Source organism: Haliotis cracherodii, unplaced genomic scaffold, assembly GCF_022045235.1.
Source record: "Haliotis cracherodii isolate W230 unplaced genomic scaffold, xgHalCrac1.p SCAF_7, whole genome shotgun sequence".
In the NCBI taxonomy this organism is placed as follows: domain Eukaryota; kingdom Metazoa; phylum Mollusca; class Gastropoda; order Lepetellida; family Haliotidae; genus Haliotis; species Haliotis cracherodii.
The window spans coordinates 46,643,526-46,704,473 of NW_027266330.1; the positions used below are offsets into that span (position 1 = coordinate 46,643,526).

A 60,948-nucleotide genomic window follows, 5' to 3' on the forward strand; every position below is an offset into this window, starting at 1 on the left:
CCCGATGACTTTGTGAAAACAAATCAATATACCGATAACTCGTCATTTGTTGCTGAGAAAAGGTGTACATTCTTACGAATATATGGATGATTGGTCTAGATTTGACGAAACTAAATTACCACCCCTTGAATCATTCTATAGTAACTTAACAGAATCTAAAATAACAGATGCCGATTATGAACACGCTCTGACGGTGTGGGATAAATTAGGTTGTAAGAATTTAGGCGATTATCACGATCTGTACTTAAAAACCGATGTACTGTTACTCGCCGATATATTCAAGATATTTAGAAAGACATGTTTAAAACAATATGGCTTGGACCCTGCATGGTACTATTCCAGTCCCGGACTATCGTGGGATGCATTGTGGAAGAAGACCGGCGTAGAACTAAAACTACTCATAGATTACGATATGCACTTGTTTATTGAGAAAGGATTAAGAGGTGGTATATCGATGGTAGCGAAAAGGTATTCTAAGGCTAATAATAAATTAGTGGAAGGATATGATCAGAGTAAACCCGACACGCACATATTATATCTCGACGCTAACAATTTGTACGGATGGGCTATGAGTCAACCTTTACCCACAGGTGGTTTTGAGTGGGTCGATGATATCCAAGTAAATGATATCAATGCGAATGATGCGAATAAAGGATACATACTAGAAGTTGACTTGGAATATCCAAATTGGTTACATAAAGACCATAACAGTTATCTGCTAGCTCCCGAAAGATTAATGGTTAATAAAGATTGGATGTCGGAATATCAATACTCCTTGATGGGTAATACAACGTTAGCTAACGTAGAAAATCTCGTACCAAATTTGATAGATAAGCCAAAATATATAGTTCACTACAGAAATCTCCAGTTATATCTATCGTTAGGTATGAAACTAAAGAAAATACACAGAGTTCTAAAGTTTGATCAAAGCCCTTGGATGGAGCCCTATATAAGGTTGAACACAGATTTAAGAAAGATAGCTACCAGCGATTTCGAAAAGAATCTATATAAGCTCATGAATAACTCAGTATTTGGTAAAACTATGGAGAATCTAAGGAAGCGTGTTGATGTTAAATTGGTCAGATCTAATGAGGAAGAAAGACTCAGGAAACTTATGGCCAGTCCGGCTTTTAACAGAAGCAAGATATTCGATAACGACTTAGCCGTGTTGCATATGCAGAAGAGTAATATAAAATTCAACAGACTGGTGTACGTCGGTATGAGTATTCTCGACTTGTCAAAACACTTAATGTATGGCTTTTATTACAACGAACTTAAGAAGCAATACGGCGATACATGCGAGGTGTTATATAACGACACAGATTCTTTGTTGATGGAAATACAAACCGAGGATGTATATAAAGATATGGCAGAAAAAATAGATATGTACGACACGAGCGATTACCCAAAAGATAATCCACTGCACAGCGTAGTAAATATAAAGGTGTTAGGTAAAATGAAGGATGAATGTGCTGGGATTCCTATAGCAGAGTATGTCGGATTAAGACCTAAGATGTATTCTATAAGGAAGTCCGATAATGGAGAGATAAGAAAAGCTAAGGGTGTTAAAAAATTGTGGTAAAAAAGCATATTAAACACGAACAGTATAAAGAAGCATTATTCAACGGTAGAACGTTCAAACATGAAATGAACTCTTTAAGAAGTTACAATCATAGGACATATGGATTAAGAATGAACAAGACATCATTATTCCCCTTAGATACAAAGAGATGGATTGATAAGGATGGTGTAACTACCTATGCTTATGGTTATTTAGGGCGGTAATACTGTACGGTTTGGAACTATGAACAACTCTTCTCGTACAAATGCCCTACCCGGTCCATCTTTAAGATAATAAAGAATAGGCTCTCCTTCTTTCGTAACCAATCGACTAATGTTATATGTCTTAAGGGACCATATGGGATCGGTTGCGCGACGTAGGCCTCCTTCGAGTTCACCGGGCTGGTATAAATATCTTACGCTTACTCTATCCGGAAGTTTTTGTTCTTTGCCTCTCCTCGGTGCTGAAGATTCGGAAGTGACGGATTTCATTATAATCGCATCGGATGGTTTCTTCCCTATTAATCTCGTTACTTCATTATTCAGCGCTGATACAACAGCTGATAATCGTGTCACCCATTCGGTTGATCTCAATCGCTGGGATTTCATTTCGATCCCATACTGATAGCCAAACAAACGTTCTGCTAATGTCCTGTTAAATCTTTCGACGATAGCTTGACTACAGTGGGCCTCTTTTTCATTACGCCTGATTTCGACATCGTGCTTTGTTAACAGTTTAGTTATTGATCCCATAAACTCGCGACCGGGATCTACTTGAAATAGCTTAGGCCATTTTAGTGGTTGGCGTTTATATATGCTACTCAGTGCATTAGCTACTTCTGTTGAATCTTTCGAGGTTAATGGCTCAGCCTCTTTGTATCGACTAGCCACATCCACTACGGTTTATAGGTTTTGCGTCTTAGCTTATCATGGGGAAGAAACAAGAGGTCAGCCTGATGAACTTCATTCGTTGTAAATATATCAAACTTCTTCCTCGGTATATAACGCGGTGCCGGTAAATATATTTGCCACATCGCTTGTTTCTTTAACCAATCCTTGGCCACATCTTTAGATACCTTAGCCGCGGTGGCTAATTTTTTTATTGCTCCTACACCTTTCCAATATCCTCGTGGGCTATAGTAAATTTTATTCATTATTAATTAATATTGATATTTCTTTAAATATGACTTATAGAATCGCATCATCATTTTTACATAAAAAATGCCACCTATAGTAGCAGTATAGGTATATAAATCGGGCTCCAGTGGAAGTGGTCCAGAATAACCATTACCTATACTACTAACATAGTTTATTTCATAGTCGCTGTAGTATGTTTACTTTACAACGAGACGATAAAGACGTTTCTACCTCGGCGATTGAATACGCACTTAACGACCCATCAGCTGTATAGCGTGTGCGTTCAAGTGAACAAGCTGCTTTTTAATGAAACAGGAAATATAAAATAATTCAAAGATGTGAAAGAAAACTATAGCGTCTACCCCCAAGCGCGAATCAGTGACTCGTGACTAAATAACGAGAGAGGCTTGTGGATGTTTAAATATGGTATAATAGATATTGTCGATGATTCCCCGAGACGTCGTGGAAACTGTGCGCTAATGTGCTACATTCCGCCAGCTGTGGCTGTGGTGTACTTAACATGGAAGAAAACTGTACGAACCTATCTGTTATCTTCGTAGCCATTGAATGATTAGATTCAAATTCCAAAATACTACATTAATAATAGTGTAAAGCTAACTTCTTTATGATTCATTATAAATGAAAAACTATATATAGGGTTCGATTATTTTTTTACGCTTAGTTTTGAAGGAAATTTGATGTAGAACAATATATATATATATATATATATATATATATATATATATATATATATATATATATACACCCACACACATGACTGGATTTTTTCAATGAAATAAACATGAAACACGATTTTTTTTCACACAAATTTTTTACATGAGAAATGATTTGGTATAAATTTCTTGAAACTACGTTATTTCACTCTATTTTTTCGCTTGAAAAATATTCTTGGTATTGGTTAAACGAGTAGTTTTTCACGTGAAATAATACAACCTTGAAACTGAATAATTTTTTTTTTTCAAATTTCTTTTAGTGATTTTCTAAGTCACGAAACTTCTGGTCCGTCATATACAGTTAGAATAGACAGTTATAGTAAGGATGTTTGTTCGAGCAGTACATCATTCAAATGTCACGTGGTCAGTAGGTATAGGTTTTCAATAGACGACTCCTCGGTTTCTGTCCGTCTGACAGTTGCCTATTGAAAAGACCTGATCCCGTACGTAGGTCAGGCACGAGATTCAAACCATGGTCACGTGACGTCCAGTCAAGAAACTTCTGGTCTGACATACATTTGATTACATGCCTCTGAAAAGCAGCAGTCTGTGACGATACATTTCTATCCAGTAAATGAATTATATATACATAATGTAAAGAGACATTATATTGAAGGTGAGGTGAGGTGAAATTGGGTTTAACGTCGCGTCCAATATTGTTGCACTTATATAGCGACGTGCATGGCATGCACGTGTGTGTGTGTGTGTGTGTGTGTTGTGGGGGGGGGGGGGGGGGGGGCTGCTTGTACTAGTCCGGACTGATGCCGATTTATAGTGTTAGCTCACTGAGATACCATGCCGCAGTTTAACATGAATACCCCACTTGGACACAGTATACTGACTCCAAGCCGACCAGTACTTGTTTTAGCCCCTTAATGCCGAGCGCCAGACAGGGTAAAAACAAGTACCATCTTTTACCGTCTTTTGGTATGACGCCGCCGGTGATCGAAAACCCGGACCTTCCGCCCTCCAGGTGGACGCTCTACCACTAGACCAGGGAGGCGGCACATTATATTGAAACCTAAAACATACATATGTAGTTTGTTCAGATAGTATTTTAAACAACATAATATTTCACTCTCACAAGGCTGTAACCTACATATCTCCGACAATGGTTCAATTAATATTCACCGAGTGCGACAGAAGACATTGATGATTGAAATTATGGATGTGTGACCAGCGAGATTATTAAAAAAAAAATAACGACATGGGCTATGTATGTGTATAGCGGTACTATTGGAAAACAGAGGAAATCAAAACAAGGCACCATAGGGCATATGCATATATTTTCAGATGAAAACAATATTTTTGGAAAATATAAAATAAATCGGGAATGTATAATTTTTCATCATAAAATATATGCTTTTTTTTCATTTAAAAAAAATATAATTTGGACGGAAACTAGAACATGTTTTTTTTTAAAACTAACAACTAGATAGAGATGTAAAATATTTAAAGATGAAACAGATTACTTTAAATTATCAAAAAAGAATTAGCTTCACACACACGCTAACCTTACAGTCTCTCTGAGATGTTTCGAATGTAACGCACATGTGTGAAATAGAGAAGTATGAAATGATGCTTATCACATTTCCAAAATTACACACATTGACAAAATATCTCACTTTTCTTTAATGCGTCAGTAGCATTTTGTTCTACTTTCGACTGTGTGGTGACCTCTTTTATTTTTTAGGTTGGCTGGTCAACACTTGTCTAGAGAGAATTTTAGAATTCCTGATAAACTATTCAAAGTGGCATTCCACTTCGCTCAGCCACTCAACATAAAGAGTAAACTTGGAATTTTGGATAAACTATTCCAATTCATTCAATGAATACCATTTTCGAAATGATAAAACATTTGTTCGACACGGGTGACCCACATCGTCTCCCAAAGCGGCAGCCTGTATTCACACACGGTTTAGCAATGCCTGAGGTAATGTATCAATCTAGGTCAATCAGTACAACGCGTGTCCCGCCCATTCATACAGCCGGATGTTGGATGAGGTAAACATTATTTTCAGAGTACATACTAACGTATTATCTCTAAACAGGGTACTGTAACTTAAACATGGGTTACCATAAGAGGGGACGGTTATTTCTATAAGACCATTTACGGTGGTATATCACAGTATAGGGTTGAGGTGGGTAAAAGTTCTAAAAGACGTGTGGAATAAGGGCTACATGCTACACGGAAGATATGTGTTTCGTGAATGTCAACAGGATTTGGAAAAAACTATCGGTGAGTTAAAAATATTCTGAAACTGTTCATGTATCCTTAATAAGAACTTGGGATGTTTCATTTCAACCTAGCTTTTACAACATACTTACATTTATTTATCATATGTTCGGTGAATAATATGTGATGTGAACTAGATATTTTTAATCACTAATTTCCAAAGAAGGATTTTAATTAACGGTGGTAACCATAATTTGTTCCAAGCACCTACGGTATTCGGTGATAACATCAACAGTTTAAATCATAAGTCCCAAGCAGGAGAATCTGATGGCTCACAGGTTCAGTAGCGTGTATGGCCACCATGTGCGTTGACAACTGCCACACAACGCCTCCGCATGGAACTTGTGTCCAAGGGCGTACGTTTCGGCCCTCGGATGGTAGCTCAGGGTGATGACGGAAGACAAAACTCAGGGGTGAAGTTTAGACGACAGCAGCCATATTTATTGATGCAGGTTGAAATGAGTCGAAAAGGTACATGTTGATAATAACGTGACAGAACGCACACCGGGACCGAGTGGCCAATCTTCCCGGTTGGGAGAACCGTTCTGTCACTTACACGAGTCGATCTTCTGTCTGTATCCAGGCTGTCTCCCTGACTGACCATGTCAGTCGGGTTTTGTGGACAGAGGTATTACATAACGTGTGGCAAGGTCATTGTCCCACGTGTATGTATATACGTAAGATCCGGCGACGTTAGGAGGTGTTAATTAAAATTTATGGATAGCGCTGGAGATTAAGGGTCCTGCCCGGAGGGGCTTATAATAAGAGGGGAACGCCGAATGTTTGCTGAATATATTAAACAGACAAAGGGCATAGAATTTCGGTGCACTTGGAAACATATTGAACCAGTTATGGAATTTAGATAAATGAAATGTAAAATAAAAGTATTGAAATGGTTTGCACTATTTAAGTAAAAGTATTGAAATGGTTTGCACTATAACACTTGTGATGCTTGTGAACGCATGATTGGAAAGACGACGCCATTGTTGCTGCAAAATGGTGCCAAGATCTTGCAAATTCTGTGGTTGGTTCTGCCAAGAGCATCCAAGACGTGTACGATGGGATTGAGGTCGGGAGACCTTGACGGCCAGTCCATGACGTTGACTCCCGCATTCTGAAGGAAATTCCTTGTCAAAATTGCTGTGTGGGGTCTGGCATTGTCGTGTTGGAAGATCAAACCGGGTCCATGTGCTGCCATAAAAGGCAGAAGTTCTGGTGCCAGTATCTGGTCTCGATAAGCAGAAGCGTTGAGGTTGCCACGGATGACAAAAAGCCTGGAACGTGCATTGCCACAGAAAGCACCCCACACCATGACACTTCCGCCTCGAAATCTGTCAACTTCCTGTACACGACACGGGGCGTAACGTTCATGACGGCGCATCCACACCCTCGCCTTACCATCAGCAAATCGAAGATTAAATCGGGATTCATCACTGAAGACGACTTGATTCCAACTCCTCCATCCATCCAGTCCATCGTAAGTGTCGCTGTGCCCATAATTGACGTTGACGTCTATGTAATTGAAGGTGAGAAGTTCTCAGACGGTTTCGAACAGTTTGCGCTCTCAGTTAGCCCTAAACAGTTCATTTCTGGTTGATGTAGCCGTCCTCTGCATGTGACGTCACACGTGGTCGACCTGGCCGAGGGCGATCAGCGGTGGTACACGTTTGCTGTAGACGCGTCTGTAAATCATAAACAGTCCGTCGACTACAACCCATCGTCCTTGCGACTACAGCTACGGACGTTCCCGTCTGCAACATGCCGATGGCACGTTCACGTTGCACATTTGAAAGGTGTGGCATGACAAAGAGCCGTAAAGACTTTTTTTTTCTTGTGTTTTTCTTTTTTTGTTAATGACTGCTAACAAGTATGGCTGAAAACACGTGCGGTATTATGGCCACGTGACCAGTTGCACGTGAAAAACCACTTTTGCCACTGTAGTGCTGTGCACATGATTTTGATTGATTCACCTGCACAAAAACGGGCGTTATCTGAAGGCAATACGTGGCCATTACTGTTTAAATACACAATAAGGGCCCACAATGATAACTGGTCAAAATGTTAAAATTTTAGGATTGTGAAGTTTTTAATTTGGTTCAGTATCTATCACGGCGTGAATAAAGTAGAGAAATATTTTATTATACTATTATTATACTATTTTTCATTCATTTATGTTAGTGAACATGATTGATGGTATTGGTTGAATCAGATTTTTTTCATCCAAAAATGAAAGGTCCGTTTGTATTTTGTAAGACAAAAAAATATATATATATTTCCTCGCAGTCGACTGTGATGATCAAATGGTGAATAAACTCGTACATTCTCCTCTTCATCTCGATGACGACATTCTGCTTATTCATTGAGTAGCTACATCAAGAGATCGCGGACTGTTTCATTCTTTCACGATAGGGTGACATTCCGTTTGATGACGCTCATTCTAGTATACATCTGAAGATATCAACCCCGACTACATTCCACATAGCTGGCATTCCTAAAGAATTCCAAATTTCTTCACAAAAGGGATAACATTCCATTTGATGATGATCATTCTAGTATACATCTGAAGGATTCTACCCCGACTACATTCCACATACTTAGCATTCATAAAGAATTCCAAATAGGTGGCATTCCTAAGGAATTCCTCAACTATGACATTTTAACAAAGGCCGCATTCTTCACATTCTTAACATGCATGCATAATGACTCCGTTCTCATTGTTACGTCATGCATGTCTATTAGCATAGCACTAGGCTCATGAATATTCATAGGGCGTTATTTACAAGTATGTCCACCCTATCCGGGTATATCGTGGTCACGTGATCACAGAATCCCTGCACGGACTCTGCGTTCCTCAGGTCGACTGGGACAAAGTCTACTCTGCTGTTGTACTTGCTGAAAGAGACCCATCCTTTAGATATACCACTCCAAAGAAGTTAAGGACCACCCAATTCTTTCATTTTACTATAGTCAATATATCATGTAAGGATAGATTAACTGTAGTAATATGAAACGATCGGGTGTTCCTTTACTTCTTTTGAGTAGTATGTATGCATGTATCCATCAATATGACGGCGGCCTGCAAATAATGGAGCCTGGACCAGACAATCCAGTGATTGATAATATGAGCACCGATCCACGCCGTCAGGGTACGCGGACACACGATCAACGATATTCCCGAGCCTGACCACTAGGCCCGACATACCTCGGGTAGATACGCATGTGTTATAAAACATGTGGACTTTTAGTTCAACAGCATACAAACAAAACGCGGGAAACAACAAAGATCGAAGACAGGATCTGTCGAATAGGATGTTTTTCTTAAATGGCAAATTTATTAGTTACTGAAAACATTGAAATATTGATATGAAAGTAATCTAATCTAATCTCTGCACATAGGCTTGGTACGAAATCAGGAAAATCACCAAATCCAATGATCGTAAAGTTTATGTACCCAGAAGATATAGTGTGGGCACTATAGTCTGGAAGTTAATTTAAGGTACCGACGTTTACTACAATATCTGAAAAACTATTGGACCTACTCCAGTCAAAGTTGGTATGAGATTATTAAACAGTCATACATAACTGGATATTACATTTAAAGACAATCGGTGCATGAATAGAAAATCTGTCTATTTAGCTATCACTATATTTCATCAACAACCAGACCTGTTTGTCACGGGTGGAACGAGCAATCATTGTAAAAGCCATCTGCATAATGCTACTCCTGCGTCACAGGGACATATGACACAGCTGAACTATCAACTCAACTCGAAAGGTTGCACGGGAATAACGCACGCACGAATAAGGTGTTAGCATTAGATTTCATGATTTCAAAGGACAATTCATGCGTTACAGCTTCCCAAACAAACCGTAGTTAAGATTTTGAACTCTCATAAAAACACATGCTCCCCTGCAACAGGATAGGAAATTAAAGTTAGATTCCTTTGATAAGAAAGTTGTCAGGAACGTGATTCGGCGGTTAACACGAGAAAAAGAATTTATTTCAACACGGAAACTAAAACAAATTCTCCTTACAGAGCATGACTTAGATATTTCCAAATGGACCCTTTGTAAACTCCTTTCCAAATTTGGATATCAGTACAAAAAGACGAAAGGGTCGAAACTAGCAATGTGTGAACGACCAGATATCATTCGTTTGTTGGACAAACCTGGGTTAATGCCTGCCACACAGCGGCTTACCAATGGTCTCACCCAGATACCAGAGAGCCACAGCGCAAGAACCCCCCCCCCGGTAAAGGGGATCGCGTGATTGTCTTTCATGCAGGCTCACACAGAGGTTTCCTCCCTGGGTGTGATCTAGTGTTCAGATCCAGATCTACAGATGGCAGAGACTACCATACCGAGATGAATAGTCAGGTTTTCACTGCGTATGTTGAGGAGCAGCTCCTCTTAGCACTGCCTGATAAATCCTTGGTGGTTATGGACAATGCTCCCTATCACAGTTGTCGAGATCCTATTAACCGTTGTCCAACCTAAAATTCCACCAAAGGTGAGATATGTCGGCGGTTGGACAACAACCGCCTTGCTCGGCCCACGAAAGTAAAAAAAACTGACTACTACCAACTGGTTCTTCAGAACAAACACCCGCCCTCTTATTTGATTGACAACATGTTGAGAAAACAACGTCACGAAGTACTTAGACTTCCCCCTTACCATTGTGACTTGAATCCCATCGAACTAATCTGGGGTGATTTGAAAAATATCGTCGCACGGCAAAATAAGACCTTCAAGCTTGCCGACGTCAAGCAGATTGTCTTGACAGGCATGGGAGAAATTACAGATGTACGTTGGGCAAACTGTGTCCAACATGTTATCAAAGTTGAGGAAGAGTATTGGAAACAAGACTGTATCCGACCAGATACTGTCCAGCCTGTTGTTGTTCATTTAGGCGACAGCACAGACAACGAATCTGACGATGAGGGTATTTTGTGGGACCAAGAATAGTGCAATACATATACCCCTGTGTCACTACGACATGTAATAGCCCGAATAACCACGGATAAAAATTCTTACATATTCGTACATATTCTCAATCATTTCTTAAGAATCTTAAATTTATCTTATTTGATTCCCAAACATTCTGTTAGTTTGTGGGATTCGTGAGAATAAATTTGTTTATCAAAGAATTTCTAGGAGTCGTCTACGAATTTCAGGTTTGTGCTTTGCAGTACATGTCGTAATCAGATCTTGTCCACTTTGTGCAATTCTTGGCTCAGAATTTGATTCTCTTTCACCCGAAACAGCCCCAACAGTCTCGAATCATCTACGAAAATATTAAAATATTTTCTTCAAAACCATAAAGCAATGATTTTTTCTAAATGAATAATTACGTATGATATATTACACCTAATAACATGATGCATGAAATATAATAATGTGGCAAGGAATGATACATTCAAGTCAATAACACTGACCTGAAAAAGAATGCAAAAATAATTGGATAAATATTATTAAATAACTGCTTGAGACGCCCAATACGCTAAAACCGTATTCGAGCGTGCGTGATTCCCGTGCAATCTTTCGAGTTGAGTTGATTGGTTCAACTGTGTCATATGGCCCTGTGACGCAGGGGTAGCATTATGCAGCATTATGAATGCTCGTTCCACCCGTGACAAACAGGTCTGGTTGTTGATGAAATATAGTGATAGCTAAATAGACAGATTTTTTATTCATGCACCGATTGTCTTTAAATGTAATATCCAGTTATGTATGACTGTTTAAAAATCTCATTCCAACTTTGACTGGAGTAGGTCCAATAGTTTTTCAGATATTGTAGTAAACGTCGGTACCTTAAAGTAACTTCCAGACTATACCTTGTTGGAGAATCTGTGCGGGATATCACATCAACAAATCCATTCTCCAATTCAAATCATAACAATAGTCCTTTAGGCCTGCTAGGGTATCGCAAAGACAGGTGTGAAAGCACCATACTTATGATTGCTAACCTAACAATTACCTGAATCATGTTTATGACCCCCAGGGTCCCGCCACCGATTCCATACCTATGGGATCGACGCCACAAATGTAAGTCATGTAGGACTGTTTAAACAGATACTCTCCAGTACTTTCTGTACTTCCTGTTAGAAAATAGCTATCCCCACATCGGAAAGGTGAATGTCATCTTGCGATATAAGTTGGAATTGCTTGCTATTATATCATGCTTAATTCGACGTCCCCCTTTTTGCAGATTAGATTCGTAGCGACACAGTTTACTCTCTTTCTCTTCCGTTCAACAGCAGCCCCGCTCTGTACGCCTGTAGTCTCTCAGGCATAGACTCTGTGATACCAGGAACCAACCCTTCTACTTTCTTACTTAAGTCTACACCACTATTTATCACTAGATCATTTGATCCAAGACGTAATACAAGTACCTTTGGAGGAGGATGTGTCTTGAGTCTATTCTTGATGCATGGTCTCAAGTCGTCCATCTTAATTCCTCGCTTGCCAAGCCACTTCACCTCAGCTCCAGCTGGTCTAGTCGCAAATTCTTCCCAAATCCTAACCGCCGTGAATTCTTTTCAGCCCAAGGAACATTGGAAGATCCGACGTACCAAATGTCTGAAAAACTTAGTTGACAGGTTAAGCATACACATGAAATGTAACAGTTTCTTATATTAAAGTTATTCTGATAAATCTTTTGAATGCAACCGATTTCAACCTTCCCCAACACCTAAAGACGTCAGTCGGGATACCCTGCATAGCTGCAGAGGTAGCTGCACCGATGCGAAAAGAGGGAGACTTGTATTTATTGTGCTCCAGACCAACACTTTTGATAACATTGAAGAAAACTGGTATCTTGTAACTAGAAGACCATCAATATGTATGAAAAATCTCTCTTGGGGTGATGAATGGGGTCTGATATCCAAATACAATCTCAGCAATGCCACTGGGCAAATTGAAACATCAGCATGGGCTCCAACTTGCAGTTGATCGGTTTTGGACATGCGAATTGTCATAACAATACTTGATGAATTTAATATCACATCAGATAGCAGCAATCCATGATTCGTTGGGCCTCTGTTACTCACTAGTTCGCCTACGCGCAAGAATCTCAAGAATGCCAAGGAGAGCATACTCTGAGACAGAGAATAGTCTCGTACACAGACTTTGAAACAGATCGCAGGGCTACCGTTAACTTTTTAACAATGGTAAGGTGATAGGAGCTCTTGTATCTGGCTTCTGAGCATCTCTTCTTCTCTGTAGGGTCTGATAATGAGGCTAATTTATTATATCTACTGATAACTGATATATGTTGATAAGCTGTTGCTGGAGACTTACCCTCCAAGGATAGGGTGGCTATGTTATGAGCAATCTGCGAAACCTGGTCTTTTCTAGGTTTTTGCTGAAACGAAACTGTTGAAATCCACGCAACGCATACCTGTTCGCCTTATTGGTGTTTTGAGATACTGACATACTTAATAGCCTGTCAGCTTCGTCTTCCATATCTGCCATAGAGAATCTGGTATTGGGGCTGGCTGCGGACAAGCCTGGGGTGCTATAATCCGAAACTGCTGCAACTGAAAACGGGACAAAGAATCTGCTATGCTGTTGTAGCACCCTGGACTATATTGAGATTTCATGATTATGTTAAGCTTCAAGCATTTGAGAGTAAACAAACGGACTAAAACCATTACTCTCGGTGATGACGATGTTAACCTATTCAGTATATGCACTACTGCCTGGTTATCAGAATTAAATATCACTTTCTTGTTTGTGAGATGTTCCCCCAAAATATGAACTGCCACAAATATTGGGAAAAACTCCATGAATGTGATGTCTGAGGTGTTATCTCCATTCCTTTGGCCATAATACAGCTGCCCATCTGCCTTTGAAATACAAACCAAATCCACAATGCTCTCAACCCGCGCTATCTGTTAAAAACTGTAGAGAGTCACTTGACTTCCAGTATTGGTCTGGGAACAATGTAATACCATTGTGACAGCTTAAAAATTCCAGCCATGTATTAATATATCCCTTCATCCCTCTAGTCAGCCTGATATGATGATTTGCTCTCTTTATATTTCTTGTTGAATCTATAGATTGCCTTTGAAATGGGCGTCCCAAACATGGGGATTGCTCGGCAGATAAAGTTCAACAAACCTATAAGTGACTGCATTTCCCTCAATTTCACTTTATTATGATCTGCAAAACCGTGAGGGAACTTTTTACATTGAATAATTTTGTCTTTCGGTATTCTCAATTCAATTGTCACTGTATCAATTTCAATTCCAAGGAATGTCAAACAAGTACATGGAAGCACTGTCTTCTCACTAGCAATAGGAACTCCCAACTTCTGACATAGCAACATAAAGGTGTCAAGAGTACCTTGGCCCCTTGTTTCAAACCTCCATTGAATGCCCAGTGTAAAAAACATGCTACTTTTTCAAACACTGCACAGCTGTTGCGGCATCCCATTGGGAGGCACCTATCTACATAACAGTTATCCTGGAAAAATATAAATAAGAGATCAAAATCCTGATTGGACACAATCGAAACGCACGTTTAATGTCTGCTTTTGCTAACAATTCTCCTTGCCAAATTGGTGGACTAAGTCCACTGCTTCGTCAAAACTTGTGAAAGAGACTGAGGAATACTCATCATCAATATAATCATTGACAGATGTACCCTCTGGTATAACAAATGGTGAATTAACCTAATTCTCCTGGTTGTTTCTTTGGAACGAGCCCAATTAGCAGCACCCTTAAGTTTGGAAGTGGTGGAAAAGTTTGGAAGTGGTGGAAAACTAAATGGCCCTGCCATCCTACCTGATGTGATTTCTTTCTGTAATTTCTGCTTGACTACTTCTGGTAACTTCTTTGAGTGGCATTTAGAAGTTGGAATGGTAACTAAAACAAAATTGTTATGATGATCATTTGCTTGATAACGGTGTTAGAATCTACACCGAAACGTCGCCCAATTGTAATAAAGAAGTTGCTAATCCATAACAATTTTGTCTTAGTTACTTCTGGTAACTATGTACATGATTTCAATAACATGATTCCCTTGGGCCTGTATATTTCACAGAAAAACCAAAACAAAACCCCCGCCATAGGTATTCAGACGTATTTCGGTCTAGGTAAATTTTTCAACAAAGCCAATAAATATTCTAGATTGACTGGCGATTTACCTTTATCAGGCAAAACTAGGTTGCTTTCCCATTTGGGGAGTTTACATGTGCCAACTTTGACATATTCTTACAAAGGCGGGAAGCGTGAGGCTTACTGCAACTGGTACACACATGTGCATATCTGCACACACTGCGGCTACATTTCGTCAGATTGAAGTCATAGCATGGAAGCTGGCGTTTTGTCCGCATGTTGGGCTTAACATCTTGGCCTTGACCTTGACTGTAGTATGGATTGATACTGACACTTGATGATTGGGTTACAAACATAAGCCAGAGTTCATTATTGATGATGGTTCGTGAGGACTGTGAGTGTGGCGAAGTTGAAACTTCTGATCACATGAACCCCAACCTTAACCCTTCATCCTTGTAGCTGCCATGCGTACAATATTCATGTATTTTCGCATGTGCTGTGTTTTGCCCCCAAATTTCTCTAGATAAATGCCTACAAATATCAAGAATGCATCTTCCATCCTTCGATTGTGTTGATTCTGGGATAATTGCGCCTTATAACCTCAATACCCCATATTTACATTTTTCATATAATGGGTAGGTTTCTCGGCAGGATAAAGCCAACGGATAAAAACGATATCCGTTGGGGTCATATGCGGGTACAGATGCAAATATCAAAGGTCAAGGAGGGACTACTTTCACTGTTTATAAACAAACATGGCGTCGCCCTCGTCATTCGGCGATCGAGTCAGAATTAACCATCGGAAATCTGGATAAACTACAGGGATAATTGCTATCATTATCAAAAGAACAGTCTAATATACTGAAAATCAGTGTCTATCTGTGACGTAGCTAAGGCATTTTTTAAGTTTGGGCAACTTAAATTGGGCAACTTGGGAGATATAAATTTCGAGGGCACGAGGCCTAGCCAAGCGGGATCAGTAGCCATATCTGTGCTTGTAGACCTCTGCGGCTTGAAACCTTCTCCACAAATTAAAATAGTTGGATTTTGCCGAAATATGTTTGAATTGTTACCTTGTTTCAATTTGTCGCTGTGTGTACATCTGACTACACTTCTTAACGTTATAACAGGACAGACCGACTGTCAATAACGTCTGACCGGGGCCGTGACGTCTCATAGACTAAGGTTAGAGTAGCTTCCCTTTGACAAAGGGCAGTTACTCTAGCGGGCAGACCGATGGATTGCCGCGAAAGGCAATTAAAAACAACTGTTGTTTTGCGTATATGTTGCTTCGCCACTGTATAAGAAACAGATTTCAGTTGGAACTATACTGGCTACTGTCACTGTCCGACTGACACATCACTTACCCTGTGACGTAATAAATATTAATGCGTGCATTCCAGGAAAACTCGCAATGTTTCGGTAATATTTGTGAGAGAGGGAAAGTGATTTTAAAGCACAGAATTAAAGAATGACATTATATGATAAAGAGGTTATCACGCTTGTGTGTTTGGGGATGGTAAATATCCTGTATTAGGAATAAACACTATGCATTTAGCTCGCCAAGGCTCGCTAAATACAATGTTTATTCCTAATGCAGGATATTTACCATCCCCAAACACACAAGCGTGATAACCTCTATGTATCTGAATCATTCTCTAAAAGGCGTGTATACAAGTGATAGTTGTTCTTAAGCAACTATGTAGTTATTTGAATATATATGATGGTGCAACTTAAACCAACTCAATCCCCATGCACATAAACATGTGTTGTATTTTTTTGCACTCTTGAGTCTTACATCGTATTCACAAAGTTTGCGTAATACCCCTAATATAAAGTTACAAGTGTAGTGCCTCGATAAAGCCTGCGGTAACAAAAACGCAGTGTACAGGGGGAAATTCAATAGTCTGTGCTACACAGCGTTCAGTGAGGTATGATTGAACCATTGAAATAGATGCTTTTTTCAATATGGAACTCTTCTATTGATCAACGAGGTGCGTATAAAACAGGATAAATCTAAACCCGGTCATACAAGATTTCAAGGGTTTTATTATCCATATCATATCTGTACGATTATTGTACATGCCAGAAAATACAGGAAAGCCATGACCATATTGAGACACCTCTGTAATATATGTTCATAGTGACTTGAATGTTATTTTATTTCAAGATTCGCGTTAATATGTGCAAATCTCGCGGCCAAAAAAAACGAACAATTCAAACGTTTGTCCTCAAAACATGGGCTACAAAGTGGTTTAAATTTGTGAAATACTATTCCTTCCTATAGGGTGAATATGAACTTTGATCAGCAGTAAGTATGCGGCACGTGGAGTAAATGTTGTTTATTCATATTTCTTTTTGACCTTGCTATATATTTACTGAATTTCCAAAGGCTCATCTGAAACCGACATGTTTTTGAAGCTTAGATTGTGGGTGTATAATCTCAGAAATGGTGTCCCTTAAGATTGCTTCTTTAAATCTGTACCATTTTTTTAACATCTCATGCGAACCCGAGAAAGTTACTGCAAAATCTGACAGATGTACAAGACGTACCAGTGTATTATCGGTAATGCTCACTTGAGTAACTGACACTCAATTTGCATCAAGTCGACTTGTCAATCAAGCCCTACAGGTTTCCTACGTGTGGGCATGGAATATAAATAGCCCCGAAGTATGCTGTAATTTAGAATAGCATCTTGCCGTTATTGGAATGACTTAAATCCAGCATTTTGTAGAGTGTACTGAAAATCAAAAGGTAAAATTACGCTGTGATTTAGAAGTTTTCTGGGAGTGCAGGCGGCTGGAATTTATGTCGTCAATACATTTGTGGTTGATACAAATGACTGTCGTGTTGGTACATGCGTGTTGCTATTGGTGTTTGAATGTTTGGGGTATATATGAGGACTGTGAACGTTAACATGGACACAGGTACATCCACTTGACCGTGTGTGACGCCTACCCGGTACAGGGGTGGGATAATAGACCACACAACAGAGAACTGAATTATGTCTGTCTGCTTACAATAAAACGATACGATATAGGCCGTAATAGCGTTTTCGAAAAGTTGAATGTGTATCAATGTTACACATAGTTCACCTTTTATATAACCGCCGGTGACTCCATACCCCATAAACTAATGTACAAGATCAACATGCCCCCACCATATCACTGTCCATGTCCCTGCTCATGAACGATAGGCTTTTTATCCAGTCAAGTCAGTCAGTTCAATTTAAACCTGTATATCAGTGACAATAATGGGAATGGGAAAGTGGTTGAAAGTGGTTGATAGAACAAGGAGTCAAGTGTTTCTAGTATTGCATTGCACGCCACGCCTTGCTTCCCTACCCTTTGTACTAAGAGCCAAAACATTACAATAATTAATGTTCAGTTAGAGCTTTTATAGTTGCTCTGCTAGAATGCAGGTAACAGGTAAATAAACCTTTAGAAGTCTAGTACAATAAGAGATCATTTACACTTTAGTCATCTTCAGTGGTTTTGACCATGTTCTCAGAACCTCTTCCACAGTACTACTTTATTACGTTTTATTTGTTTGTTTGTTGTTTAACGCCACATTCAGCAATATTCCAGCTATATGACTGTAAATAATTGAGTCTGGATCAGACAATCCAGTGATTGACATCATGAGCATCGATCCACGCTATTAGGATACGATGCCATCAACCAAGTCAGCGAGTCTGACCACCCGATCCCGTTAGTTACCTCTTACGACAAGCATTGTCGCCTTTTAGGCAAGCATGGGTTCTGAAGACCTATTCTTCACCCGGTTCTTCAAGGGTCTCTCCATTTCGCAGATGACTCATTTTGATTAACAATAAACGCGAACGACAAAGTGGGATATTTCCTGAAAGTGAGGAAAGTCGTGGAATGCGTCTGTTGGGTCTCAGTGTTGCCATATGTGCTTCACCGCGTCTGAACATATACCGTTATATTCAAATACATTTTCAATCTTATTTTCCGCGTACAAATTGTTCTAAACACCGAATTGTCCGCAATATCTTTGAAATCTAACCATTTTAGAGTATGTGGAGTTTTGTCGGGTGATACTGGCTCGTTTCACGTATTTAAGTTCCAAACACCTTTATTCCGTTTTGGATTTAAACACATTTCTAAACGCTTTTGGGCATGTCTAGCATGTGTATAATACCCGAATATAGGTTTTGACGTGTTTGCTCTTGTAAATGCTTTGTTCACTCGTATCGAAGCTTAAAGCTGAATGACTGCTTAGAAACTAGCCCGACGTCCCATGAATTTTTTCTCAGATCTTCACACAAGGGAGGGATCCTATCGGAGTAGAAAATTGGATTTTAATGAGCTTGTCCTTCTGAGAATTGTCACCTGTTCCCGAGAAAAGTTTAAGCTCTAGTATGTTTTGAAGTCAGTTTCAAAGAAAGCGCCTTGCTACAAGCACAAGCCGCGTTTGGTATTTCATTTCTCCGAGAACTCAAAATTCAAGCCTTACATTTGTTTGAGGTGTGTCACCATCTAAAGTCCAACAGTAAACACCACATAAGAGGCCATTGTTACCTTATCCAAAATCATAAGTGATATGTTAATGGAAAGTTAGTGGAGAAAGAAGAGGTGGTAAAAAAAAAAAGAGCGCTACATTTACAAGTATCCCGCGGTACATTTTACATACAGGCTGCATTGGTCACTGCATGTTGACAAATCTGCGCTACTAGATGCACTCATGTTCATATGCATTTTTCAACATCTGACAAATCGGATCAATATTAGATATATATCATATTATATTTAGAACCAAGCAAATTTTAAGTATCTCGCAGCTCTTATTTTGTTTTCATTGAGGTGGGTTGGCATGTGGGAAAAGAGTATTTGCAAGTTTTGCAGTTTGAGTAATAAGATGTATGTTGACATGCGGAAACATTTTCTTAATTAACTTTTCGAGGACATTTCATACCACCATAAAAATGTCCTCTTCTTTAAGGGGCATTAAAAAGTACTTTAAAAGTACTGATTTTGCCTGGCATAAACATTGCTATCAATAAACAATTTTCAATAAATCCGTTCCTTAGAAAAGTCATATTATTATAAAGTTACACATATAAATTCATAATTTTTACAAATCTCGGGTTTGAATAAGTTTTACAATAGAGCTCAATTGCTTTCACTGAAATGACTTGAACATGAAGTGCAGAAGTGATTTAACAACGACATTTCTAGTACACTCTACTACTGACAGAAGTGTAAATGTAATTGATCATTTCGATGATATATTCTGAAAAATAACACTATCTGATCTATGTTGTGACCTCGAGTGGTGACCTCCAGTATAGCAAAGTCAGGGACAGTTGTGACGTTGCTTCCAACTCGATGACGTTATTGTGTCCGTCTAGACAAACTATCTGACATGAGTTTTTTCAAGGCTGTGCCTAGTCAGTCTACGAATTAGTAGACGTAATCCTAACATATATTTCATAAAAGAACGCGTTTTTTCGAGTGTGCGAAATCTTGACCGCGAATGTTAAACCCTATTTCACCTCACTTCACCTTGAGTGTACTTAGGCATCGTGACTGGTTGAAATTTATGCTAGCAGGATTACTTGAAAATCTTATATCATTTTGTCTATTGGAATATCAAGATGCTGGGAGTGTTGTCATATTGACAGGATGAGACTAATAATTTGTTTACACACAACTCGGGTTTTTTTTCAACACCTGAGGCAAATTATTTCTTTTCAGTATGAGCTGGGACAAAATAACAGCACCACAAAGACATAATACATTTATTTCATATTTAGGGGACTTGTTAAAGAGTATCTTTACTAGGACACATACATAGAGACACGTGAAGATCAGAGTTATTGATTTTCAGCAACCCATGATTTCTGTTGAAAGAGAGGCGACTACCGGGATCGGGCGGTCAGGCCTCGCTGACTTGGTTAATGCACGTCGTCGTATCCTCATTGCATAAATTGATTCTCCCGATGTCAATCACTTGACTGTCTGGTCCAGACTCGATTATTTTCAGACCGCCGTCATATAGCTTGAATATTTCCGAGTGCGGCCTCAAAGACCAAACAAACAAACAAATGTATATAGCAGTTTGAGTGTTGGTAATAAACTGGTTATGACTTCTGAACTCGTAGTGTTAGGGGTGGAGCTAGGACGTGATATGTCGTCCAATTAATAGATGTTCGTGAATAATTATTTTATTCAAAGGCATTGTTGCCTTACCTTTGCATGTGTTTGTGACGGGTGCTACCGATGGATTCGCTCGCCTTTCAACCTTTATCAGATTACCATCACTATTCCAGAGACAATGGACGTTTTGCTGAGATTACATGTGATTATGGAAAGGGTTAACACAGAGACTGAATCAATAGACCATTTCGGAAAATGTACGAACTGAAATTACGGCATTAAACATTCAGTGGTGACGTGATAGAGGAACAATGACAATCCTAAAGATTGTTGATCCAAATGTTGTACAAGAGAAAGACGCTTCAATCGACCTTGTGTTTCAATGCACGATTTGAAGGAAAAAGTTCACGTTGACCTCATACCTAAACTACCCAGAACACAAATGTTTCTTTTGTGTACATCAATTTGTGAAATTCCATGTAATACTGTTCGAGTTGTTTTCAAACAATAACTTAATCATGAAACTTAAGATTTTATAGAAGTTAAATTCCTCGTGCTTTTTTCATGTCAATGACGTTGATAAGAGTAGCTAAATAATGTTGATACCCGTCGATTAGGTAACGCCGCAGTTCTGCAACTTCAGTTGTGCGCTATCAACCAAGTCCCGTAGCTTCTCCGCCGCCGACTTATATACTCAACAACAAAGCTATACATCATGGAAAATCCACTCCAATTTACTTAAATTGTAGAAACACCATGTTTCACCAAAATTGTAAGTGTTCAGTTCGTGTGTGCCACTTGTAAACAGTCCAAACGACGTACCATCGTGCACGTGCATGGTCCTCTTGTTTTCCATGATAGTTTCAGCCTATGAAACACCAGACAAACACACCAATGAAAAAGCCAAAGTTGTCCACTTTTGTTGCTGTTGTTGAGTCTCTGAGTGCGGTGTCAAGCAACACACAAACAAACAGAGCGCCTAGCCTCCCGATCCATTCAGTAACATTGTACAACAGGCGTGGGTTGTTGGGGACCAGTTCTAACCTGAAAACCTCAACGGCAATTGGGCCGTGATCATAGGCAGCATTATATGGAATGTGTCACTCATATTGCATGGCCCCCATATAAACAAACAACGACTGCGTGATCCAAGACACACGAGTACGACAGTCCACATAGTCTGATAACTACAGCTGCTTTGGTGCTCAGTAAGTATACACTTATGTTCAGAAATTTTTTATCAATGTATAAGGGTTTGAAATATGAGCATTTCCTTGAGCAAGGACACGTTTGTAAATTTGCAAAAGACTTTCAAATATGTTTATGCCTCAGAAAGTTATGGATAATTTCCGATATCAGGGGTATGATTTTTATTTATTTTTTATATTGTAATATTACCGGTACTCGAAAAAGTTGATCGTAGATTTTTCTACTATGTGAAATATTGGGTTTACACGTGCTGATACCTTTGAACAATAAGGCTCCACCTAATAAACCTTGTAGCGCTAAGGGTCTAACTAAAAAACAGTATGCAAGCTGATACGTTCCCTTTTAGTTCACCAGTTTAGTCACCGGCTTACAAGTTTTTCTGACAACTGTGAGTGGGAAATAGACAGAGCTAATTCATATATCACTTCAGACACATCATACGAAATATCAATACATCAACATCTTGTACAGATCCTCACACCGGACACGCAAGCACATCGCGCACGCTAATATACTTGCACTCATGCTCGCACACATGTTTTTGTCAAGCACTATGGCAGTCTTGAAACATTCCCGGAAATCAAATGTATGATATGATATAATATCATACGTACATGTTGGTCCGTCTACAGTGCAACCATTAACTATGCACAGATAAGTGGATAGGGACATCCTCACCTGATTAAATGCGAATCATTGTTACAATAGATCAGTGTGTGTGTGTGTGGGGGGGGGGGGGGGTGGGGGTGGGGGGGGGGGGGGGCTTGTACTAGTCCGGGCTAGTGCCGATTTTATAATGCTAGCCCACTGAGGTACCACGACACAGATTAACATGAATATCCCACTCAGACACAATATACTGACACCGAGCCGACCAGTCCTTGTTTTAACCCTTTAATGCTGAGCGCCAGACAGGGTACCAACGAGTACCATGTTTTAACGTCTTTTTGTATGACACATTAAGCTGACACGCCGTGATATAACTGGAATAATGTTAAAAGCGGCGTTAAACCCAACTCACTCACTCACTCACTTGGTGTTATCTTGCAAAAAACTATTGCAAAATAAATATCAGAACAAGCCGCTAAAGCAATGTATTATATTCAATCCCAAGGACAGAAATTACATTTGTCAATTGGATGTCAACTGCGCCATTTAGACGCTATGGTTGTACCAATTATTTTGTTACTGTAGAGAAATAAGCCATTTTAAAAATCTATCTGACACAGAAACTATTCATTTGTTTTTCCCTGAGTCCTAATAAATCACTTTCTTTGGATCTATAACTTAATGAAAATTTGTATAAAAGTTTTTCCTAATAATTTCATTGAAAATTTGTAGAAATGTTACACCATGATAGATGTCTGATTTTGTAGACTATTAAATCTTTTAATTCCGAGTGATTGCATGATGCCTGCTTATTGTGGCAGAGCAATAGTGCTGAGCCAGCTGCCTTTCTTGGTTGTCACAATTGTCTTAAATGTCATTGGATAAACTTTGTAACGAAATATTCCATCATCTAATGAATGTGCCTATTTCAATTTCTACCTGCCATTGTAAATTCCTGCATTTCTATTGATCTGCGATCTACCTTAGACAGACAATATTTATTTGAAATCACTTCGTTCTGAAAACCCACCAGTTTGCAATATCCAATACCAATTTTACTTGATGAACGTTGTGAAATACTGTGACCCTTCATTGTTTGAAGCAAGTGTGGCAATACATAACTCATATTTGATTACTCTTTGATTTATTTGCAGGGTTAAAACATACGATTCTAAAGATGTCACGAAAAAGTAGCGATCCCATGTTGAGATTTGTGGATGACTTAATGGACAGGTCCGTGAATGAAACCGAATTGTTGGAATCTCTGAAGGAGATCATGGGTAAGAACAACGCCACTGGGAGGAACAAAGACATTGTGACAAGCTACAGATATAATGATGACGAGAAGAACAAGCATAAGCAATTTCGACATTCAGATTCCGGAGAGTCGCTGCTTCACATTGCCGTCAGCTGTGGGAGGAATGAAGTTGCCAAGGAAATAATTAAATGTGATCCAAATTTAATAAACTGTTCGAGACTGGACGATGACTACCGTGGACAGACGCCATTCCACATTGCCATAGCCAACCGCGGTGAGCCAGATCTACTGAAACACATGATTAACGCACTTAGTGCTGATTTGCTCAAAACAGCGATGGAACGACAAGTTGTTGGAAAGAAATTAAGAGGCACTGTGATGTTAGGAGGGACATCTTTGTCCATTGCTGCTTTGAAGAATGATGAAAGTATAGTTAAACTCCTCCTTCTGAAGGATGCTGATCTGAAAGATTCAGACATTTCTAGGAATACAGTTTTTCACTCGTTGGTTCTGTACGCATCTTTCCATCCAAAGAAAGAGAATGACATCATCAGCATGTTTAAATTTTTGGCAGAAAAGAGCAATGGGAATAAGAGACAATACATACAACGAGAAAACCTTCGAGGACAAACAGCGCTTCATCTTGCTGCCGAGTTGGGTCTGGACAAAGTGTTTCAACACATCCTTGAAATGGAAGATGTTTACAAGTTCTTCAATGGTCATGACGGTGTTTATGATATCTACGAGTGTGATATAACAGAGATTGACAAGGTAACTTGGGTTAAAACTGTTCTTCAGAAGTCGCCTGATCAAACAAACATATCACACAGAGCTGAGGGGCTGCAAAACGACAGAGAGGAGTGGGCCATACAAAGATACTGGAAGAGATTGAAAGAAAATAAGAACCAGAGCATTTTGGAAACCATATGCAGTTTGAAGACAGCAAGGGCCTGTGATTTTCTGAACGACTACACGCTTCAAGAAGTGATTTACTTAAAGTGGGAGAAGTACTGGCGTTTCTACTATGCTGGCCTCATTTTGCACATATTGCTCATGAGTGTCCTCACCTACCATTCTGCATGTAAACTTGATGTCATCCACAATGCAGGAGAAAAATGTAACTGGAATTTCAGGGCTTGGAATAGCTTCTCAATCATCATAAGTCTCTTTTATATAATTCTAGAATTTCACAGGACATTCCTTTCATGGCAACCTTTCCATATAACAAGACTGCATCACAATGGAGTATACAGATGTATATTTTTTCTGTTTGGTTTGGCATTGATAATAGACGCGTCGTGGAATGTTGTAACTGTTACAAGCAACTACTGGCTGGTGATAGCATTGATCCTTGGTTGGTGGTCAACAACCTTCTTCCTCCGTGGAATACGACCGCTGACCTACTTAACACTTATGTTACAGAAAGTGCTTTTTGCAGATATGCTGAAATTTATACCAATCATCTTCATAATGTTTTTAGCATTCACTAGTGCAATGCACAGTTCGATGGTGGGAACTCACCCTGGAAACGAAGCATTTGCGAATTTCACTATCAGTCTGGTGACGATGTTTAAAATGATGACTGGTCACGAAGAGGTAAGCGGGCTTCAGGAAGCATGGATGCAGGGATCTATCCCATTCTTTGTCCTTTCTGTCATTTTCTTCCAGATGTTCCTCCTCAACGTCCTCATTGCTATTATGTCAGACACGTGCAGTAATGTCAAGAATTCCGAAAACCTGTTGAGGCTACAGAGATTGTCCATAGTCTTATTCATTGAAGATATACTTCCTGGATGTATAAAGAAGCCCCTGGGGGAAGAAGAAAACATTTCTAGCAGTAAGAGATATCATCTCAAAATTGATCGTTTGAGAGGGATAGACGTGTTTGAAGAGGATGCCATTACATCACTGCGCAATTTAATAGTGAACAGTACAAAAGTAGAGGAGGGAGGAAGGCCCCATGATGTCACAGCACAACCAGTCCAGTATCTAGTTATTGACAACTATGGGACGAGGACATAACAAATCAAGATGTCATCGTCAAAGTGACAAGTCACATTGAAAGTGTCAGACTGGATGATTGTGCAAACCTATATATGGCTAAGCACACGCACTATCGTAGAATTCGAGCAGTAGCAGTCGAGTGCTCCTTTGTTACGACAACTTAGTGCTCAGCATATCTCTAAAAATGGTATCTCTGTAAAAGGTGCGACATCTGATTTACACGTTTGTTTATCGTGAGGTCTGTGTAAAATGTAGTGTTTATGAACCCGAAAATGTTCTAGACTCATCATAGGATAGATAATATGATATCAAGAAGAGAAACATCAATGTAGTGTGCTTCAATATATCCCACTGCGCTAGATTTGTAGAGACTTTTTCACATTATGTATACTTTTCCATTCCACTTGCCGGATTTAGGACGTCACAAATGACGTCATCGACTTTTCACAGACGAGTATCTTCACTTGGAAGAGTAAGAATCGAAAACTACCAACATTTTGTATTTACAATGCCTAAAACTACCATTGTTTTACGCCATCGGTATCAATGAAATATTTGTAAATAATAATGGCAAACATAAAACTATTACTTTAAGGTTTTAAAGTAACTGCATCTGCAGTTGAAAGAACAATGATAACAATGAGTTTTGTCATTTTGTCATGTTTCTTGTGATGTTTATTCAAAATGAATACAGATTATGAATGCAATCTGTAACCTGCTTTACTTAAGTCCTGTAAATATTCACCGAATCTCTCCTGTCTGATCTGTCTAGAACTTTATTTCATCCGCAGTTAGAAATTCCGCTATTTAGACCCAAAAGTTAAAGTGAACATTAAAATGCCATGGATGTTACAGTCTACTCACTTCTTGGAAACACAAGGACAAATTGATGCGAGTGACTTTTGAGCGGCAGCAAATGAACTGTCTGTATTGGAGTATTGGAGTGCACAGTGTCGACACGTCATTCAGCCTTGCTTGACAACGGTATAAGGATCTATACTGAAACGTCGCTTTTCACAGTATTAAAGAAGTTGTTATCCATAAAATTGTGTCTATCTTGCTTTGAATAAGGTAGCTGTGCTCAGTACATAACTTCTTCTTTATCTGCAATTGTTAAATGAGCAACTTGTCATGATAATGTGTTCACATATATCGTGAAGAAACGGCTATCTTTACTGTAACCGTTCTGCGTTCCGTATACGTTACTACGTATATTATAACTAGCTGACGGGTATTCTAATAATAAGGACCCCGGCGGTCGCCTTTCTCCGGTGTCTTTTTATTCCTTGTCAGAGACTTAATGACACATACATATTATTCTCTAGCGGTTTAATCGAATACTTGTATCATGTATTTATTTCATATCTGTTATCTGATACATGTTTGCTACCTTGTTCATGTATGGAAAATGTTTTCGTAACTGATTTTCAGGCAATAGCGCCATTATCTAACATTTGTAACTATTTCTCGTGTATTTATGGTCATATTTGCCTCCTTGATAATTGTAGATATCTGGTTGTAATTATATCTTTAGTGGTACCGTAGGATAGATGATGTTCAGTGCTTTATGTTGGTACTTACATCTTGCGTTTTGGTTAATAGCTAGTTTGCTGTTCAGGTTTCTCCTACATGTATGTCAGAAAACACACTTTGTTTTGCGCTTCAGCATGTAGCATTTCCCCAGTTGACCAGGACGTGTTGTTCTCTCCGAAGTCCGCGCACACATATATAACCTGTGTCACACTGTGTCTTTACCATCAGGGATCGCCAGGCCGTTAACGGGTCGTTTTGCTACTGGGTGGTCATTCGAAACTCAGGTTTCGTTCGTAAGAAATTACGGGGCAGTTTTAATCTGGTACTGACTTACCCCGGTTGTATTGAGCTAAACATATTACATGTAGCTTGGTTTTTTTTGTAGTAATCCGTGGATAACCAGCTTTCCCGTGATTGGCTAGTTAAGGTCAAGTACTTATTAACGACTGGGAGTCAAGTTACTCATTTGGTCAAGTACTTTTCTAAATGATTGTGAGTCTAGATACTCAATAAGTTAAGTATTTGGGGGAAGTTTAGAATTTCCCTGCTCAGTCCAAGTGACTTAAGTCTATAAGACTAGTTTGCTATTCAGACGTTTTTCGTCTACTTTATTGTCCAAGAGAGTTATTTTGGGGATAGGCCCTCTGTGTTTTCTTCTCCCTATTTAACCTAGACGGGGTTATTCACTCATTAGAGTGTTGACTTAATTAACTCTTAGGTATTAATTGGTCGCAGCCGACTTAATTGAGGTGTCTGTGCATCATGTCTATTGTGTTGTCAAAGTGTTGATTTAGCTACCCTCTTTTGTTACTGTAATACAGCTGCTCAGCAATCAGCTTGTATATTTGTTCTGGTTTAAATAATCAGTGATCGTTGTTAGTGTCAACTGATTTTTTTATCCCTTCTATTGTCATATATACATACAAGTTACAAATAGCTGATGATAATAAACCTGTGAACCCATTACCACGTTTTAATTATTACTTTTTTATCTTGTTTAATGAGACCCGTGAAGATTCCGGGGTAGAATAGGTCTTCAGCAACCCATGCTTGCCGTAAAAGGTGACTATGCTTGTCGTAAAAGGCGACTGACGGGATCAGGTGGTCAGGCTCGCTGACTTGGGTGATGCATGTCATCGATCCCAATTGCGTTGATCGATGCTCATGATATTAATCACCGGATTGTATGGTCCAAACTCGATAATTTACAGACAGCCGTCACGTCATATAGCTAGAATATTGCTGAGTGCGGCGTTAAACAAAAACAAACAACCAATCTTGTTTAATGACACCCTGGTCTCTGGAGCACAGCTCTGTGACACCCTTCTACTATCAACCAAATCTTCACAGTAATATAAATGTTGAGTTGCCTCAGAAATACCAGTCCATGTGTCATTTTTCAAGGCTTATTGATTTTAAGCTTTGTTTGAAAAAAGTGATCAGCTGGCGTAAACTTTGGAACATACAAGGCCATAGAATAGAACACAAACGCGGACATTACACCAGCAGTTATGTACATTTAGACGTGCTCTCAATAAGAAATTGTCTATATATGAATTGCGTCAAATAAAAAGTGACGATGGCTACTGTGACTTACCCGGTTATAGTCAACGCGTTCACACGGACAGCCGGAATCATAATTCATTCCCCTCATGGTACAATGTATGAAGCCCATTTCTGATGTTCCCCGTGGAATATTACTAAAAGCGGCGTAAAATTATACCCACTGACTAACTCATACACAAAGAGACACAAACATCGACCAAGAACATTTCCAAAGCAGGGTCCCAGCTTTTAATATTCCTTCCAATCATGATATTTGAACGTTGGCTGTTTTAATAACAGAGTTGTATCCGAAAGGCGGGTCTTCCTGAACTAATTTAGTGGTGTCATCAAACGCGGAGTTACCTCCCCTTGTATTTTTGGCAGGTTCTTTCTTTTTACGACAGGAGAGGAAAACCAAGACACCCACGATGACCAGACCCAGAGGCAACACGGCAAAAACTCCAAACCAGAACACAAGACGCTGCCCACACTCTGTACCGAAGGACAGCAGGTCGTCAGACTCTATGATAACATCTTCGCTGTTACCGGCAGTCAAATCCAGGACACATTTTGTTGCCGAGAGACATACCTGCTGCGCATGACTTGTGTCAAAGGTCGTGCGGTTCACTTCCAGTTCCGCAGTAACGTCAAGGGAGGTAACAGAGTGATCGTTATCCTTCGTGATGGTGACAAAGTATGTGTCTCTGCTTACGACATTATACTGAAATATTAAATTCCCGTCTTTACATTCTGTTCTCAAAGGAATTACGCGCAATGAACAGCCATTACACCCGCCTAACGTCCAGGCGTTCCAGGAGTTAGTTCCCTTGAGCACAATAATCTGGACATTTTTATCCTTGCTTCCGCTGTCAATACACGCTGTCAGTTTCATCTTTGAACCTTCCAGAAGGTAGAAGGAATTCCTATTCACGAAAATGCCTGGGAATAAATCAGCTGCTTGTCTTGTCAGTGTAGAAATATTGCCACGTTCTATTGTGGCGGTTCCTTTCACAAGGAAAACGTTCATCGGATTCGACGACGTCACATTGTAGGTGTTGCACACGACGGGGTTAAAATCACCTACCACGTCGGAGACGGCTGCTTGGCCAACGCCACCAAGGTCGTTGCTATGGTAACCGAACTTAAAGCTGGACACGTTGAGGTATGCGGTCACGGAGATGATGACAATGATTGATACGTACAACAGGAGGGGATGACATTTGATGCCCGGACAGGACCCCACGGGGCAAAACATCTGGAAATAATGAAATAAAACGGTTAGATATTGAAGAGGAATTGTGTGTACAACGTCAGCAGTAGCAGCACTAGTAGTAATAGTAGTAGCAGTAGTGGTAGTAGTAGTAGTAGTAGTGGTGAAGTGGTAATAGTAGTAGCAGCAGTAGTAGTAGTAGTAGAAGTAGCAGTAGTAGTAGTTGTTGAGACGAAGTAGTAGTAGTAGTAGTGGTATTAGTAGTGGTAGTAGTAGTAGTGGTAGTAGTAGTAGTAGTAGTAGTAGTAGTAGTAGTAGTAGTAGTAGTAGGGGTGAAGTGGTAGTAGTAGCACTAGTAGCAGTAGTATTGCTGGTAGAAGTAGCGGAAATGGCAGCAGTAGTAGTAGTAGTAGTAGTAGTAGTAGTAGTAGTAGTAGTAGTAGTAGTAGTTGTTGTGTTTGTAGAAATAGTAGTTATTGTTTGTGTTTTGTTGTTTCATAGGAATAGTCCAGGTATATATCGAGTCTAGACCAGATAATCTGGTGATTGATATAATGAGCAATGACACGGCATCAGTCACGTTGCCGAGCTTGACCACCCGACCCTCTAATTCTCCTGCCGGCTTACAAGCACAGCAGAGGGCCTCTTCTGACCTGGAATCCCTACCAGTTTCATTACGATGGTTTGCTCCTATACGACACCTGCCCGTAGTTTCAGTAATTGTAGACGTAGCAGTAGTAGACGCAGCAGTAGTAGTGGTAGCAGTAGTGGTAGGAGTAGGAGTAGTAGTTGTGGTAGTAGTAGCAGCAGTAGTAGTAGTAGTAGTGGTGGTAGCAGTAGTAGTAGTAGTAGTAGTAGTAGTAGTAGTAGTAGTAGCAGGGGGTGAAGTGGTAGTGGAAGTGGTAGCAGTAGTAGTAGAAGTAGTGGGGATGGTAGTGGAAGTAGAATTAGTTGTAAAGTATTAATACTAATAGTAGTAGTAGTAGGAGGAGTTGTAGTAGTAGTAGTTGATGTTGTTGTTGTAGCAGCAGCAGCTGTTACAGTGCTAGTAGTTGTTGTTTCTTTGTTGTTTAAAGCGGCACTTTGGTAACAAGTCAGATACAACAGCAGCACCACCAACAACAGTACCAACAACAGTAACACGGACGCTAATGTCAATAACGTTGCCTCCCTAAGATGTGCTTTAAATCTGTTATCGTGGTTTGTCCTGTGGTCGTGGGTTAACCAACGTTGCAAAACGTCTAAGACTTGCATCACTTCGGGATTTTCTCCCACATCAAACTGACGCGCTGTGCATCTGAAACACTGTTCAAATCGGCGTTAAACCAAAGTCCTTTCACTCAAAGAACGCGCTTTCTATAAATTTAAACGACAGACATGGAGTTTCCAATATCATTAGGTAAAAGATGGTGTTTACCTTGCATGTCAAGCTGTGATGGATGGAGCTTCTGTTCGCTGAGCAAACGGTTTGAGCGTTATATACGCTGAGCCTGTAGATCGACCACAATGTGGTCATAGGTCACATGAAACCGATATGTCACATGTGGAGATTACGTTTCAGTGAGAAGTCGTATCGGTGGATAGCTTGATAGCAGTCTGTACATGTTCAGGGTTCGTAATGAATATTATGGGGCCCCATATCCCCATTATCACTATATTGCGACACACAACAGAGGTGTAAGGTGTCGTCGAATGTACTATTCTCAGTTTTCCAATCTTCGATGAGTCACGTGCACCTGTCAGGGGGAGAAGCCGGATACTCATAACTGACGGCCATTAGTCAAACAGTCACGTCGCACTGATATCGGCACGTGAGTGGGTATCAGCATGATAACAACTTCATCATTGCGGTCATGTAAACAATCGACGTGAAATACATGTCACGTCTTAAATCATCGGGATCTTACAAGACATTTAAAAGGACAGTTGTTGTTGTTTTTGTTTTGGGGTTTTTTGGGGGGGGTTGTGTGTGTGTGTGTGTGTGTGTGTGTGTGTGTGTGTGTGTGTGTGTGTGTGTGTGTGTGTGTGTGTGTGTGTGTGTGTGTGTGTGTGTGTGTGTGTGTGTGAGAAATATGAAAGAGTCCTAAGACCAATCTCACCCACCCTATCATCACACACATCTTTTTGTCACCCTAACTATAAATAGCCCGCAAGGTGGCGGTGTTTCGAACAGTGACTGACAATGTAAACACAATCGAGTGTCGAGAGAAGCTTTTCGATAACCGTACGTTAACAAAATCACCACAGACCGTCAAACTTCGTATCAACTTGAATTACAAACCTTGTATACCACAAATGTCTCCATACCAAGATATACACTCTTCAAAAAAAGAAACGCACAGGTAGAGTTTTATTAAATTTTTTGTACCTAATAAAGTCGATATATTTCACTTAATATCATAGATACAAATATGAAATTTTGGAGGTCGATAATCACATGTTGTCGTTGTACACAGGCATTGAAAACTGTTCACTGTCATGTCACAAGGTTCCGCTGAACTCAGTATCTCGTGTGACCGCCCCGGGCAGCAATCACGGCTCCTCATCTCCTCGGCACTGACTGGATAAGGCTACGAATTCTGTCCTGCGGAATTCTGCGCCATTCAACTCGTAACGCGTTGGCCAGTTGTGGGAGTGTCTGTGGCGTGTTCTCACGTTGACGTACACGTTGATCTGGTGATCTCGACGGCCAGGGCAAATCGTTGATGTTGGCATTATGAAGGTAGTCTACCGTGACACGAGCTGTGTGCGGTGGAGTGTTGTCCTGTTGAAACAGTTCCCTCAGCCGGTCAATGATTGGAAGAAGGTAAGGTTGAAGAATTTGATGTCAAATAATTTTCCTGAACCACAACCAAGTTAGATCTCTCGGTGTAGGATATAGTCGTCCACACCATGACACTACCGCCACCGAAGTTGTCGAATTCACGTTCACAATGTGGGGAAAAACGCTCATTTCGACGACGATAAATACGTTGTCTTCCATCTCGCCGGTGAAGAAGAAATCATGATTCATCGCTAAACCACACTCGCCTCAAGTTTCTCAAATTCCAAGGTTGTAAGGTATGTCACCAACGCAAGCGTCGCTGTCGATGAATCTGTTGCAAAACAGGGACGATAACTGGTCTTAGTGGGTCGGAATCCAGCCTCGCGAAGATTGTTCCTGACAGTCTTGTCCGATATCAAACTCAAACCAGGGACAGGTTCCAATACAACATGTGACCTGGCCGTGAATCGTCGTTTGTCGTGTCCAAGCCTGGTTATTTACATACCACCACGGAATACATGTAATGATAGCAGCGTAAAACAACATTCACTCACTCATTCTAAACGAAGAATCAGTGGCCGTAAAGGACATTTTCCTGTCGTAATTGCACATTTTGTAACGACAAATGTCTTACTGATAATCAAGATGATAATGTGCATCTTGGAAGCGCTGATAATAATAATTGTGTGTGTGAGAGGTGGGGGATAATTCCGAGAAGGGAGGTAATTCCCGTTGCGGGAGGCATCTCTCGTTTTGTTTACCTTATATGAGTTCAAGTGTCCTTGTTTTGGTTGGTTGGTTTGTTTGTTTGTTGTTTAACGCCGCATTCAGCAATATTCTGTCAATAATCGAGTCTGGACCAGACAATCAAGTGATTATTATCATGAGCATTGATCCGCGAAATAGGGATCGATGACATGCATTAACCAAGTGAGCGAGCCTGACCACCCGATCCCGTTAGTCGCCTCTTACGACGAGCATAGTCGCCTTTTCACGGCAAGCATGGGTTGCTGAAGATATGTTCTACCCCGGATCTTCACGACCGTGTTTGTTTTGAAACAACCACATCAAATAACTCATTTTTTTTAAACAATATATTTTTAATACGCTATCATCGTGTTAACCAGAAACTGGAATTCTGTCAAGATAACTATGATAGCTGGTGTGAATACTATCACCTCGAATATTTCAACAAATGATCACTCGTATTCTCGTTTCAAAATCACGTTTCACCTGAATGTCATTGTGTTTTATGAAAAGTTTTAAATCAAACAGGAGGGTCAAATGCAGTATTTTCGAACCTGCTTCGGAGTCATTAGTTTCGTCTGCAACAAACATCATCTTGATAGCTCATTTGTTTTGTTTTGGCAAGGTATCACCTGTCCTACAATCTTACTTAAAGAAACGTGTATCAACGCATGATAAGACTACGAGTGAGGGGGAAAAGCAATTTAAACACCTACTTCTGACCTGGGAAAATGAATTCGATGATGTCAAAGTTGTTGTTACTGAACACTGGTTGCCATCAAGGTTTTCTAAATTGGAAAAGGAGAGAAACTTAAAAAAAGGAGTATTTTCACAAATATAAATAAATGATCAGAAAGGCTAAAAGGCTGCAATCTAAATATTTAATTACGGCTCTTAGAAAAAAAAATCGAAAGTTGTCTACAAAGCCTCCTGTCTACGGAGGGGAACAAGTATCATATACTGAAAGTGTTGTCCAACGAAAACAATTTGCCTAGATAACAACATTACAAACGGAAACACGTGCTGGCAGAAGGCCTTGACTTTCATGAACATTTATGAACTCGACCCATCATTAGTACAGGCACAAAGGACAGATGGCCAAAAGTCTTTAGTTTATTCAACTGAAAACACAGTAACCAGTGATAAAGAAAATATGGACACCAATTTAGATAGACCTTTGCATGTCAAAGATACGCAAAACATTTCAAACAAAGGATATCATGCGTTCTCAATGACAATGCTGTTTTTGCCAAAGTCACATATTTTGTCTCAGAAGATAGAATAATACAATGATACTTTCAAAAGAGTTAACACTCCAGTTTGGCTGGGACGAATCCGAATTTACTACCCGGGTACCCACTACCCTATTATCCTCGTACCTACTGTAGGTCTCAAGAGATAGGTACAACACGTCCGATTGGGCAATTTTTACTGCACTGGCAAAAAGTATTTAGATGCATGTATTAAACAATCTGGTATTGCAGACACTGAAGTCGACTCAAGTTATATCTTTATTCAAAGATATGAAAAGTCAGAAGGAATGGGTGCATAGTCAGAAAGAAATGCGAACATTTGTGACTTCATAGTTCATGGAGTGCTAAATAATTTTTGTCATTAAACAATATATCTCGTGACTAACCACGGGTCCGGGTAGGGTTACAGGCCGGCAAAGCCACATTTCGAAAATAGATAGCCCAAATTGATGTGGCTCTCGCGGCAATTTTTATTGTTTGCGTGATTGTATAATGTGGCTCTCGCGGCTATGCTGTCAAAACATGCTTTGTGATTCTAACAGGTTACCGTATATAACAAAACAAGTCTTGTTTTCTCATTTATTATTCAACAAGGATAACATATTCATCAAAACTTTACATTGATGAATATGAATAGCGTATGAATATCATAATGGATTTAATGTCATTACTGCATTACTGCAATACGTGCATCGATTGCCTTGTACTTCTTTCTTCGTGAAGGTTCTCACCGCTGGTGAGAGAGTCTCAGGACTGCAACCTCTTTGAGTGACTGCTCTCGCTGAAATAGCTTCACTACCTCGTAGATGTTCGGGTGGCACTTCTTGGCAAGTTTCTTTATCTTGTTGTGCCACCCTTCCAGGGGATTGTTGGTACGGTGGCCTTGGTTTTCGAAATGGTTCCAAATCTCTGGCATGAAGGCCCCTCCTTGAACCCAACTGGTTGTCACGTAGTCCATGAAGGCAGTCACTTTAAGGCCAGCAGGAGAGTCAGCAATGGCATCAAGCCACACATCATCCACTTTGTCACGAGGTACTAGAGGGAGGGCAGCGGCTCTTCTCACCAGCTTCTTCACCTCCTCATCTTCCTTATAGTCCATCACCAGACCTTCTTTCTGCACCCTCCTCCAGATACATTTGGTGAAGTGAAAGTAACACCCTCTAACTAATGTCCCAGGAAATACATCAGTCACAGCATTGTGAGCTGCACGTTCAAAGTCCAACTGAATTGTAAGTGGGGCAAACTCTAGACCTCCTCTACATAGGTACTGAAACATGTTGACATAACACTCTTTTGTCCGATTGGACAACAAACAGTAAACTAATGGAAATATATGGCCAAACACCTCAGCATGTAAACAATAAATCTGATCGAACAACTTGGGACAGGCATAAAATATACCATCACAAAATACAATGTCTGCAGTACACAAATGTTCAATGTTCTTGTCTGTAGTGAAGATGAGGATGTCGTCACTAACACGGTGTAGGAACTGGTCGCCTCCCTCAGTCTGGGAGTTTTAAATTAGGAGTATAATTAAAATGTGGGACACTCATATACAGGTATCGGTAATCGGATTAATTAATTACCCGCTAGAATAGGTGAAATGCACTCAGCTGAAAATGTGGCTCTACCGGCAATAGCCATTTCTTAAATGTGGCTCTCCCGGCTAGACACCCCGGGTAGTCCTGTGGGTACCTGGGTCCTACTCAGTACCCACCCGACCCGGTTACCCGAGTTACCCGTCCCAGCCCTCCACTCCAGATCCTAGTTTTGGTGTACTTCAATCCCTGAAAGAATGATGAGGTAAATGTGCTTCACACATTTTTACAACAGGAGCAAGGGAGAAGCTTTTTGCAAGTAAACATCTGCATGTTAAACTACCTGGAGATGGTACTTAACTTGGCAGGAGACGAAACCCTGGGGTTAACCATACTTGAGGAGGACAACTGTCCATCTGTAAATGATAATTACGGTCTAGCTGTGTTTTCTGACAAGGAAACGTACAGGAATGTTCAAATGCACTTACAGAAATCATTGATGAAGCCAGAGAATCAGATCATGTAGTTATTCTTGATCAAATATTTCAGGTGACCTTTTGTCTAGGCGGTGATCTTGAGCTTTTGAACATGGTCTCAGGAATATAATCATGTGCTTGCAACTATAGTTGTGTATGGTGTAAATGTCCATCGGAGGACGGATATGCAGTGGTCAGGTAATGAGTGAGTGAGTGAGTGAGTATGGTTTTACGCCGCTTTTAGCAATATTCCAGCAATATCACGTCGGGCTTCACACATTGTACCCATGTCGGGAATCGAATCCAGGTCCTCGGCGTGACGAGCGAACGCTTTAACCACTAGGCTACCCGACCTCTCCGGTCAGGTAATGAAGTTTTCCAGGAAGCAAGAATGATACGTTAAATATCTATGATGGCGACAAGAAAGTTAGATTATTTGCAGAGATCTAGATCTTGTATTTGCTCATATCAGATCAATTGGTAAAACATCTATTTGTTGAGAGTATTGGACAATGTCCAAAGGTGTAATCGTGTGTACAACAGAGGTAGGTTTTGCAATGTTTTCAGAGGGTCTTGGTGTGGAATTTCATTTTTCAAGAATGATAAAGTTTCGGGGAGATTCATTTTCTGTGATGTTACCGGACCCAAGATATTGCCAAAACAGTTTTTCTTCCTAAACATCCCAAAGTGAAGGAAATCAGCTTTCTGTGGAGTGAGTTCTCATCTATCTGCTCGAATCTTCGGCAAGGTGTTTTCAGGAGTCTGAAGTTGTCTCACTTAATGAAAGGTGAAAGCCATGGGTACGGACACGTGATGGTTTACCAGACTAAAGACGTGACGCATTACATGCATATCTTTGCATACCATGTCTGTGATGTCATCAGATTTCATGGAAATCCGAGAAGCTGTTCACAGCAAGGCTTTGAAAAGTTAAATGACAGTGTTACATCGTGGTTCTACCGCTCAACATGTCACAGAAGTAGAGAAGCACGAAGCAGGTTATGCTAAAACAAAACAGAGTGGTTTCTTTTCAGAGTTTCGGGAGAAGTCCGATGTAAATATAATGTAGATTGTGTAAAGGATGATAGACGGTCATGTACCAACAAGAATAGACAAACTGAGTAGGTAGACTCCAAGATGTGGCAGGAAGTGCATATATGTGCAAATACTCGCTTTTAGATCGGGTGTTCTCTTTCGGGATAGGAATTACTATAGCTTTATGTGACAGTAAATCTACCATAGGCTGATAAACTGGATTTGAACTGAAACATATTTCAAGATTGTTAGAGTGTTACCAAATGAAACGAATCAGTTTTAATGTGTGAAGTTTAAACACATTTTCTCATATCTAGTATTTCATTTCATAAACATTCCATGATGTTTCGACTACTGATTATTTGTTTTGTGTAGTACAATGTTCTTCAAATGAATTTTGTTTTCATGGAAAGCTACGGAATGTGACATTGTTTCAGGTATATCTATAGTGAAATGTGTAAAATAATGTAGGTTCATGATCAAAATTTAGCTTATATAGCGGGAAAACTACAAAGTTGCCGCTTCCATATACATATTAAAAGTCAAAACACATTTTTATAACTGATGTATTGATAATTAAGCACACTTGTTATTCATAACAAGTTTATCATCAGCGTTTGTCATAAATGAAAATTATTCATCCCCGATGAATGTGAGGTAGTCTCGCGTCATCGCTGTCACTGTGACGTAAACCCTGCATCAACGAGGATGGGTGCACCGGTCATATTGCAAGCTGAAGAGGAGCAGAGGAACTCCACAAGACCACAAATCTGAAAGAAAATCCGGAGAGCGATCTAATTATAATCGGAATTTTAAGATTGTGAAATCTCAACGGTGTGGTGCCTCCTTCCTGTGCCGGCCACGACAGTGCAGTTAGCACACTGTATCTCGTGGGGTCGAGGTTTGGATCCCCCTCATCCTATTGCTTGTAAGAGGCGACACAACTGACTCAGGTGGTCGGGGTCTGTGACTTGGTTGATTGCGTGCCATCGCACCCCGGCGACTATGCCGTTGCTCATGATGTCAATCACTGGTTTGTCTGCCCAAGACTCAACAGTTTACAGACCACCGCCTGTGGTGAATAGTGATGAGTATGGTAAAAAATGATCAGAGACACCAACACTCAAGCTGAAAGAATCACTCAAACAATTGATATTAATGTATTTGATTTAATATACTAGGTATATTTGCAAAGTTCATGTTAAGAAACAAAAGAGATTTTCTAATAATTAATAGCGCAAACAGGTTTTATGAATTACCTCGCTTACACTACAGTATTCCGATGATAACTGGTTTGCACCCCGTAAAGCTTGGTTAGGTTGTCTCCCCTTAACTGTTGCTATGTCATTCTCAAATTGCTTGTTCATATTAACGGGGGGCACGGGGGGCCCAGTCGTCTAAGGCGCCGCGATTCGCTGTGCAGAGTTGCGTCCCTTGGGCACGCCAGAAACCTATGATTTTGTGGGTTCTAATCCCGTTTCGACCCGATTATGTTTCTAGGTTTGTCAGCACCATACCCGTGCTCGTGGGTTTCACCGAAGTGGTAAACGTCTGAGACCTGCATCACTTCGGGCTTTCCTCCCACATTAAGCTGACACGCCGCGATATAACAGGAATACTGTTAAAAGCGGCGTTAAACCCAACTCACTCACTCACTCACTCACTCACTCACTCATATTAACGGCTACAGTTTCTACCAAACCGCTTTGAGTCAGCGGTTTAAGAAGAGTGTTTATAATCTAAAGCCCCCAAAAGGTATATTAGGTTTTTGGTCTTTGGGTCTGGCCAAAACTCACTCGACAACACGATCCTTTTCCCGCTTTCATTTTCGATGAGCCCATTTTCAAAAGGTACCGACTATTTGCTATTTGGGGGAGGGGGAGGGGTTTTTTATCGAAAAAAAACCAAATTGATCAAGAAAATTATTGAAATAAATATTTATGCTTCAGACTGTTAAAAAATGATATTGCCTACCTTAAAAATGTCATTGTTGCATGGAATTTTTGACGAAACAATATTTTGACTCATAGTTTTAATTTAAACATATCTGGTTTTGAAGCTGCAGCTGAAAATAAATCTATTCTCCAAACACAATCCCAGCCCGCCACGGGAGAAAAAAGAAGTACCTCAGTAATTTCCACGGCTTTCTTGGTGGGGTTGTTCTTCTCCACAAACACTTGCTGTAACATTATAAACCTAATCATTGGGATCGCTATTAAGTAAGAGACTTCATCTATAGGCATTAAAACCTATTGTGAGCTTTTACTTTCCAGTCGGGTTAAATCTCATAAACAGGGAAGTTGTAAAGTCTCTGGAATTTTATATAATATCCCAGGGATTTTATTAAAGTACTCACGGAAATGAAAAAAAACTGTTTTTCTCAATTTAAAAATCGACACAAAGTGTTACGTAGCTGTAAATACGAATTGAAAAACAACTCGAAAAGTACTAGTCTGGATTTGCTAGTTTGATCTCAGTGAATAATACAAAATGTACTTTACAGGAGGTCATTTGTCGGCACTTTCAACATTCAAAAATATAACTAAGTCCAAATTGACATAGCAGAAACAGACTATAGGCATTATGCACCTGTTCTCACCAGTCGTCAAGGTGTCATAGGTCACCTTGATCTACTTACACCTGGTTATGCCCTGTTTCACAATAGTCTGTTTTATTCACATTTTTACACACTTTTACGTGTAAAAAGGCATAAAAACATTTGATACGCTGTATTTGTGCCACGGCCCAAGTAGTACTAATTTAGTTGTTTGAATATTTACATATTTTGTATATTAACTGCATTTATTTAAGATCTGAGGTCGAAAATACAGCTTTTTTTCATTTCCGTGAGTACTTTAATATACCTTCCGTTCAGATTGTAACATGTAATGAAATGTAAAATCAAATGACAAATGTTTTCTTTATATTCCCAAGGATCGAACTCGCAACCTTTATCTCTGTAGCCCAGTGAGTGTACCGCAAGGCTATAGAACTGCTGATAAGCCTCACTGTTTTTTAGAATGTCCTTTTCCAAGATCCGTACGCCAGCAACAGATATTTTACGCGCGTTTCCTAAGGTTCATGGAAAGTATGTTCGAAACATAAAAATGTTGATAAATGTTGTTTTAAGTTTCTTTTTTCGGTTTATAAGCATGGAAAAAACACTTTCCCTCGATATTGGTAGATAGGGCATGCCCTGGGGGTCGGGAAAAACCGCGGGGGCTTCTCCCCCTTGGTTTTTCCCTCTCCCGAGGGCATGCTCTGTCTACCAAAATCTCGTGAGCGTGTTTTCTCCAATACGTAACATATTCACAATTTCAGGTTTTTTTAAATATCGACAAAGTTAAACATATCAAAAGTTCCGTCCGCTATGAGGTGAGGTGGGGTGAAATGGGGTTTAACGTCGCGTTCAAGATTATTGCACTTATATAGCGATGTGCATGCACGTTTGTGCGTGTGGCTGCTTATCCTAGTACGAACTATTGCCGATTTTATAGTGCTAGCCCACTATGGTACCATACTGCAGTTCACATGAATACCCCACTCAGACACAGTATACTGACTCCGAGCCGACCAGTCCTTGTTTAAGCACCTTAATGCCGAGCGCCACACAAGGTAACAAAAAGTACCATCTTTTATCGTCTTTTGGTATGACGGGGACCGGGGATCGAGCGCCGGACCTTCCGCTCTCCGGGCGGACGCTCTACCACTAGACCACGGAAGCTGTCCTGTCTGCTATGAGGATTATGTTTTTGTCTGCAAAAATACCGCAGACAAATTTAAAAAGATATTGTTACGCTAAAAGAATTGAAGAGTGGAACGGTAATATCAGCCACGGAATAGGATTAAGCAGTGCTTATAACATTGCTCGATGGCTAAGTGTTAAGACATACCATTGCTTCATCAAACGTGAGATTATTCTTGTTAACGTAATCCCTTATAAGTCCGTGGCTCACTGAAACAAACAAAACATACATACGATAAATGGAATAATTCCATTATTCAGATGCTGGTAAGGAGAAATGGTGTCTAGCGTCTTATACCCCGTTCACATGCACAACATTTACTAACGTAAGTAATTTTGCACATGTGTGACAATACAAACGTGCGTATATGTAAATTTACTATGCGTTCACATGAAAAGCATCGTTGGTGTGGAAATAAAGTATGTAAATTGTGTAAAGCACACATATACACCAGTCTGTTCACGACTCACGAAAACACGTTGTTTTCTAATCAAAGTTGAATGAGAAGCGAGTTACTTCATCAAAAAGTTTCGCGTGAAGCAACACGTGTTTGATTTAATTTGTACACAAAGTTTTGACTCCTTGAAACCAAAAGAAAACACCGTCCGCTCGACTCTGTATATACACATAAAAGTAGGCAACTGTTGACAATTTGTTTAGTGTTGGCAAAAGAACAGATATTAATCAGATCATCCTCTAATGTTGACATAAACGTTCACATTGCAACATATACACACAGTGCAAATTTACATTTACGTTTTCACCTGCTCCAGACATGATGCAAATTTGCTCCTGGTGTACATATACACACATGAGTAAACGCGTTCACATGACAACTTGAGGTATACTCACGTATGTATTTCTACACACGTATGCAAATATACACACATAATGTATAGAGGCGCATGTGAACAGGTATTAGTTCAGACTAACAATCGGATTATAGTGCGAGCCTGCCGTGGGCGTGGTCCGATCTAGTGCCTGATTTTCGATGCTAGCACACTGAGATTCCATGCACCAGTTTAACATTGAAACCCTACTCAGACACAGCATACTGACCCCGAGCCGACCGATCCCTGCTATATGCCTTTATGCCAAGCGTTGCTCAGGGTAACATCAAATACCATCTTTTTACATCTTTTGGTACGACACAGCCGGGCATCGGACCACTCCCACCACTCTCCGGGAAGACGCTCTATCCACTCCACCACGGAGGCGGTCAGTTAAGCTGAACAGAGATGCCCGCCATGGAACCCCAGTCTGGGGGTGGGGGGAGGGCTCGGAGTGGACAACAAGTTTTTTTGTTTTTTTGTTTATTTGTTTGTTGTTTAACGTCGCACTCAGCAATATTACAGCTATATGGCAGCGGTCTGTAAGTAATCGAGTCTGGACCAGACAATCCAGTGATTGACATCATGAGCATCGATCCACGCAAATGGGATACGATGATATGCATCAAACCAAGTCAGCGAGCCTGACCACCCGATCCCGTTAGTCGCCTTTTACATGCATAGTCGCCTTTTACGGCAACCATGGGTTGCTGAAGACCTACCCGACCCCGGGTCTCCACGGGTTGGTCAAAAGTAACTACTGAGATACCCTCAATTCTAATTTGTCAGAAACAGCTCGGGACTGACCAACCATATCGGACCAGGACCAAACAGCAAGGAAAATCAAAAATATGTTTGCCCAATGCGTGTCCAAGGAAACCTCTAATCTAATCTACACAGATCAGAATTAATTCACCCAAAGTTCTTCCAGGGATTATTAATTACTTTATCTGGTTTATCATACTATATGTCAACTAACAAGGAACTGCATCACGTATACATGTTTGAATATGATCAATACGTATCGAAAACATCATTATCATCATCATCATCATCATCATCATCATCATTGGGACGGTGGGGTAGCCTAGGGATTAAAGCGTTCGGTCGTCATGCTGAAGTTCCGGGTTTGATTCCCCACATGGCTACAATGTGTGAAACCCATTTCTGGTGTCCCCCGTCGTGATATTGTTTGAATATTGCGAAAAGCGGCGTACAAGCCAACACACTCACTCGTCGACGTCATCATCATCATCACATCGTCGATACTTACTGGGCGCGTTGGCAAAGCCAGGACAGATGGCGTTGCACGTAATTCCATAAGGTGCTGCTTCCAGGGCCACGCACTATCAACACAGTCAGTGCATGTGGGTGAGTGAGTGAACTTTGTTTGTGGGTTGTTAACCCGCACTGAGCAATATTCTAGTTGTATGACGGCATAATCGAGTCTGGGCCAGACAATCGAGTGATTGACATCATGAGTATCGATCTACGCAATTGGGGTATAATGACATGCATCAACCAAGTCAGCGAGCCTGACCACCCGATCCCGTTAGTCGCCTCTTACGACAAGCATAGTCGCCTTTTACAGCAAGCATGGGTTGCTGAAGACCTACTCGACCCCGGGTCTTCACAGGTACGGTCGTATGGCGAGTAAGCGTAGTAGGCCCAAACTGACGCCGGTCGTAGACATTTGGTGAAAGTCATAAGCACTGGATAACATGGATAACATGTTGCTGGCAGACAAAGAATAACGATGCGTTATCCACATGCCCCGACATCCTTGTATACTTCAAATTGTAAACAGACTATATACTATTTGTAGGGGATAATTAGAAATAAGGGTAATAAACTCTAACGTATTGATTCTCGATGGCGATTTTCATAACATATTCATTACTTAATGAAGCTTTCAAAATGCCATTTTCAGTGTTTCCGGAAACGTGTCCGCGTTAAAGCCAAACTAACCCCTGGCCCACTTTGTGGAGGGGTTGGGGTGTGGTCAAATGGAGAAAATCGAGGATTCGAACTCATGACCAGTCTGTAGATTATTGTGGATCCTTACCCCGCCACTTCCCTCCCACACAAGTTGACTGCCGTTACATACTACTATAACTAGAAAAAACTGTTCCAGGTGCCTTTAAACCAAGCTCACTCCCTGTCAGACAGCTGGAATATTACTGAGTGCGGCGTTAAGCAAAAAAAAAAGATGCATTTCATAACCCGAGTTGTCAAAGATCGAGATGCACGTGCAAAAGGCTCGGTGACACATTTCACGTGCATCTCGCAGAGCCGGCTCACAAAGTGGTCTCACAGTTTATCATAGATATCCGCAGGTGCTGGGGTTCTTTGAATGTTTGTTTGTTTGTTGTTTAGCGCCGCTCTCAGTCCAGCTATATGAAGGCCGTCTGTAAATAATCGAGTCTGACCAGACAATCAGTCCTGGGCATCGATCCACGCAGCTGGGATACGATGACATACATCAACCAAGTTAACGAGCCTGACCATCCGATCCCGTTAGTCGCCTCTTACGATAAGCATAGTTGTCCCTTGCACTCGTCGATATAAAACTTAATTCTCTATCTCAAATATTAAGGTGCGCGTATTTACCACGCGATGAAATGGTATACAAAATGTTCCGGAAAAAAAGTAACATGACAAACCGTTGAATGTGATTGTATTTAAACCCGGTAATGAATTATCCAATTCATTTCACAATAATGATAAATCGATGCCATATGCATTGAGTATGAAAGGCGATGATAAAACCCAAGAGTACCCGAGAAAGGCCAATTAGACCCGATCTCGATGCGCAATACGCTGAACGACCAGCCAGACTGACGACACCCATTTGTAACGACATATTGATGATACGTCCCCAACCTGCAACATCACGGGAACGATAACCGATACAGACACTCTTTAGAGAGAGAAAGTGTCCAGTTACCACGGATTTGACTGCTGCGCATGGACATCAGTCATTACCCGGAAGCAACAGCGTTATAATGTGCAGCATTCTGTTGGAAACAACCGTTGCAACATGTTGGCAAAGTATTGCTTAGGAAAACGCAATCAAATTTGAAAATGATTAGATAATACTAGTAAATGGATAGGTTGAGAGTTAGTGATGACACTGATTAACATTCATCAACATGGTATTAGTTCAGGGATTGTTTAAAGGTAGAGCGTCCGCCCGGAGAGTGGAAGGTCCGGGGTTTGATCCCCGACCGCGTCATACCAAAAGACGTTAAAAGATGGTACTTGTTGTTACCCTGTCTGGCGCTCGGCATGAAGTGGCTAAAACAAGGACTGGTCGGCTCGGTCAGTATACTGTGTCTGAGTTGGGTATTCATGTTAAACTGCGGCATGGTATCTCAGTGAGCTAGCACTATAAATCGGCATCAGTCCGGACGAGTACAAGCAGCCACACAAACACACACACGTACATGCACGTCGCTATATAAGAGCAATAATCTTGGACGCGACGTTGAACCCCATTTCACCTCACCTCACCTTCAGGGATTGTTATATTCAATGTTGTATTTCTGTTCCGCATTCAACGTTTCTAGCCTGTAACAGACACAAAAGATGTGATTCATGCCAGGGTTCGACTTCAGACGTTCAGTCTGTGAAGCAAACACTATTACCATTAAACTATAACCATTTTATAGAACTAATTATCAATTATCAATTGACTGCCTTATATTGTTATAAGGGAAGTAATCTGTGCTCGTGGGTTTCACCACGGCGGTAAACATCTAAGACCTGCATCACTTCGGCCTTTTCAACATTAAACTGACACGCCGTGATATAAATGGAATACTGTTCAAAAGGACGTTAAACACAACCCACTCACTTACTCAATTTTGGGCAGTAGATATAAAATTATTGTAAGTTTTTTCCTGATAATTGTTAATGGCTAAATGCTTGTAAATGAGGGTGACCTCCCTTAGTTGTTTACCGAACAAACTCCATCCCAACGATGGACCAGAAACAATATACCGATGGTCTCTGGCATCTCGGAGAGAAAAACGTCTTATATGCTTAATTTACAAGATTTGTAGGAAACCTAACATCTTTAATTCAACATGTCGAATAATAATCCATCAACTGTTAGGATTATTGCAATAAGGCAGGAGTACGTAAAACCTTTTTTTAGCAATGTTACCTTTTCATCAGTGAATAGATAAAATGACATGCCCAAATATGGAACATTTTCTTATACTGGACAACATTCACCTTTTTTCTTCATCCCAGGTAGGAAGTGTTTGATGAGGAGGAAGGGTGACGTCACAGACACTGCCATGACGTCATTCCACTTGCCGAGAGGCAGCTCTTCTACCGGCGCGTTGTAGATTGTTCCTGGAATATAACAATATAATTTGGGATATTAAAACAAAGAATGCTTATATGCTTAATTTACAAGATTTGTAGGAAACCTAACATCTTTAATTCAACATGTCGAATAATAATCCATCAACTGTTAGGATTATTGCAATAAGGCAGGAGTACGTAAAACCTTTTTTTAGCAATGTTACCTTTTCATCAGTGAATAGATAAAATGACATGCCCAAATATGGAACATTTTCTTATACTGGACAACATTCACCTTTTTTCTTCATCCCAGGTAGGAAGTGTTTGATGAGGAGGAAGGGTGACGTCACAGACACTGCCATGACGTCATTCCACTTGCCGAGAGGCAGCTCTTCTACCGGCGCGTTGTAGATTGTTCCTGGAATATAACAATATAATTTGGGATATTAAAACAAAGAATGGGGACACCAGAAATGTGCTTCACATTTTGTACCCATGTGGGGAATCGAACCCAGGTGTGTGGCGTGACGAGTGAACTCTTTGACCACCAGGCTACCCCGCCGTCCCTGAACAATGTTTAAGGAAACACCATGTTCTCCATTATCAATATTTTTATTCCCTACCTTCCTTAATCACCCGTTCATACATGCATCTGATATGCAGTCAGTACTGCAATTTTGTATTGTTACATACGATGTGAGATCACATATATTGATCAACCATATCCAAGTTTTTCTTTTAGAATGTGTTTCCTGCAGAGTTTGTTGGCTTGTTGATTTACACCGCAGTCATCAATGTTCACGCCGACCTGTAAGTAATCGAGCCTGGGCCAGAAGAACTAATGATTGATATTATGAGCGACGCCGTCGGAATACGCTGGCACTGAGCCGACCAAGTTACCCTACCTGACCACCCGACCCCCTTTGTATGATCAGCAATAGTGCTGGATCCCTACTCAAAGCCGGATCCCTGCATAGACAAAAACATGGTAACGGTAAAGACCGGCTCAAAATAGGTCTTCAGCAACCCATGCTTGCCGTAAGAGGCGACGATGGTTGCCGTAAGAGGCGACTATGGTTGCCGTAAGAGGCGACTTACGTGGTCGGTCGGCCAGACTCGCTGACATGGTTGATGAATACCATCGTATTCCAATTGCGTAGATCGATGCTCTTGATGTCAATCACTGAATTATCTGGTCCAGACTCGATTATTTACTGACCGCCGTCATATAGCTGTAATATTGCTGGGAGTGGCGTTAAACAACAAACAAACAAACAAATATACAAACAAAGAATCTTACAGGCCGCCGTCACAGAGCTGGAATATCGCGTGCGCGTGCTCGTCAACAGGAGACAATTTAAAACATCGCACTCTCACTGCGATTGTTAACCCTGTAGTGTGCAGCGTGGTGGCGTCACATTCACAAGAGTAACGGATTAAGAAACTATCAATAAAAAAACACCGATTCACAAAATTATCTTGGTTATTCCTTGACAAACAGAAGAAGGCTTTACCTGCGTTATTCACAAGTATGTCCACCCCATCCGGGTATATCGTGGTCACGTGATCACAGAATCCCTGCACGGATATACCACTCCAAAGAAGTTAAGGACAACCCAATTCTTTCATTTTACTATAGTCAATATATCATGTAAGGATAGATTAACTGTAGTAATATGAAACGATCGGGTGTTCCTTTGCTTCTTTTGAGTAGTATGTATGCATGTATCCATCTATATGACGGCGGCCTGCAAATAATGGAGTCTAGGACAGACTTCAGTGGTTGATAATGTGAGCACCTATCCACGCCGTCGGGGTACGCGGTCACACGATCAACGATATTCCCGAGCCCGAACATACCTCGGGTAGATATACGCATGTGCTATAAAACATGTGGAGTTTTAGTTCAACAGCATACAAACAAAACGCGGGAAACAACAAAGATCGAAGACAGGACCTGTCGAATAGGTTGTTTTTTCTTAAATGGCAAATTTATTAGTTACTGAAAACATTGAAATTTTGATATGAAAGTAATCTAATCTAATCTCTGCACATAGACTTGGTACGAAATCAGGAAAATCACCAAAACCAATGATCGTAAAGTGTATGTACCCCGAAGATATAGTGTGGGCACTAGTCTCTGTCCAAATCTTAAAGAAAACCGATTTGGTATATCCAACGACCTAACGAAAAAACCAGCGAGATAAGGAACAGGATCTAGAAAAGAACAAGTTTGGCTGCTATAAGTATGGCAAACTGATCATTGTTGACAGACGCCCATCTCAGTCCGTCAGTAGCCAAGGCAACACCAAAACAACAAACACCGCAAGCAGTGTAACGAGGGGGATAATCGCGTCACAACCTCGGGTCGATGGACCCCACCTTCGCTCGAAGAAGAAATAGGGGTGTGGTCAGGGCTCAGGCATCAGCTGTCTGACGCATCTTGACTTTTTATTCTGGAATATCAATGGTTTAATGGAAAAAATATGTGACAATGACTTTATTGATTTTGTAAACATGTTTGATGTTGTCGCGCTTAGTGAAACATGGACAAATAGTTGTGATTTAGCTACACTATTCCAAGACTACATGTATGTATCGCACTGTTCAGTCATGTAAAACTGCTTCGTATGGTAGACTTACGGGAGGAATTTCATTACTGATAAGGAAAAGAATATCAAACTTCATCAAGTTTTCCAAAGTCTGTGATAATTGTATATTTGTTTTATTTGACAAGTCACTTCTTAGTACACCCAAAGATATACTGTTAGGCTCTGTATATATCATCCCAGAGAATTCACCGTGGTATCATGAGAAATACATTGATTGTGGAATGTCTATTTTTCAAGATTCTCTTATGGATGTTTTGCAACAACTTAGTGACGTGTCTATTGTACTGGGGGTGACGTCAATGTTCGTACCGGTACGGATAAGGATTTCGTTGAAGACGATAAAATGAAAACTTTACAAATGGAAAATTGTGATTTCTTATGTGACAGTCTACAGATGAAACGTTTTTCAACTGATAAATCTGTTAATAAGTAAGGGAAACTACTACTTAATCTGTGCTCTATTATAAATATGAATATTGTGAATGGTCGAGCTGGTTCAGATGTATCTGTTGGTGACTGTACATTTCTTGCGTCAACAGGAGCGAGTGTATTAGATTCTGTCATTGTGTCAAGTGATTTGTTTGCAACGTGCTCAGATTTTAGTATCGGATCTCGGACCGAGTCACCGCATATGCTAGTCAGTTGTACATTTTAATCACGTGACTATGAAATCTACACCAGTTCGTCAGCTGATACCCACCGAGACGGGGAAGGTTTCAAATTTTTATGGGATAATAATTTTGCTGAAAGATTTAGAGACAATTTCCTATCATCCGATATATCATCTATGCTTAATGACTGTTGCACACTTGCCTTGACCGATATCGATCAAGCTGTGAAAGTTTTTACTGATGCTTTTCACCAGGCTGCGGACTTCATGAAAAAAGAGAAGAAAACTTATCCTGTAAAATCAGACCAACCATGGTTTGACTCAGAATGTGATTTCAATCGATCAGAAACGCTGAGGCTACTGAAATGTTTTAGAAGATCAAAGAACAGTGAATCACTACATTTATATATTACTCAACGCAATAAATATAATGACCTAATAAGGAGCAAAAAGAGACTATATAATGCATCTGTCAGAGACATTTTACTAGCTAATATAAATAACTCAAACGAGTTTTGGACTGTGCTAAAGAAATATACACCCAAGTCGTCAAAAAAGGACAATGTAAATATATCAGAATGGTTTTCGTATTTCAAGAACTTATTTGAAGAATAGGATGCTAATTTGCCAGGACAGACTAAAAACTCTGATACTGACTATAATGCTGATGATACGACCGCCTGTATACTGGAATCTCCGATCACTCAAGAAGAGATACAAGAAGCAATCTATAAACCAAACAATTTTAAATCTCCAGGGTTCAGAATTTCTCAAATCCTCGTCCGATATATTGTTGCCATACATGGAATTGTTCTTTAATGTCATTTTTGAATCATCTTATTTCCCTGAATCATGGAGTACAGGTATCATATCCCTTTGTATAAGTCAGGTGATAAATCTGATCTTAATAATATTGCCCTTTTAAGTACTTTAAGTAAACTTTATACATCAGTTCTTAATGCACGATTAGTATTTTGGGCAAATTCGTATGACAAAATTAGCGAGTCGCAAGCGGGATTTCGAAAAGGATAAAGCACAATAGATATTAATTTTTTCCTTTTACAAACTGTTATTCAACACTACCTTTCAAAAAAGCGTGGTAAGTTCTATGTGCTTTTTGTGGACTTCAAATAAGCTTTCGACTTTGTTAACAGATCTAAATTATGGTTTAAAATACATGGGAGTTTCACCCAAGATGTTAAATTCACTTGAATCTATCTATTTTTGTGTGAAGGGATGTGTTAAATCAAATAACATATTATCTGAAAGTTTTGATTGTCCTTCAGGCCTCAGGCAAGGTTGCGTGTTGAGCCCCTTCTTATTTTCGATTTTTATAAATGAGCTTGCTGAACAAATAGAATTTTCATGTGCGCCAGGGGTGCAGCTGCATCCTGATATCATACAGGTATTTTTGCTGTTATTCGCAGATGATATCGTCCTTTTTGCAGATACTGTCTATGGGCTACAAAAACTAATTAATATTTTAAGTTGGTGATAAATACCACCTGTCTGTTAACTGAGCAAAAACTAAAATCGTTGTTTTTAAAAATGTTGGATATTTATCAAGAGTCGAAAAGTGTTATTTTAACGAGCAACAGCTTGAATGTGTTTCATGTTACAAAATACTTGGGATTATTATTCTCTAGATCACAACAGTGGTCTGCTTATGTTAATAGCGCATCAACTCAGGCAAAAATGTTCTGTTTGGAATTATTAAATCATATATGTTAAATCCCTTACCTCATGATCTATTTTTTTAAATCTTTGATTCCAAAATCAGCCCGATTCTATTGTATGGCTCTGAAGTTTGAGGTGTTCATAATTACGAAGAAATAGAAGTTGTTGAAATGTTTGCCTGTAAGAGATTTTTATGTGTTAAGCAGTCATCCGCAAATCACGTTGTTGAAGGAGAATGTGGAAGATACCCAATGTACATATTTGCATTTAAACGTGTTGTTAAGTATCGGTGGAAAATTATTAATATGCCTGAATCACGTTTGGTAAAGAAATGTTATGACTTATTATTGTTAGACTGTAGTAATGGTAAAACTAACTGGGCATCAAAAGTAAGACCCATCCTATTCTCTACTGGTTTTGGTTTCATATGGGAACAACAATTTATAAGTAATATCTCCAGCTTTCTGTCGGAATTTATACTCCGTCTAAAATTATCTTATGAACAAAACTGGCACTCAGCTCTTTCATCAAGCTCAAAATCAACTCTTTACAGTTTATCTAAAACAAATATCGGCTTAGAAACATATTTAAAAGAATTATCAATTTTTGAATATAGATGTGCCCTTGCGCAATTCATATGCTGTTCCCACCAGCTCCGAATTGAGACTAGGAGGTATAAAAACGAGTTAAAATCTGAAAGGTTGTGTCTGGCTTGCAATCAAAATCAAATTGAAGATGAATTTTATTTTATAATAATTTATGATCGATGTGTACATTTAAGACGACAATATATACCTGTACCCCTCCATACATACGTTTAATATTTTAATGGCATCAAATAATGTGTTAATCATTCAAAATCTATCCGACTTCATTTACAAAGCAATGAAACTACGTCTTGTACCAATCACCTAAAATGTACCTTTGTATTATGTTTCTCTCTCACTATATACTCTGTAATGTATAATGGGCCTGTGGCCTACAATACATAATGAATAAAGACTATATATATGAAACTTTTGGTGAAACCTACGAGCAAGTGAACAGGGCTGACCAACCAAGAAATATAATTTAGGGTGAATATAGAATTCGGACCCAAAATCATAAGTTTCTGCCACACCTAAGGGGCGCAACTCTGCATATTGAATTGGGGTGCCTGGCGCCTGGACCACCTGCGCCCCTGTTTTGAAAGAGGACATTTTCATTACTCTGTAATGAGCACTGTATATTTCACACAGAACTTGGACGTGGTGAAAAGAACGATGTTGTTGGGGTTTGTTTTATTTCAGGAAAAATAAAACTATGAACAGGCCAAAGCTTCAGCAAAACTTCAAGATCAACGTGTTAGAAAGTTTCTAAACGCTTACCTCCACATCTGGCGTCCCAAATACTCATTCATATGAACAAAATTGATAACGAATTAACCTTTTAAAGTCGTTGACAATGGAGTCTATCAACTCTTGACTGCCGAGTCCAGTAAGAATTATTGAACATCCTTTCCCTGCAAGTTGATTGGCTATTCCTTAGCCGAACCCGGTTACCAGCGCAACCTTGCCTTCCATGATGCCCCAAGTTCTGAATACGAAACAAACTGCATTTACTGATGAGCGTTTTGGCTGGTCTATTTAAAACTTCCCTAACTATGATTGCTTAAGAATAACATCATGGTACCTGTAAGAGATTCGGATCATTAAAATAAGTCAGTGCCATGAGATTTGAAACAGTCCCGTTATCCAAGGCTTGAAATGGATCGATCGGGTGGTCGGGCTCTGGGATTGGTTTTGTGTCGTCGTGCCCTGACAAAATGAAATATTGGTCATAATATCAACCCGTGAAAATACGGAGTAGAACAGGTCTTCAGAAGCCCATGCTTGCATCAAAAAGCGACTATGCTTGTCGTAAGAGGCGACTAACGGGATCGGGTGGCCAGACTCGCTGACTTGATTAATGCATGTGACATAGCTGAAATATGTTGTTTGTTTGTTGCCGCACCCAGCAATACTCCAGCTAAATGACGGCAATCTGTAAATAATCGAGTCTGGACCAGGCAATCCAGTAATTGATATCTTGAGCATCGATCCACGAAATTGGGATACGATCACATGCATCAACTAACTCAGCGAGTCTGACCATCCGATCCCGTTAGTCGCCTCGTACGACAAGCATGGGTTGCTAAGACCAATTCTACCCCGGATCTTCATTGATCGATGGAATATTTGTTACTGCGGCTTAAAAAATAATTTCTCGCTCATTCTAATTCTCATTTGCACCTCTTCCGACCACCATGGGACCAGGCGAGCTATCCTGCCTCGCAATCCGTGCGAAACAGCAGCGAGCGATAGAAGCAACAGCGAAACGTCTCAGTAACTATGAAATTACGTACTGAAGATCAGACACGTATTTCACACGCTCAGGACCTCCTCCAGTGGATATTCAGCCCCGTTCCATCCCCGGCAACATCATACCAAAGCCTTAAAAGCGTGTTGTTACCCGGCTTGGCGCTCGGCATTCAAGGGGATAAAACAAAGACTGTGTCTAAGTGGGGTATTCATGTTAAACTGCGGCATGGTATCTCAGTCGGCTAGCACTATAAAACCGGCATTAGACCGGACTAGTACAAACAGCCACACACGCGTGTATGCACGACGCTATATAAGCGCAATCATTTGAACGCAGAGTTAAATTCATTCCACCTTACCTTCACACGTTTAGCATTCAGTGCGTTATCTGAGTGTCAAGAAGAACGTACCTGTCAGCGAGAGTAATTCGCCCTATTTTACTGACACGGAAGAAGGTTCACTAAGCCTTCTAAGTTATTATTGAGCGCTTAGTTAATGAAGTTAACGTACCTTGTCTGCGAAACAACTGTTCACAAGTATCTATTCCTAAGACAATCAACCCAAACCAGGCCTTCCTCCAGATAGCGCATGACCTTAGTAACCTTTGACCGACATTCTCGCATATGAAGTGGTCTATAAGGTAATATACGCACTTAACGGTTCGCCTGTAAAAACGTGCCAACATTTGCATATGTATTTACATATATCTCCTCGTCAATGTACGCTACATCATTGTTATTCTGTCATAAAAAAATAGAACATTGTAAATAATCATCACTTAAAGGGCAAGTTCACACGGAAATAAACCTATTTTTCTAGTACTTTTTCATCATGAAACGTATTTACCAAACAATACAAATATCACAAGTATCTCATTTATTTTATTCATTAAATCGGTTCATATTTTTCACATTTACCGAGAGTTCTATTTCTATAATAAACACACCATGACCTCTGCCCCTTGACGTCATTGGTGCCAATTGATAAGGGAATGACGTCATAAGACTTTATTAGACCCGTTTCATGTAGGTACAGGTGTGTGATCTTCTCAGATGCGCAGCCTATTGTTCTGTTCGGTGCCGTGCTGTTCGAAATAAAACGCTAAGCACAATTACTCTAAAATTATTTCGTTTTCCAAAAGTGCGACTGGGAAGACAACAATGCACGGATAACGAACCGTAAGATTCGCGGTGATGGTTGGAAGGGTCCGTTGTCTGAATTGCGCTTATTCGTTCATTTGTGTTGCGCTTATTGACTCTTGCTAAGCGGCTGTCGTGTTCCGCGAGAGATAATATACCTGCTGGTTCTAAAACTGATCTGAACCGGATGGTGTACGATCCTTATATGGAAACGGGCTAAACGGACAGCACTGTCATGAAGACCCCGCTGACTGTGCTGTTTTTGTAATCGAACGAAGCGCTCCATGGTAACTTTGCTCACGTGAGGCACTGTCTTCATGAGCTGATGAAAGTCACCAAATATAACTTCAATCCTTATATTGACACATACATAAATCATAACAAAACAATCCATTAAACATCAAACGTTAATTATATAATTATTGAAAGCGAACTTTATCAGCGCGGAAATTCGTGACGTCGTGATGTCATCCGTCCCAAACATTCCATTTGGAGTGACATTCCCTGGTTTTATAAACGGCAGAAAATGACGGCTACGGCAATGTCATCCGCTTGAAATAAAAATTGCATCCAGTAAGGTTTGCGTTGGAAAGAAGCCACGACCCGGCTGATGCTGAAAATGGATTGCTATTGACGTTCTGTGAACTTTGGATATGTGTTTGAGTCTTACCACGGCTGCTGATGAGGGGGGCCTAACGCTTGAGGCGGGGCGGTTGGATTTTCCGAAGCAATACACGACAGTGTGGAGCTCAGTGATTTCTTTTGGTAAGTCGAGCATTCTCTGATATAGCTTCGAATGGACGCTTTATTTCGTTGACCCGACATATACCTGATCTGTCTGGCTTCAAAGCCTGCATCATTCTTAGCCTGAATCGATGTCGCTCTCAGTTTTCCCCACTTTCCTACCCATGTTCCAAATATCTATTTTAATCCAAACGTACATGAAATCATTGATACCTAGCTTCAGATGCAGTAATTTGGGCTTACACATAGCCTCTAAGACTTAGATATACGCATACCATATCTGACTAAACCAGTTCTACGCGACGGGTATGTTATGCTAAGTCACCACTGCGCCGGAGTGTGAGTTTTTCCAAATGATTTTTAATGTTACTTTTAGACATTGAGGACTTCCCCTAAAGTAGTTCTGTACGTCTCCGCGCGATTGACAACGTAGTCACGTGACATACTGACGTTCATCTGGAAATGAACGACAGTCATCTTGGTAGTGAGTGAGTGAGTGAGTGAATTTGGTTTAACGCCGCTTTTAACAGTATTCCAGTTACATCCCGGCGTGTCAGCTTAATGTGGGAGGAAAGCCCGAAGTGATGCAGGTCTCAGACTCAGCTTGGTAGTGTTCACCTAGGCGAGGTCACCCGCTTCTGTCAATATTCTGTCATTAATTGTCACTTACATGCATCAATTTCAAACGAATTCTACTCATTATCGGAATTGAAATTCATAAGCATATTCAATTATTGCTTGTCATCAATCATCATCAAATACACATGATATCGAACAGAGATAGCAGATAGCACACACACACATATATCGGTGTGTTGTGATGTTATTATGCAATCTTTTCTGATCAGATAATCTTATGGACCAACTGAGCAAAAAATCATTTCTCTTGATGCTACAATGATATGATTCATATGATCAGTAGTTTGATCTTTGGGTAGTTCTTTATAATTGTTTTGTTTGTTTGTTGTTTAACGCCGCAGTCGGCAATATTCCAGCTATCTTCCTTATATGACGGTGGTCTGTAAATAATCCAGTCTGGACCAGACAATCCAATGATTTGACATTATGAGCATTGATCCACGCAATAGGGTGCCATGGCATGCATCAACCAAGTCAGCGAGCCTGCCCATATGGGTTATAAGATATGATAGGTTTATATTATTTTGACAATTTGCGCCAGTTAGTACGCACAAGCGTCCTATTTCATTTCCAAAGTGACATTTTACTTCCCAGAGTTGGACAATGCAGAGGAAAAAGAAGGCAAATTGATACAAATCATTTCTAACATGTTGATATACATGTACCTAACATATATGCATGCAGCGTGGTTTAGCATTCCGTGCCATGCCTAAGTTAGATAACAGGAAATATTAAAGGTTCTTGTTTGGCATCTATAACAGAGTGGTAGAATATTTGAACTTTTACAATGACATGTTTATCTCTGTTGTTTTCCAGTGATCCATTCACATAAATTTATTATCGGTCTTCAGCAACCTATGCTTGTAGTCAGGCGACTAACGGGATGCATGTCATCGTATCCCATTTGCGTGATCGATGCTCACGTTGTCAATCACAGAATTGTCTGGGGCAGACTCGATTATTTACAGACCCGTGGTCAATAAGCTGGAATATTGCTGAGTGCGGCGTTGAAAAGCAAACAAAAATGTTTCAATAGCCTTAAATATTGATGTCAGCCTATGGGGAGTCCGAAGTAGCCGTTGCCTCAAGTAACCTGTGCTTGTAAGAGGCGACTTACTTGGATTGAGTGGTCGGACTCGGTGGCTTGGTTGGTTGCGTGTCACAGTTCCCCGAGTGTTATATTTGCTGGTGCCGTGGTTACTTGAAGCACGTGTACCCACAACACCTTTTTAATTACAATGGGTATATTATACGTGTTTATTTTTCTGGTGTCGAATTAATGTCTTTGTTATTATGTACCCCGTAGTTTGAGTTCTGTGTGTGCACTAAATGCATGGGTATGGTGTTATATGCTTCGCGGCGGAGGACTCTTGGAATGGGCTTTATACGAAACATTAGCCAGATGTAAGGAATCAAACTCATTGATTGACCGTGACTAGGCTACCTTACTGCTATTATGGACATATTTCCTTCACACATAACATATCACCGTGCACAGTGGAATCTGTCGAGACAGGACTTTGACTTTGACCCTTTTTACACAGGGGTTGTGGTGTTCTCAGCACCCCGGTTAATGGTTCCGCGCTGGCTCTAATGCCCCCATTTCACTACGACCACGAATATCCCGAATTACCCCGAATAGGAATTTTTTCATGTTTTTGATAAATCTCAATCATTTCTTGAAGTTCTTAAATTAATCTTATTTGATTCCCAAACATTCGTACAGTACGCGGAAGTTCGTCGAATCGGCGAGAAAGTTTTTGTTTGTCAAAAACTTTCGTGGAAGGGTCCCCGAATTGCAATTTCGTGGCTGTATCGTAATCCATTCGTAATTAATTCTTATCGTTTCTTTTGCATTCTTTGCTATTCTTAGCGATTCGTGGCTCCCAAAATTTCGTGTCCTCAACCCGAAAACATCCCGAAACAGCAACGAATGTCCCGAGTCAACTACGAATCATGTAAGGATTAAGTAAGAACAACACGAATGGTGGAAATGATGGGTTGGCCAGCGATCGGGGGCTTTTTAGCCTTTCGGGACCAAAGAACATGTCGAAGTGTCAGGAAAAGTACCGATTTTCTACACGTAAACATATCGTTTTAGTCGTAGCTTTTTCGTTGCGATCGTCCTGCATTCGTACATGATTCGGCATATTCGTAACTTAGTCGTAGATAATTCTTACAATTCGTGCATGAACCGTACATGAATCTTGTAATTCGTACGTGTTTCTTAACCCATTTCTGGCATTCTTCATATTTTTCAAACCGATTAGCCATCAGTTTTCGTAACTCCGTCGTACTTTTGTCGTTTCTGCTTCGTACCTTCGTACCTCCTACCGATTCTCCACGAAAATGCATTATTGGCCGAATCATCACACATTTCGAAAGTTTCAGATTCGGGGTGATTCGGGATATTCGAGGTCGTAGTGAAAGGGGGAAAGGTGGGGGGGGGGGGGGGGGGGGGGGGGGGGTTGCATTACGCTAGACGGGCTAGCGACGACACCAAACGCATGGTGACAAATGATGATGATAATGATCAATATGTGTTTGTTTGTTCTTTAACGCTGCACACAGCAGTATTCTAGCTGGTCTTGCCGCCAGTCTAGGTAACCCAACTGTCCCCTGATTTTACGCTGACTGGCACTTTTTTGTGGCTCCCGGCACACGGCACATCGAGACTTCCCCTACCCCCCTCCAACAGCCCCTTTGACTAGGACTTCTTGAGTTGAAGAGAATATCCCCTTAAAACATAAAGGCTGTACAGAATTATAAGCCCACTAATGTATAGCAATTCTATCCTTATTAGAGAGCAGCTCGTTACATGAAGCGGCGCATCAGAGCAGGAACTGAGGCCAACTCATCATACGAAGACGCTCGTCACAACTGGAGCGGAAACATTACAGACCGATATGAAGTTGCGCGCCTCAACCGGAACTGAAACGTTAGAGATCAACTCATTCTAGGAGGTGGCGCGTCACAACTGGAGCTCAAACATTAGAGACCAACTAATTACATGAAGTGGTGCGTCACAACTGGAGCTGAAACATTATAGATCACCTCATTATATGAAGATGTGCATCGCAACTGGAACTGAAAGGTAAGAGACTAACTAATTATATGAAGAGGCGCATCACAACTGGAGCTAAAACACAAGAGACCGACTCATCATATGAAGTGGCCCGTTACAACTGGAGCTGAAACATGAGACACTAACTCATTACATGAAGAGGCGCATCACAACTAGAGCTGAAACATGAGAGACCAACTCATCATATAAAGAGGCGCATCACAACTGAAGCTGAAACATGAGAGACCAACTCATTGTATGAAGAGGCGCATCACAACAGGAGCTGAAACATGAGAGACCAACTCATCATATGAAGAGGCGCATCACAACTGAAGCTGAAACATGAGAGACCAACTCATTGTATGAAGAGGCGCATCACAACTAGAGCTGAAACATGAGAGACCAACTCATCATATGAAGTGGCGCGTTACAAGTGGAGCTGAAACTTGAAAGACCAACTCATTATATGAACAAACGCATCACATCTGGAGCTGAAACATCAGAGACAAACTTATCACATAAACTGGCACGTCACAACTGGAGCTGAAACATTAGAGATCACCTCATTATATCAAGTGGCGCAAATCAACCGGAGCTGAAACATAAGAGACCAACTCATTATCCCATGAAGTGGCTGTTCTCAAATGGTTCTGAAACATTGAAAGACCAACTCATTATACCAGGAAGTGGCTCTTCTCAAATGGGTCTGTAACATTGAAAGACTTAATCATCGTTAATTGAGGTGGTTCATTTCAGTACAGACTATAGTCTTGATTTGGTTTTCGAAATGATCCTTTGGTAGTCATATGCAAATCGTTATGAAAACTCTACAAAAGTTACTTGCCTGAACAGGTATGCACAACAGAGGTCCATAACACTTAATCTTTACATTGACTATTGTGGTAAACGGTTGGTTGGTTGGTTTGTTTGTTGTTTAACGCCGCACTCAGCAATATTCCAGCTACATGACGGCGGTCTGTAAATAATCGAGCCTGGACCACACAATCCAGTGATTAATATCATGAGCATCGATCCACGCAATTGAGTGTGGTAAACGGAGTCAATGGATTTGTTCATTTGAACCTGAAGCTTAGAGCTTTTTAATATCTATCAGTACATGTGCTCTAGACATCAGACTTCCAGACGACCTCAGCTGACACTACAACTGCCTTTCTACGGTAACTGGGGTATCATTGGGTGT

The 60,948-nt window shown here is 40.3% G+C and overlaps 2 protein-coding genes and 1 pseudogene across 2 annotated transcripts; 1 reads left to right on the top strand and 2 right to left on the bottom strand.

Annotated features, from left to right (window-relative positions):
* Positions 1-21,979: 21,979 nt before the first annotated feature.
* Positions 21,980-28,413, top strand: LOC139447350 (transient receptor potential cation channel subfamily V member 4-like). Its single transcript, XM_071228656.1, has 2 exons — positions 21,980-22,057; positions 23,822-28,413. Exon 2 carries the CDS (start codon positions 23,845-23,847, stop codon positions 25,945-25,947), a length of 2,103 nt encoding a protein of 700 aa, XP_071084757.1. The 5' UTR covers positions 21,980-22,057; positions 23,822-23,844; the 3' UTR covers positions 25,948-28,413.
* Positions 28,414-29,254: 841 nt separating this feature from the next.
* Positions 29,255-31,711, bottom strand: LOC139448393 (uncharacterized). The gene is made up of 2 exons (XM_071229938.1): positions 31,635-31,711; positions 29,255-30,262 (listed from the first exon to the last, which is right to left on the bottom strand). The coding sequence occupies exon 2, from the start codon at positions 30,260-30,262 to the stop codon at positions 29,273-29,275; it is 990 nt and encodes a 329-aa protein (XP_071086039.1). The 5' UTR covers positions 31,635-31,711; the 3' UTR covers positions 29,255-29,272.
* A 6,999-nt stretch (positions 31,712-38,710) lies between these two features.
* On the bottom strand, positions 38,711-53,384 carry LOC139448926 (D-beta-hydroxybutyrate dehydrogenase-like; annotated as a pseudogene).
* Between the last annotated feature and the right edge of the window lie 7,564 nt (positions 53,385-60,948).

Bases quoted from the DNA above. Each gene is read 5' to 3' on its own strand.
- LOC139447350 (XM_071228656.1), top strand. From the start codon at position 23,845: ATGTCACGAAAAAGTAGCGATCCCATGTTGAGATTTGTGGATGACTTA.
- LOC139448393 (XM_071229938.1), bottom strand. From the start codon at position 30,262: ATGTTTTGCCCCGTGGGGTCCTGTCCGGGCATCAAATGTCATCCCCTC.